This window comes from Pollicipes pollicipes, unplaced genomic scaffold (assembly GCF_011947565.3).
Source record: "Pollicipes pollicipes isolate AB1234 unplaced genomic scaffold, Ppol_2.1 Scaffold_6138;HRSCAF=7277_pilon_pilon_pilon, whole genome shotgun sequence".
Lineage (NCBI taxonomy): Eukaryota > Metazoa > Arthropoda > Thecostraca > Pollicipedomorpha > Pollicipedidae > Pollicipes > Pollicipes pollicipes.
The window spans coordinates 3206533-3278621 of record NW_023596818.1 but is presented as its reverse complement, the minus strand read 5'-3'; the positions used below and the strand labels follow the sequence as shown (position 1 = coordinate 3278621).

The window sequence follows — 72089 nt, the reverse complement described above, 5'->3', positions numbered from 1 at the left end:
ACCTAATGTGACGAATGGTTGCGCCGTAAATTGCCAGGCAAATTGCGGCGTTTCAAATCTGGCTCTAAATAGAATTCGCTGTCGTGGAGACTGAGATTATCTGGCACAAAGACTACACCAGTTTGTTTGACGATTCATTTCTCGCTAAGTCATTCTCTTTTTAAGTTTTATTCGCAAAATTTTGCTCATAAATTAACTCAAGCTATGGGTTGAATTGCGTTTTTTTGCTCCGCGATGAAACGTTGATTTTGGATCTCCCGGCTGCCATCAGCAATATTTGTACAAAATGGCTGACCGCGCACGTGCGTCTGTGGTACGCGGTCGTCGCTAAGCTGTTTCACAGCCGGCAGACCACGGTGGCGGCCAATTATACTACGCAGCCTCTGCTGGCCATCCCGTGCTGATATCTTGGCAACCACCGCATAGTGCTGTAGTACGGCTGCGCAACGGTAAAAAATTCATAACTCCTAAACGAGGCAGCCTGGAGCAATGCAACAAGCACCAGATGAATCCTTACGTTGTGCTGCATCGAGCGAGTGAAGATTGTTGAATCAGCATTGTGTTAAAGGCATTCAAATGAGGTCAAACGAAGTCTAATAGTAGTGATAAAATTCAGAAGTTTAAGTCATTTACATTTTACGTTTATAAACTTTCCAACGGGTAAAAGAGAATTAATTGAGTCTTAGCGTATGCTTCGTATATATTTTCATTAAAAAATATAGCAATGACCTTAAACAAGGTAATCCTGCATCACTGACCATCTATATGTTTCTTAGCTTTTTGTGGCTGCAGTTGTGACGCAAGTCACATTGAAAACTGCTATTTCAGACTTATATATACAGGCTCGTTGATAGTAGTTGGCGTATCACTATATCAAACTGATGACTGCCATTAGGTTTTTGTTGTGCTGCACTATGCAGGTAATTATTCCATAAACGAGTGATCTCACGAGTAAACTTAACTGATGTAAACTTAAGTAAACTGTACTGACGCTGCTGCTGCAATGCCGCTGTCTGCTGACGCTCTGCTCTGCTCTGCTCATTTACTCTGCTCATTTACGCATCAAGGTATGTCGGTAGTACAAAAATGCACTTTTCTGCTTATTTGCACCAAAGTATGCGTCGCAAACAATCCACCACGTTACGTCACGACATACCATGCACACGTAATAGAGGAACACTTCCAAATAATCGACACGGCCTGGAGAAAATGGCTTGTGGACCTCCTGAGCTCCTGCCCTGAATTACACGATCACCTATACATACTGCTATGAATGCCGTTCGTAGAAATCGTCGGGCAAGTTGCACGAGGCATCACCAGGTTCTACCAGGCTACCATCATCTGTCATGTCACATGCGTCTGATACGTCAGATGCGCCACCACATGTGGAAGTAAAACTACAGGGGCCATCGTCATCTGAAGACGATTGGTCAGGAGACGCATCAGGTATCAGGAGGAGCACTTCCAGATCGTCACCGCCTTCTTTGCTTTCGCTGGATCGCACCCACCGCTAAGTGTGAACATCACACTGAGTGATTTTGCTGATCACGTGATCGCACGGGATGCAAAGGAAGTCAAACCCATCGGTTATAGTGTCAACGCGTGACGTTTTCAGCGAGGATTCCGTCCATACGACTTGTGTTTGTAACATGGCTCCTGAGCGTTCTCACTGTATGCGCCGACTGACATCAGAAGCAAGCGGATCACCTCGGCGCCGTGCATAACCAGTTTTTGGACGGATAGCGGCATGTCATACCACGGGTACAGACTGGGGTACACCATGACTGTTTCTCGGGCAACCAGATGGGACTTGTTGGCATCCACAGGCTTGCCAGAGACGAGCGCACGCAGCGTAACCGAAAACCTTGCTATGAGGACCAGATCAACACCGCTAGTGTTGCTGAGCGGGTGCAAGTCTGCGAACACCGCCTTGCCGTGCTTCTGCCGTTTGACGTGCCCGTCTCTTCCGCTCGCGGCTCATCCTCAAGCCTCACCTTCCCGCGGAACTCTGCTTGTATCCGCTGTTTTCTATTGGCCAGAAACGCCTCTTTACGACTCTCTCGGCCGGACCATACCTGCAGTTTCATACGGTACCTAATGAGGGAAACTAGCTCGAATAACCTAATCCAGGCATGCATCACCGACAGTTAAAATTGGTACGCATCTGACTACCTGCACCTGCTGCTGACATGATCGCTGCCGTGCATCTGCGTTGGCTCTGTCCCACAGATGTTGCAGGCGATAGCAGAGGCGTGTTCGTCAGCGCGTGCGTCATTTTTCCATCAGTCATGGTCACTTTTAGCTCGCACTCCACGTGCAAAAGTGGCACCACCAATAACACGGGGACTCAGCGCGCTGACTTGGGACATGAAGTGAACACACTCCTGCCGGCAATGGTCTGTACTTTCACGCACGGGCTGAATATGCAGTGGACGGCAGAAATGCGTGGATAGCGGCCGCGTCACTCAGTCACTCAAGCTGGCGCTACTACAGCAAATAATGCGTTGCATACGCCGGTGGTGCAAAGAAACGGAGAATGTTCTCAATGGCCATGGTTGAACAGATCATGGGCTGCACATTGGTGTCAAGCTCAAGGTCTTCCGATTTGTTCGAGGTTGTGCAGGCTTAGGCACACAGACGAGACTGGAATGAAGAGAGGAAAATTAACTGCTGCGTTTTACAGTTTCATAAGTGAATTGAGTCCTCATAGATAAACAGGACTAGATAGGATAACAGCTGTCCGCCAGTGCGTGGAAGCCGCCACCATCTTGGTAAATAAATCGAGCCTCTGTGCGGGTTAGCTGGTTGGAGGAGGTCGGTATTTGGTGTTGGTGGCGAATACTTCGTTACTATATGGCTTTCGTTGGATATATTGCGTAGTAGCATGGTCTGTGCGAGTCATAGATATCCGCCATTGACCATAGATTTGTGCTTTTTCGTGTTATGGTTATTGCTTGCGACGGTGGCGGTCGCAGGCGCGAATCAGGGAGCATCGTTCCCTTTCAATAGATCACTTACGGTCTAGTTGGGGTCAATTCTCCCGAGGTTTTTCATGTTTGAAGGCGTCTTTCAACTTCTTAATGAGGTGTCTAACTTAATGTATTTAGCTTCACCAGCTGAGTGCCTTTTCATGGTTGTACATTAGAGATATGGCAATGGCTAGTTTCTGTTGAAATAGCTTCCTGCATGGTTACTGGATTGTGTATTTATGTAAGTGACAAATCCCATACAATGTACAGTCTGCTGCTTCTTCTCTGCAGCACACATTACATTCAATGTTGTGTCCAAATTCTGACATTTTTTGTTGTCTCTTCTTAATGCAGTTCACACACAGATCATTAAACACACTGTTCCTAAAAGTGTGTTTGTTACTGAGCAAAACTCAAAGTGGCAGTGCTGGTGGCTGTGCGTTTTGCGACTAAATTGTCGGCAGTGCACTCCCAAAAGTATATGGTAAGTGCCTATTCGTGCAGAAATTTTTGCTGGATAACAAAGCTGGATCCCAATCCATTCCGCCTGCGGGTTACAGTCAGTCAGCGGGTGCCGATGGCATGCATGGCACCGACAGCATCGAGATACTCGATATACTGGACGATCATGACCACCGACCGGGCTGTTTTTCGTGGCCGCCAATACAGTCTGCTGCGGCACCGTGTTCGCTCGTGTTCTAAGTCACCGCGTCCGAAGGGCACTGGACAGAGAAGGCTGCGCCTCCTGCCAAGAAGCACCTGTGAGCCGTTAGAAGTCCGGTCCGCCGGACCGGTCCGTTGGTCGGATATACCATTCCTGTTTTTGCTGCCATGATCATTGTTATGTAAGTAACTAGGTGGCCTTGAGCGCTCACATGTCAACATTCCGCTCACTAAAAACTGGCTGACCAGTCCCTGACCTGTCCAGTTGCCTGCTCGTGCGCCTAATATATCTGGGCATGGCAAGTACATGTGACCTTCATCTGTTCGTGAAGGCCGTGGAAGTGGCGGAGGCAGCGGAAGGCGACATCGCCCCCGCGCGGTGCAGGTCCGCCAGCGACTCGTACGTCGGCGCCACACACGCGACTGCCGACCCGTGTGGACACTGGCAGCACCAGCGCGGCCGCCCGGTGTGCCGACGCCCACTCCACGACAGTGTCAAATATTGCGCCCCTGGACGACCACCACGGAGTCCGGCGAAACGGCGGGTGAGCCAGCCGCCACTTGTCATACGAACGCCTGGTAGACCGGTAGTCCTGTCCGTGCCTGGTGTGAGCGCGGCGGAGTCATTCGGGCTGGCGGAGGGGCCATGGCGGTCGTCATCAGGGATGGGCCCACGCTCCACAAGCTGTCCGAACGGATGTCGTCCGTACACATCGGATACAACCGCAACCGACGCCCGCGGAGTTCTAGAGCGTCAGGTAGACAGGGAGATAGCGGCCTCACCATCGCTCGGTGTGAGCACGACGGCCGTCCACGCAGGCAGTGGTCATGGAGATCAGCGGCGGGAATTTCTACAAACGATTACCTCATTGAGCAGCGAAATACGAGACATAAATGTTTCAGGATCGTTGACATATTGATTTACCTCGTGAAGGCTTTCAAAATCGGTTCTAGCTTTAATTTTTGCTTCCACGATCCTGCATAGCGACCTCCTCGTCCCATGCCTTGCGATTGCTCTGTCAGCAAGAGTCTATATTTCTTGTATTTACCAATATGGCGGCCGGCTTTACATACCAGTCAACGGATCACTCGATTTGCCAGCCCTGTTAAGTCTGCATATCAATGGAAGAGTAGTAATAGCCTTATTCCTGGGATAAAAATCAACAGAATAAGGATATAGATGCGTTGACAATTCGGCAACAAACCTTAAGTGAAACAAACAGCAGAAGTGAATTGGAGATATTCGACTGAACATCCCACTCAATTTTTGATGATTTTTTCTTGAAATAGCAAACCACAGTTTTTAAAGGACACCAACATTAAGGGGATCACACGAAGAGCAATTGCCAGGCATTACTACGATACAGTGCATATCTAAGTAAGAATTAGAATAGCGAAAAATACGTGTACATGCAAACGAATTCAAAGAAATAGGCATCAGGCATTACGTTTCATTTAAACATGCAAGCGATTTGAAGTAAACATGCATCACACATCACGCATTAGTTGTAAATGCAAGCCATTTCAATTGAACAGGCAACGCGCATCACGCGTCAGGCATCCCTTACATGCGTTAGCAGTTTTAAGCTAGCACACAACACACATGAAGGCACATATCACGTCCGCATGATCAGCCACTAAGAGCCCTATACGTTAACATGCCCTTGGTTGTGGGTCCAATTGACCCTCCCCCCGAGGATTTTTCCGGAATGGTTGCCGCGCCAAATTTTGCTTAGCTGTAGACAATTGAATAGCGGATCGTGTGGTGTTAGCAAATTAGACGTACCTTGTTAAGGTCGCTGATCTATAGCAGGTCCAAGTCAGTCCATGGATTCAGCGAAGTCAATATCTAGGGAATCGTTCAATCTGATGCAACAAAGGGTTGTTAGACGAAGCCATACATCTGAGATACTTTCTCAGGCTACACAGGAACTGAATGAACAAATTGCATTGACCTAGGGTCAGGTATAAAGGTCAGAGCAAGGTCAAAACCAACTTGTCTGATTTCTCTAGGGTTTGCTGTATGGGTTGACTTCTGGTGCTCATTTCGAATTGATTAATAACAGAAACCGCAATAGAAATCTTCCATGGACTTCCCAAAGGTCATAATGCGACACTGACCTAAAATGATACAGATCAAGATTTCGTTTTTGGGAACATGCTGCCTGGCGTAATCTTTGTCGCTTATTCAAATGCAAAACTCAAAGCAGTCTTGTATGATCTTGGTCACCATGACCTTCAAAAGGTTAAAAAAGGTCATTGACCTCACATGGGCTTCTGACCTTTTGCTTAGAAACAGTTGCCTGGATTCTGGGGACACTTTGGTGACCAACCTGGAATTTGATCTTGTTTGACCTTATTTGACCAAAATGTCATGACCTAGAAACCTCAGACTTTGATCTAAGTGAGTTCACATACGGGCTAACATACCCTGTGAATTTGGTGTCTCTAGCCCTCTTAGTTCGTGAGATTTTAGGGGGATCAAATTTACCCCCACCCGAGTAAAGGGCATCCAACCGGTCACCCGGGCGCGTGTTAGGGTTTGGTCGCGGACTTTTATAGAATATATTTTTTCCTGTCTGGATGGTCCTGTGTTCTATAGATGACTTTGAGCTTTAAAAGGGGCAAAGGGTCCACATCTCCCTTGATTGCAGCCTGAGCGTGTTTTGTAATAAAAAAATGGTCACCGAAAGGGGCATTCCCTTTTTTGTTTTTAGCGTCTCGTGGGTGTTCATTGCATTTCAAACGAAAAGGGCGCATGGTCTCCCAACATAGACTATGTCCCTCTCATGTTTTTCACACAGTTTGCAATTAATTTAGTAAACCACGTTTTTTGCGTGCAAACTCCTTGAAGCCCAAACTTGCATGAATGACACCTACTCCCAACCCGGTACTTTGGCTTCGAGATAGAAGATTTCACCAGATACGTTTTCTCACTTATTGTCGTTCTTCCAAGCTAGGTGTAGGCGCAGTTTTGATTTTCTAACGAGGCGTTTGATTTTCAAAGCAAGTGTTCATCTATATAAGGCAGCGTTAGCAATCGGTCGTCCGCTAAGACACCTTCCCAACTCCTACCACCCATCGCGCCGCGCGCTCTAGATATTTGTTTTTTCTTCTTCCAGCATTCTACCTAAAATTCGTAGAATATCCATTGTCCAACAACAAAGTCCATGTTTTCTCCACGCTCTCTCTTTCCTTTTTACTACTTGATGAGCTGTGTAGAGCCCTATGGAATATGTTACGAATTGTATTGCGCCTAGTGGAAGTTTATTGTGTTTGTGCTTCCTGTGCCCAATTTCTGTTGCTTTAAGTCATCTCCGAAAGGAAAACAAAAACTACCCTGGAGACACTGTTCTAAAAGACTGCAGATATTTGCTTTTGATAGACAAAAAGCATCAATTACATGGAAATTGATTGCCTGCCTTAGTTTTCCGAAGTTCAGGAGTTTTGCCTGCCTTAGCTTTTGCGACAGCGATAGCTTCATTGGCTGGTATATTGCCGTATAAATTGACAACATCTACACGGAAAAGATATTGCCCTCTGGTAACCCTTCTGCCTATAAATAATCGAAAGCCTTTTAAAAAATTATCTGGTGTCCCACAGATGAGTGGAACAACCTTAGGTTGAGAATTTTCTCTGAAGACACGAAGTTTTTGCTGTAGAACCACCGCCCGGAGATATGACGGATCTGAGGGACACTGCATGTTTTTATCCTTGGACAGCCCAAAGAACACAGGCGATCTACTGTGTCGAGGTCTGAGATCTTTGATAGTTTTGTCCGAAAAGTTTCACTAACTGTGCCTTTAATGTTCCTTTTGTCTTAGCCTCTCCCTGAGGGACTTGGTTCTTATTCCGTTCTTCATAGCTGTCGCTGTCGTTCAGTACAGTCTGAGCCTTGCTAACATAAGTCAGCTTATCTAAGATTACAAAGCGTTATCGCTCTGTTTAACTATGACATCGTTTTTGCTAAGGTCCGTGATAAAGTTCCGCTGCTCTGCAGGGCCATTAGGTTTGTCTACTTTATGGTTTTTGAACGTGCACAATACGTCATCCTTCAGTTTCCGTAGGCTGACTTCCGCATCAGTACTGGAAGGTTTCGGAAATTTCCTTCCGATATCTGGAAACCTAACCGACAGATTCGGGACGTGACCTTAATGCTGCTGATGTTCGTTACGATCTTCTGCGTCTGCGCCACGGAGGCCGCAAGGTGCGTTTGTCAGTCTTGATGGCGCTGCTGCGCCGTCTGTTGAAGCTGGTCGATCTAAGTCCGGTGCAGTTCCAGTGCCAGCCATGTTGCTGCCATCACGCAATTTTGAGATGTAGTCCTTCCACCGTTTGCCGTATGCAGAACGATCAACTCCTTTTTCTACTTGAAGTAAAATGCCATTAGATGCTGAGCGCGTTTGCGCAAAGTTCGAAGCATTGGCTAGAAAATTAAGTCCTGCGGTATTTAGTTCTGCGGACGATAAATCATTCACTCTATTTTGACTTGTTTGACCGTCAACCAGTTCTTCATAGCACTGATTCACCTGGCGCTTGGCCTGAAGCTGTGTGAACTTGTTAACCAGTCTTGGTCTATTTTCGCGAATGGTAATTTCAAAAACTCGTTCAAACGTCGCACATATGTAAGCGTACCTTTTGTTCTCCAGGAAAGAAGAGATTAATCAAAAAAGCGTGAGCGTTGTCGTTTTAAAAAGATCTTCCTTCGAAAAATGTCCATGACTCCCTCGTTCCATAAAACCTTAACAAAGTTAGCAGAGCGAGTTAATACCTTAGTGCTTTTGGAGAAAATATGCGTCACAGACTTCAGCGTGTCTTCAATAAACCGCGAGACTAAACCTTTCTTCCGGCAGACAGTTAAGAATTCAACGGGTAGGTGAGTTTTTGCTAATTTTCTGTTCCTGAGAGTTTCAGCTAGCACTTTCTGACAGCTATTGTTCGGCTCAAAATTACGTGAGTCGCTAAATGCAAATCAAAACTGCGCGTACACGCAGCTTGGAAGAACGACAATTACCTGAAAAGTCTCTGGTGAAATCTTCTATCTCGAAGCCTAAGTACCCGGGTAGTAACAGATGCCATCTATGCAAGTTTGGGTTTCAAGGGGTTTGCACGCAAAAAAACGTGGTTCACGAAATTAAGTGCAAACTATATGAAAATCATGGGAAGGACATAGAATATGTCGGGGAGTGCATGCACTTATTCATTTGAGACATGATGTACTCCTGCAAGACGCTAAAAACGAAAGGTTAATATCTCTTTCGGTGACCATATTTTGGCAAAACACGCTCAAGCTGAACTGTCGTGAGGTATAGACCCTTTGCCCCTTTTAGAGCTCAAAGTCATCTACAGAGAACAGGGCCACCCACACAGGAAAATAAGTGAATCTATTCTTATAAAAAGTCGGCCACCAAACGTTAACGTAGAGCTCATCTTGGCCGACTAAGCGAACTTGATATGTGCCTTGGTGTGTGATGTGTGCTAGCTTAAAATTGTTTACGCATGTAAGGGATGCCTGGCGCGTGATGCGTGACGCCTGTTCAATTGAAACCGCTTGCACGTATGATTGATGCGTGATGTATGATGCTTGTCTACTTCAAATCGCTTGCATGTTTGAGTGAAAGGTGATGCGTAATGCCTGTTTAATTGAATTCGTTTGCATGTACACGTATTCTCCGCGCATTCAGATTCTTAGCTAGATATGCGCTGCGTCGTAGTTATGACTGGCAATTGCTCTTTGCTTGATCTCTTTATTGTTGGTGTCGTGTAAAAACCGTGGCTCGCTGTTAAAAAACCTGAAAAATCGAGTAGGAAAAATCGAGCAGCAACTGCGTTGACTTTGACATGCTGCTGTGCTGACACCAGACGCCCAGAAGAATATTCCAACATGCCATAAGCTGCTTTGAACAATGCCGTACACCGAACTTGCAACCATGTGCCCGAAATAACCAATGACTTTTCCGTTTTAGGCCACTCGGAAGCCGCAATAAATCATGGTGCACCGGTCGGAGCGACTCCTAAGTGGCACGCTTCGATAGGGAGTGGTATGGGGAGCCGCATGGTGTCAAGCCCGCGTGCCTGGTGTCAGGTGTCAGGTGTCAGGTGTCACGCGCCCACGAGTTTGCAAGATCGATTTTTTGTCACGCGTTGTGCCACATTTCCGCACCCAGAGCACGTGCAGGCGTAAATCCAATTTGAAAGCGTTCACCAATGCGCCGTCTGCAATTTAGAGTACGCCACCACTTTGTACGACGACCAGCCGCGCTGCAAATCGTTGGCAAAGTAGTGAATGTAAGCATTTCGGAAAGCGCATTCGGCCATAGACATCAAACGAGCGACAGAAACTCGCGACCTCTCGGCGGCCAGCCGGCTGGGCGCTCCATCCCGAACACATCCTTCGACGAGGACGGGCCGGAGGGACTCGGAAGTGGCACAGCTCGACCCAGAATGGAACTGGCAATCGCGTGGTGCAAAGTGTGGTGCTGCACGTGTCATGTGCCATGCAGATACGAATCGGTAGCGTAAATGTGGCCGTTTACGATAGCTTTCCTACTTTGCGCCATATTTCAGCACACAGGTGACGGAGCGACTCCAGAACGCCACATTTCGATGGAAAATCCAACGGTGCCTCTCGAGCCTGAAGATTTTGAATCCTTTGAGGTGGTTCTGAAATTTGCTTCTTTAAAAGAGAGGCCATATGATTCCGAAACGAGGCAAGCAGTGCCACAAAGGGGCACCAAAATTTCATGAGTGGTACAAGAGGGTAGGTGGCATAGCCCCATGCCCCCCCCCCCTGGGTCCACCCCATGTCTCCACATGATTGTTCGATTACAAGCAGATGAATGAAACAACGCAATATGGAGCATCCTGGAACATTTCCATCACACCATTCAATGATGTATTTTCTGAAGCTCCAGTGGCTGATACTTCCGGGAAAAGGCAGACAGCTTCTCAAATCCGTCGCCTTCCTGCGGCCTCCTGGAGCGGCCACGAAGGGACCGTGAAACGCACCACTTGTAGGCACGTGCGGTTTCACTGTGACTAGGAGATGCTGTGGCCCAGTGGTGGCTTTTTCTCTAGTAAATGATCTGTCCTTGAACCGGAAGAAGAGGAGAAAGCCTTACAGGGCATTTTCTGAAGCTAGCAGGTGTCACATAGATAACACAGTAGTAATAACAGCCTTATTCCTCGAAGAAAAAAAACGGGAGAATGGAGACATAGATACGTCGATATTTCGGCTACATGTCTTTATCGAAACAAGAGCAAAAGTTTCGAGAGATGAATTCTTGAGGATGAATTCTAGGACGTCGTTTTATTATAGCCTCCTAGTACGTTAACTGTTGTTAACTCATCATCAGAATTTTAAACTTATCATGAGAGCTTTGAACCAATAATAACAACTTTTTCATAAGTTTGATCCGAACTTTTTTGAATGGATGGATTTCTGGGATCAGCGCTCACGCTAAGAAGTGCTTGTTGTGTGAGCTCTGACCCCCGCTATCCGATCGCGCAATCCCAGGCAACAGCAGAATTTAGTGGCGACAGCTTAACGTGCCGCAACGCTCGGCACGGTCCGTCCGGCCCTCTCACGTCAACTGACATTTAGCGCGACGGCTGCCACCGGCCGCAAGCCATACCTGTCAAGGGCAACTTGTGGGCGCCCTATAGCGACTCGAACCCACCCAGCCACGGGTGGGTGGATCGGAAGGCAGGCGCTCTAACCAAATGAGCCACCGGGACGGCCAAATGACTTGACAAATGACAAAACTTCGAACTCATCATCGCAACTATGAACAAATAACTTTATATCACAGGAACTTTTAATTCATGTTATCTGTAACGATTCACCCTCGTGACTTGCGTTCTTCTTTTCACTATTGTTCATCAGAGAACCGGCGTGAAAAGGTTGACTATCTTAGGCCGTAGTACGCTCGCGTTGTAAAGTTATGCAGCGTCGTGACCGTGGTCATGATCGGGGCGCGTCTGCACCTCGTCTCACGCTAGGCTGAGTCTCCTAGTTCTCTGTCTGTCTGCCCCTCTGACGCTACGCAGGATGCGTCAGTTTATATACCGCGGGGCCGCGGGGCGTTGGCGGGCGGCATCCAAATATAGGGGATGGGGCGTTCTAGGACCTTCGACGATGCGCAACTCTAAGCGCACATGTGAGCCTTAACGAAGCAGCAGAAGCCTAACGAGGCAGCAGAGGCGCGCTATGCCACAATCAATTGCATAAATCAACTACGGATACCAACATCTGGCTTATCTTATAATGAGCACAGAAAAGGAGCAAGCAAGTTAATGCGTCACACAAGAATTCCATCTTCGTTAGCGCTTCGTTGACGTCCTGCTGACGCGTTACATATTATCAACCAAGAACTGAATAATTTTTTCTTGAATCAAGTACAAATATAACTGGAAAAAAATAGGCGAAATTCGTAATGAAATACGCCTGTGAAATAGAATAGGTAAGGCTCATCACGAGTTCACCCCCTCCCCCCCCCCTGTCTACCAGTGCCGTGGCTCAGACCCCGTCTCCGAGTGAGCCGCCGCCGCGCGGTGTCCGCTGTTAGCAGACTCCTGACATTTGCACCCCCCCCACTGCCGTTTGCACCTGCCGACTCCCTGCCGCCGCAGGCCACTGGGCAGCGCGGCTGGCGCCAAAGCCGGCTCAGGGACGCCAGTGATATCTCCGCGACCTGCACGGCATCTCGTCAGCCAGCAAGCACTGCAACCAGCGGATGAAGGGCGCTGAAGTGACGCGGCCGGAATCCAACGCGTCGCCGATGACGCCAGCAGGACACGTCTCCTTGAACCCGGAGAGGACGCAACGTGTGAATCCGACAGTCAGGTTCACCGCCTTCATCGGCTCTGCCAGTCGTCCCATACTGGCTTTAGCGCAGATCAGAGCGACGTCACCGCAGCCGGCCCCGCAATAGCGCACTGAATTTCAAGGCTTCTTCGGTGTGGTGACTCAGATGACACGTTCTGCGCAGAGACGGCGGAGCACCCAGAACCGCTGCGCCACCTGCTGAACGCTAGACGAAGCTTCAGTTAGGACAGCTGCCACGAAACGCCTCCAAGAGAGCGCGGGCAGCGCTGTCGTCGGTGCTCACGCTGACGCACCACAACCGAAGGCGACCTTCTCTGCTGAAGACAGACACGTGAGCCGACTCCAGGGGCTAGAGCTCCTGCTGCAAGAGAAGCCGCCAGACGGCACGCGGCGAGTCGTTCAGGCTGGTCCCCGGCTCCTGTCTCACGTGGAAAGCCGACCCAACATGATCGAGCCGAAGCTGCTGGCGGTGATCTGGACTAGTCGCAGGCGCGGCCGCCCCCTGAGCGGGGGACCACAGTATTGTTATCTAGTGGTTGGTCGCCGCCTGCTCGTGTTAGGACTGAACTCAAAGACCATGGACGAGATTTCAAATATCGCCGGTTGCAGCGGCTCCTGCAAAGGCTGCCGGATCTAACCTTCTCGGCCAGGGAAGGTCACACGGCAGCTGATGCCCCAGCTGACGCTCTCACCAGACCTCGCATAGACCTGCCAACAGATGAGGATCCGCTGGCCGAGGACGAGTCGGCCGCATGGGTCTCCACGATCGTTCCCGGCGAGACTAAACACACCATCACCGCCACCGGGCTGCCGGCTGCGCACGGCGTCGCTGACCGTGATATGGAAGCGCGCCTCCGGAGGAAGAAGAGGGGGTAGTGGCTTAATTTGATTCCAGAAGGTCCTTGAGCTGCATATATATATATATATATATATATATATATATATATATATATATATATATATATATATAGTGTGTGTGTGTGTGTATGTATATAAACTGAATATGATGTCCTGAACGCATGGAACGCTTTCTTGCCAAACTCTTTCTAGCTCTTTCCAAGTCCTGATTTGTCTTTCTTGCCAAGTTGAAGTACGCAAGGGGCAGGGACTACCGTGATTTGCTACGGAGGGGGACTAATTTTACGACCAAGTCCGAACCTCATCGACGGTACCTATGCTCTGCGGACAGACCAGCAGATTCCACAAACGTCAATAAATATAGTGCCCGGGTAGCAGCGGGGACTTAACACGCATTACCCGCCCGCCGGTTTGGCTAAGCCTCTGTATCGCACTTAGTAAAATGGGAAAATGAGCGTGCCGTTTGTCCCAAAAGAAAAAAAGTGAACCAGCCCCGTCTGTCACACCTCTTTACAACATTTTATACAGAAGATATTTGTGTTTATGTTGAGCTCCCCTGAAAAAGGTGTGACGTTTCCAGATCCCGCTCCCGCATAACGCAGTCAGTACGCCCTTTCTCTCTGAGCCTCGCAAATACCACATCTTTTGCTGCACACTCTCCCCAGGGTGACGTATATCATTTACTTCATCGTCGTCATTGGGCTTTACGCACTCCGCTGCTCAGGCTATGTGGCGTCGCCTGCCTCTCACCTTCGCAGGAAGGGCGGCCACCGCGGGGAATTGAACCCCGTAAATCTGGTTTCCCAGACAGTGGTTCATCGAGTGACCCAGTGCGTTAAAGTGGATGCATACGGGGTAATTCACTAATCCCTACCTGATGGTTAATGGTTGTCCTGACGAATGTCCTGATGGTTAATGGTTGCCCTGACAAATGTCCTGATGGTTGATGGTCACAGAACGAAAGTCGTTTCGGGTATGGCCCGCCCCAAAAGTACTGCCGCTCGGCGCTGGCGGCCACGACCTTGACTTGACCGCTGCCGTCGATAGCGGCCACCACTCGCACGACTGTTAGCGAACTGGTCGTCTGGCTACTTGTGAGGCATGCATCAGTCCGACGGGCATGCGTTGCCTCTCACCCGACGTGACCGGATTGATCCCCTTGTGCATGTGGGATGGATCATTTCAAGCCAGCGTTCCTGTAACCTCCGCAAATTGTCTTTTATTGCGCCACCGTGCAGTGAACACCGACTATAAATCGTCTCTAGCGCCATCTGTCGAGAGCGCTGGGCGTGAATACGATTTTTGCGTCACCTGTCGAATATAGAGGACGCTAGTGAGCCAGCACTACTGGCAGAAATAGCGCCAATAATAAATAGCAGAATTAGCGGCAGATAAAAAAGCGCCACTCCTGGTTAAAACCTGCTACAAAGCTACAAAATTGCGGAAGTTTTCTTACGGTGCTCCCAGGCAACTAGAACTGTGAGCACAACATAAACAAGCATGATAATTACGTGTTGGACACAAAAGTGGCACACGTGAAGACGTAAGCACTGTCGACATATCAGTGAAAGGGAACAGAACAGGAACAATTCAGTGAGCCAGAAAATGGAAAGTTAACAGACAGTGAAAGACATGTTTAAATTTAAAGTAACGCTCTGTGGAATACTTGTGGCTTTCTTCTGAATGGACGTTATGATGACTCTGAGATCACGGGACAATCAAAATGAGAGGGGTGAGGCTGGGAGTCTAGGGGAGACACCCTGAACCAAAAATGACATTTTGGAATGGAGGATTTCAAAAATCAAGCATTCTAAACGAAGAATTGGGGAATAACAACCATGGGCACGCGTAACGGGGTGCATAGCCATGTTTTCATGGCTCCATCATCACTGGGCAGGACATGACCGCGTGAAGACAAAAGATGAACGATAGATATACACACATGACTGCCTGAAAACAAGAGACTGGACATGACTGCCTGACAAAAGAGGAGCGATAGATGGCAACAGGATGGAGCAAGACAGGTTAGCGCCCGGGGCGGATGAGAGAGGACAACGTAGAACAGGATACAGCAGAAAATAGCAGCATAATGTAAGAGATGACAGGGTAGAACGGCAGTCCTCAGTGGATTTTACGACGCACTCGGCTGCTGAGGGTACATAGCGTCACCTGCCTCTCACCCTGGCAGAAATGGCGTGCACCGCAGGGAGTCACACCGCATACCTCTGATCTCACAGAGTTTCCCTGGGATTACGCAGACGCGTTAACCAGTACGCTGTCGGCACCCTCGGGGTAAGAGAGCAGAGAATATGTCAGGGCAGGAATGGAGATGGCATAACAGGATATGACAGAAAAGAAGGGAGTGGCACAGTACAGCACTTCTTATGATGAGGAAGAGCAAAAGGAAATGCTTCAAAAGAAGCCAAAAGAAGTGTTCTTTTGCCATTACCCCAATGACAGCATGAACCCCAGCTCTCATTCTTCTCCTGTCTTATCTTTCAACCCAGCACTGGCCAGTGTCTTCGTCATGCCTCCACATATAACACCCTCGCGTTCCCCTGAGTGTGGAACACTCCGCGGAGATCTACGACCAGCACGGGCGGTGGGCGGCAATCGACGATTTCTGGGACCGCACACGCCGGGTCTATACCGTTACGTTAACGGAGCCATATGTCATAGAGATATGCTTAAACGCATCAAACTACACACCATGATGCTTCTAACTGCATAAGGAACGCGCCTGCTTAAGCTTCGTATCGCTACAGGGCTTGCTCTAGTAAATATCAACATGTAAAGCTGAACAGGTTTGACGCTCAGGACAATGTGACCTTTGACCCGATATAATGAGGTCAAATATCGACCTAACAGCAAGCAGTTATCGACAATCGCGATAACTCGTTGAGACCAATCTACTGGGGTTTTCCGCTGGACTTAAGTTTCATTTCTTAGTTTGGGAACGGCAGAGAGAGGGGGAGGGGATGTCACACAAGTCAGGCCGCTGTCAGTCCGCTTTACGAAAAACGGCGAATTGGGGCGAAGGTTATAAATCACTTGCTTTCTCTCCTTCAAGTCTCCAGACATGTCCATGTGCACTGAGTACGCACGCAATAATGACCTCAGGTTACAGGGGTGTAGTTTCCCATTCAGTAGTAGCTCCCCCCCCCCCCCAACACTCAGACTCCAGCCTCCCCAACTTTGCGAAGAAAGTGGGCAAATGCGCGGAAAACCCCTGTTTGGTGGCATATTCTTGAGGTGGGCCTGGGCAATTTTAACTGCTTAGTTCACCGCCAACTCATTTTACGGAACACTCGCCTGTCATGTTATCTGTATTGAGTGGCATCACGAATTTGTGACGCTTTGTGGCATGTACCAGACACGTTCAAAACGACGCAAATGCCTCACGCATGAGATGAGGTTTACTCCTCCCAAGCTTTGAGAAAAAAACAGGTCTAAATTCGTTGTAAAACCTATTTTTGTTGTAGTTTGGTGCTATTTGAGGTTATGTTGTGCTGTTCAGCTCACCTCCAACAACCAGTTTTGTGAAACTGCACCCATATAGTCTGCGCAGGTTTATATTTGATGAGTCGTCTAGGGGCCGCTGCGTGCTATTTCGTCTCTACTCCCTTCACTGTTCCGCACCATCATGAACCGCAAAGGTCAATAATTTTTTTAAATCAAACTCCAAGCACTTAGTTTGAGGGGATCCAGTATTGGCCAGAGCCGCGCATTAAAAGTCCTTGATGTTTGACCAGGTGTAGTTCGCTCACCTCGATCAGCGTCCTGGCCTTCTGATCTTCGAGTTGACTTCAGAAACCCCGTACGACTCCGCTGCCACCTGGCTGTCGCGCTGCATTCATAGGGCCTTGGCTGCCCCCGCCCCGTCAGGCACCCATAGTGGCGTATGATGTTTACGTTTGTTGCGCCGCGGACCTAGCAACCCAGCGAGAAAACTTCTGCCATTTAGTAGCTTTGCACCAGATTTTCTCCAACAGTGGCGTTATTATGCCAACCCGAAAAATACGCAGCTTCCATGGACGTAGGTTCAGTAAGCCAGAGACGCCATTTCCCGTACTTTTCGAGAATGTGCAACATTCACCACATGGTGTTCCACGGAAAGATTCGATATCGAAAGAAGCATTGCCCCCAATTCCTAAGGCATTTCTACGCCCATGCAGATGCGCACGAATGCCGCCGGGCCAGTGACAACCACGTCCCATCCCCAAGCTCGCGCCGCGTTCCTGCTGCATCACCCTGGCGCTGCAGTCCGCCGGTAAGCGTGGCAGCCAGCGGACGTAGATACAGCATGGCTATCTATTCTGGGCCTGGTGGGATAAGCTCGAGAAGGTCAGAGCGCCTACCGTTGACACCATGGGGCCTGGCTGCGAAGAAATAGCCGTAATGGCTATCGGACCCCCATAGCCCGACTTGTGGGGGTTTGCGCGTTGCCATTGCGGAGAATCTCCGTGCACCGAGACCGGGACCAACGGCCCTGGACCCGCAACAGACGGAGTCGCGCCGCACAGCCTCCCCCTCCCCTCCCCTCCCCACCGCTTGGCTGTCTGCAGCGTTTTCAATGGATCGCGGGCGGCAGGGCGGCGACGCTGGCTTGTGCGGCGCGACGCGCCTTCGAAGCTGTTTGGTGGGCTCTGGTGCAGCAGCCCACAGTAGACATGGTGCCGCACGCTGAGGGTCAGCAGAGTTAGGGGCCATTTCTTGCTAGGGATACTGCATGAGGCGAAGTCAGGAAGTTACGGCTCTCGCGCAGCATCGCTTGCGGCGACATCGGGTTGCGACATGTAGAAATCTCGAACAAAGCATCCACTTCAGCTGCGTTGAAAAACATGGTGATGTCAGGTGATGCCAAGTTAGCCCTGCCTCCTCAAAAAAACACCTTAAAGCTCGGGCTCCCCTTAGCGGGTACGGCACACAACCCCAGCGCACGTTGACCACGGCGCGGCCCTGCCCGCTAAACGCCTGCGTCACGTTGCTGGCATGCGTCACAGTGTTACGTACAACGCTACGAGTCTCCTCCCATTGACGATACTGCTGACGCATAAACCTTCTGTAGAAAAAAAAAATTGATTACTCAACCCCCAAGCGACAGAAGTATTCAAAGCTTTTACGGGACATTACGTCCACGTACCAGAATTATTGAGACACAGTATGCATACGTTCCTTCCACTCGCAAAGCTTTCCAAGACTTCCACGTTAGAAATCCCAGACGAGCGACAGGGTTCATAAAGCAAATTCCTTTTCACAGGTAATCATCAAGAAAACAAAATCACATCGAACATTTGCTGCCCAACATAAGCCTTTGGTGTAGTAAACTACGACGCGACGAGCGAGCCACCTGTGAGCCTGGGGCGACGGCTACTGAATGTGCGGCGCGCCATGGGAAGATGCCAGTTCGGCTCGTACCCAGCGTTTCGGCCAATCTGCTCCGGAGATGTGATCGAGACCTCCCCATAGAGAATACGGTTAAAACCCGACCTCTAGGCACCCGAGTGGCTGAGTAGCTAGGGGATGCTGGAGTTGGCATTATATAAATACAGGCCAAGACACATTCAGTTGCTGTTCTCGAGGCGTGCGACGTATCACTAACCCGGTGCTCCAAGAACAATAGTTTGGAGCTTGAGATGAGACAAGGAGGTCAGGAGCTACTAGCAGGTGGAGAGGTTCCGCCCATTTATATACTGACGAATGAAAAACACGTCCTGGGACGCTGGGCGTGCGTACATATCGTTTTGAGGTTCTGGACCGTGTGCGAAGCTCAAGTCCGCGTCCGTTTTACCGCTAAACTACACGCTACCTTAAGCTGTCTTGAATGCACTTCACACTTGGAGCTTCCATATGCTGTAATATTTACGGACCCTTTCATCTCATGTGCATCCTTCCATGGCCTCGCTGCTTCAGTGACCCAGTTGATCCAGCGGATGCTGGGACGCGCCAGGTCTCTGAAAGCAAACGAGCGACAGATCACTTTGGTCTGGATGCCGTGCCACGTTGGCCTGACCGGCAATGATCATCGGACCAGACAGAGCAGCTGCAACACCGCTCCTCCCAATGAGAACACTCGGGCCAGCCAGGTTCCCACCAGTGACCTACACACTTTTGCAGTAAGGTATATGCTGACTGAGTGGCAGGAGCTGTGGGACCAGGAAAGCAATACAAACAGGTTGAGAGCCATCAAATCTGACATGGGTAATTCGGCGCTGGTCTGTCCGGAAGGTAAACAAAAAACGAATTCATTCTGACCCGTCATCGCGTCGGTCACACGTCAGCACCCGCAGACTGCGACTGGTCGTCACAGCAGATCTTCCCACGTGTGAAAGAGGCGGACATGTGTTGACTGTGAAACACTCACTTGTTGACTGCGCATCATTCAGCTCTGAAAGGCAGTCATTCTTCGGGCGCCAGGCGACGATGAGGTCGCTGGTAGGTTAACTTACGAAGCTTGAGCTTTTTGTCATAATAAAGTTCTAAGCTGCGGTCGAACTTGCCGTAATCTACTGTCCTTACAGGCGTCAGCTTATGAGACATTGACCACATTGGCTTGACTCTCACTACGTACTGGCCCTCGAACTAGTGCTCGTCGGTTTGAATCTCGCTGCGTGCCGGTCCTCAGGCTGCTGGTCGTCTCTGAATCTTGACCTTCTTTTACTGTTGACATCTATCCGTCGACACATCAGCAAGCGCAAAATGACCACGGTAATCTAAGCGCTGTCAAAAATTGGAATGGTCATCATTATCACCCAAAAGCCTGTCGAAGCAGCGCGTTTCTCGTGAATGTTGAGTCGCAGCAAAAATCCTGCAGTTTCGTCGTAGACGTATAACTATCGGTGTTTGCGTGAGTAAATCATCTGCTCGCTAACAGAAACCACGGATTTTCTGCTTTTCAGCCGCGCTTAAGTTTTGTATCACAACTAAGTGGCCAGATCGATTGATTTGGAAATAGTTTGGCAAGCTGGAAGGTCAACATGAATTGTTCCATTTTTGCCAAGGAGAAGAGTCGCACATCTCACACAGCCTTGCAAATGATTGTCCCATTCGCTGGAAGGTGAGGTACCGGCGTAACTTGTGCCTCACTCGTGTAACACAGGGGTGATGTGGTGTACAGTGGTGACTAAGCCTCAATGGAAATAGGAGGCAGATGCGGTTTTTGCATAGATTCTTTCCATGCACCACTGTACCGTCGGTACCAAATTTTTCAGGCAGTTGGAGGGAAGCCCCACCCTGATGTGTCATTCCTCGCGGTGTGATACCTTGACAACATTTCTCTGATGTTATTGGAGAAATGGTGGCTTTCTGTAGGCTAGGAAATAATAACGTGTGTGATTAATCTACAATGCTGATGTGATATTGTCCTTGACTGATCTTGTTGATGCGACCAATGTTGTACGCACATGCTCACAATCTAACGATCTATACAGGGCTGCCGCCAATGTCGACAAGCGGCTGTGACCTAGTATAAAAATATTCGGATTTTTATTTTTGCTGACCGACTGTTACTCCATCCTCTCTCACAAGGCATGTTTTCCCACACCGTCGTGGCCGAAATTCACAGGAAAATTTTAGCACTCAATCACGAAAAAAGTTGTAATTTTTCCCGAAACCGCTGGTTTGAATGTCAGTATTTCACATGTTTTTACTAGTTATTTTAGTTATTAAAGTAGCTGAAGTTATTCTTACGCCATCTTGTATGTTTTTGTTTGTACTTATGTAGTTGATCAGACTACAGTAACCACCAACGAACAACGGATCCACCCTGTTGTGCGATTCTGTAGACGTTACGGTAGTTTAAAACATTAGGCACCAGACCTACACGGTGTTGAACCAGAATGGCAAACTTTTCGGTGGATCAAAGGTGGAGCTAGAAAATTGAGTGAATCGCGGTAGCGTTACGAGCTGTTGAAGTACCGAGGGACGAATAATTTCTTTACTGAATGACAGCATTGACACTAATAGAGTGAACGGTGCTGCATCATGCGAGCAAGAGGAAGAAGGTGGTTGCAAAGCTAAATTTAACACCAAAAGGTAAAAACTGTAATCGTTGCTATTTCACATCTATAGCGTTGCCGATCACGATCCATAGAACTCTCCCATGGAATTACCCCACTGGCAGTAGCGCTATGGTTGTAATGAAGTACGCCTGTTAAATTTCCGTAATCACTTGGATTTACTTTTTCCTTTTTATTTGCCTCCTGCCACAGTCCGATGCTCACCGATTCACTTGAGGGTACGCTCGTTAGTCGTTCGTCGTTCAGCGCACTGACCAAAGCCACACGATCCCACCAGAATTTACAATCGTGTCTTTCGTCATCGCCATAAAAAACACCAGCTGAGGGAATAAGCAAAGCGATGAATATTGCTGTTTTGATCGAAATTATGCTTTGTGTGGTTTAGTTACAAAAACCTATATTTCGATGCATTTGGGTACACCTTCCTTGGAGGCAATATGAATGATATCGACGCCGACCGACAAAAATATAATAGTAAGAAACTTAAACAGAGCCTTGTGATGACTGGTAAAGACGTTAAGACACTTAAACATAGCCTCGTGATGACTGGTAAACACGCTACGACACTTAAACAGGGCCTCGTGATGACTGGTGAAGAAGCTAAGACACTTAAACAGAGCCACGTGATGACTGGCAAAGACGCTAAGACACTTAAACAGAGCCACTTGATGACTGGCAAAGACGCTAAGACACTTAAACAAAGCCCCGTGATGACTGGTAAAGATGCTCAGACACTTAAATAGAGCCTCGGGATGACTGGTAAACACGCTAAGACACTCGCAGCGGATCCCATCAGGTAATGCTAAGCGAATGTAGCTTGCTCGCTCCGTCGCACCACGGACAGTGGTCTAATCTCAAAAAGTGCTACATAAACCTCCCTCCCATCGCGCTGATTCAGAAAACATAAATTTTTCAGGGTCTACCGCCTACAGTTTTCAAACAATTAGCGGGCAAACGACAGAGACAGAGACAAAGACGAAGTTTTTCTAACTTACAAATCATGCTACGCTTTATCTTACTCTCGCTGCCATTGGGTACTGAGGAAGGAGGTAAGTCTAAGTCTGGTTTTCGTTAGCTGCAAGCACTTCGCTGCTATTATGACGTTTTGTCACTTGCCGACCTAGATTTATCCGTACGTGATGAAGCTGTCCCTGAAGTTTCCCATGCTCGTTTTACATATGGCAGTGTTTTGCTCTCTTTGCACTGTTTGTCTTTTGGCTTCGATCTGTTTTTTATTTACGTGGGTGTCCTCTTCAGGCATAACTTTGGCCTGACTGCTTGGGCTCAGGTCTCGTTTCGACCCCTTGAGATCAAATCTAGTCACCCGCCAGGTCTACAAATTCCAAACAATGCATCCTTTGTCCGCAGTCACTTGGCGGTTCGAATCAAGCGCGTTGGACTTTCCCTGCACGGTCAAACGCCAAAGCATGATCGAGTCGCAAGAGAGTAGACTCATACATGTTGATGTACCGTGTGAGTATCAGAACAGGGCAGCATGCGAAGAGGAGACTCATGGCCGACGAACGTAAAATGCAAGTACCGTACCAGCGATATATTTCATGTTTGTGTTTTCTGATATATTTCCGTACCCCACTGCATCCCTGATGAAAATGCGTCACAGCCAACTGCACAGGAAAGCACCTTAACAAACTATTTGAAGAAAGCGTGTGCGAAGGACACTTGATGACCAAATCCTGACCCACTCTTGGAAGATTGTGTGAAGTAAAAATAAGTTGTTACGTAAAAAAAATAAGTAAACGAAAAGCATCTTTATGAACCCAACACAAGCAATAGCGCTGGCAGCAGTGTTCTCGCCTGTCCGTTTTCCAGGTGCTGTAAGTCAGTCATCTGCAGATGGCCTCAGTGATAACATAGGTTTGCTTATGCCAAACAGCACGAAATGCCTTCCGGGACCTCCACCGTTGCGGGGGCTAGCGGCTACGGACGGTCAGCCGTGCAAACTTAAGCATCCCCCCTCTGTATTCCCGTTCCCTCCCTTCCTCGATCTTCTTCCCTTTCCTCCTCTCCCTCCCTCCCTCCTTCCCCCTTTCTCTCTCTCCCTCTCTCTCTCTCTCTCTCTCTCTCTCTCTCTCTCTCTCTCTCTCTCTCTCTCTCTCTCTCTCTCTCTCTCTCTCTCTCCTCTCTCTCTCTCTCTCTCTCTCTCTCTCTCTCTCTCTCTCTCTCCCCCCTTTCCCTCCGCACGGGCTCCTCGACATGGGTAACTGTCAAGAGCAACTGCTTTTCTGTTCCCTGCTAGTCTTCGCTGCGGGGCTTCACTTTCATGTAGGCGGCGTCCATCTTGGGTGACAACAGGAAGCCTGTCATATTCATTGGCATGGGCGGCGGCGGCGTGCGCGGCCCTGGTCTCAGGTTGCTCTCACGCAGGATTGCAATGAGTGCCACCTTGGCCTCGAACAGCGCGAACCGCATGGCGATACAATTGCGCGGTCCGTTGCCGAATGGCAAGTAGGAGCACGGATGGCGCTTCTCCTTCTCCTCCGGCAGGAAGCGATCCGGATCGAACCGCAGCGGATCCGGGTAGATTTCCGGGTCCCGATGCATCACCAATATCGGCATCTGGACGAGGACGCCACGCGGGATGTGCACGTCCGTCCCCGGCAGGATGTAGTCCTTGGTGCACTGACGCTCCAGACGGGGTCCGGGTGGATAGATCCGCAGTGTTTCGCTCAGCACGCGGTCCATGTAGGTCATCTCGGAGACTGCTTCGTAGGTCAGCTGGCCGCCGTGCCGCTCGAGCACGCCGTCGATTTCGCGCTGTGCAGCCCTCTGGCAGTCGGGATTGGTGGCCAGCGAATACCCGGCGCAGGTCAGGAGTGTGGCCGTCGTGTCATAGCCGGCGATGAAGAACATCACCGACTGCGCGACGATGCTGTCATTTGTGAGCACGCGGTTGCCGTCCTTGTCCTTGGTCTCCAGCAGCAGCTGGAGGAAGTCCCGACGAGAGCTGCCTTTGTCGTCCCGATGGGCGATGGTTTTATTCACTACTCGTGAGAAGAAACTGTTTGTTTGCAGGCTGGGATCCGGAAGTTTGCTATAAAGCCACGTTGGCAACGTCAGGAGAGCGACGAAGTGGATGAATCCATACGTCGTTGGTGGCTTAAACAGTTCACCCGCATGTGTTGCAAACTCTGTGTTCGGATCTTTGAAAGAGTTGCAGTTCACACCAAAAGCACACGCAGCAATGTTGTCCATGGTGAAGCGACCAAATGACTCCTTCATTTGGACCTCGCCGTTCTGTTTCATTTCTTCCAGCAAGTACTTGCTTAGGTTGGAGGCATTATCCAGACAAAGCTGGTGCATTAACCTCATCTTACTTGAAGAAAAAGTCGGCGATATTACCGATCTGGTTTCTCTCCACTTCTTTCCATTTAGTACAGAAAGCATTTCCTTAAACACGTCGCTAAACACGAGATCCCTACGGTCGGTGAAGTGCTCGAAATCTTTGACGGTGATGGTACGAATCAAATCCGGGTCTCCTACGTACAGAATGGGCCGGTGCATCTCCATGTATCCACAGTACTTCTTCCCACCCTGCTTGTGGTATATCCATTCTTCAAAGTCAAGCATCGACGTCACAAATGGGGGACCAAACCCGTTACCCCAGGGCAGTTTGGCGCGCGGCCCCTTCACGCCGCGCGAAGGCCAGAAGTCGTAGTCCTTGGTGAGGAAGTAGTAGACGGCGCCGAGGGTGGCGGCCAGGACGGCCAGCGACACGGGACTCAGCAGCCAGCCGAGCAGCCGGTACAGCAGCGATACCACAGCGCCGATCATGGCGCGAGCTCCCTCTCACGCCGACCTCAACGCACACACCAGAGAGCTGGGACGCGCCGCACTCCAACTGACGCTTGGTAGCGTCACGCGCGCCAATTGGCGGTTGGGTGCCAAAGTGCCAAGATGCCCGGGCACTTGGGCCTAGAAATAAACCAAGGGTGTGTAACGTGCGGCGATGCATGGCCTACGGGGGCGAGAGGAAAAGGGCAAGAGCGAGGGAGACGGAAACTCTGAAAATATCTGAAAGTTGCAGATACTGAAGTTTGCAAAGTTGTCGACCGAACTGTACTGAGGCATTGATTGAGTGAGGCGCGTTTACTGAACAGATCCTTAAAACACCGATGTAGTCAGGGAAACAGAACAGGAGGAACGCTTGGTCCCTTAATTTTTGGGCTGAGGGCCAACTTCGGTATGGCTAATCTGAAGATATGAAGGATCAAAATGGAGCTATTTTCTCAGATTGTTAGTGAACTAGAAACGGCGTTTGTTATGGAATTCACAAACACTTTTGGTTGATTTTATTTTGCATCTTTTCCTTACTTACGCGAATTTCGTCTTTTTAGCGCGATCGAGACAACACTTAGCGTGATAGAAGTTGGCTGCTTTACGGGTCTTGATCAAAATGACTTGTGTCGGCGATGAGCGATATGCGCGCTGCTTTGTTTATATTTAAGCTTTCTGTTCTGAAATCGTTATGTACAGCGTCAAATCGCCATCACCAATTCACGCACCACGTGAAGGGGACGAGTACCAAAAATTAACGGTATCTGTCACTGCCACTGACCCATAGACAAATCCAGGATATTGTCAGAAGGAGGACACGTGACATGTGTTTCTCAGGTCGGCAGTTTGATTGAGATGCATTTTCAGATCGATATTTGCAACTTTGACCTGCCGTGGGCCTCATATTAGTTTTGTATTCTTCAGGTCTTGTGTTCTTCATGTTGAAGAGATCTATATCTATGTTGAAAAGTTTGTTGCAAAAGTCGAAGCCGTCTGCTTTAATGGCATGGCCTTAGACCCACTACGACCCGTTCACTGGTAACAGGGAGGATCTGCAGTATGTTACGCGCCAGTCTCAGTGTTTGTATTTGCCATCATCAAAAGGTCACACAACATCTGTGTGCAGGCTTTCAGGTCAATCCAAAATCCACTATCGGGGGCCAATGCCGACCAGAATGTAAATGTGAATATGATGTCAACTGAACGGACAAACTTGGATAATGGTGCCGCTGCCCCTCCCTGTCAACGCTCTGAATTTCTTCCTGTAATTTTAACTCTTATTTCAGCTATTTTGTATACGGAAAGCTGCCTGAATACGAGAAACTGGTGACAAGATGTGCGACTGGCTGCTAAGTATCATCAATCTCAGGCATGATGATTGATCAAAATTACAAGCTAACCTTATTCGTGGTACAGACACTAGACATTTTATGATTTTTTACGATGATATAGAGTGAGGAATTTTAACGCACATAGGTATTTGACTCATAACACGCCCGGGCGGCCAGCTGGACACTCTTCGCTCGGGTGGGGGTCAATCTGACCCCCCCCCCCCGAGATCTAAGGAACTAAGAGAGCTAGCAACATCACATTCACAGAGTGTCTTGATCTGTACGTCAACTCATTTAGGTCAAAGTTTAAGGCTCCTAGGTCATGACCTTTGGGTCAAATAAGGTCAAACAAGGTCAAATTCCAGGCTGGTCTCTTTAAGTGCCCTCATAACCTAGAGAACTGTTTCTAAGCCAAAGATCACCTGTTCATTTAATGTCAATGAGCTTGTTTGACCTTTTGCAGGTCATGGTGACCAAAATCATACAAGACTGCTTGAAGTTCTGCATTTGAATAAGCGACAAAGATTACACTAGGCAGTGTGTTCCTAAAAACAAAATGTTGCCCTGGGTCATTTTAGGTCAGTCACATATTCTGACCTCTAAGAAGTCCATAGAAGATGCAATATACGGTTTTTGTTATCAATAAATTCGAAATGAGCACCAGAAGCTATCTCATAAAGCAAGCCCTAGTGATAGAACAGGCTAGTTTTGGCCTTGGTGTGACCTTCATACCAGACCTTATATCAATGTAATTTGTTCATTTATTGTTGTGTTACCTAAGAAGGTATCTCAGAGATGTATGGCTCCGTCTAACACTCCGTTGTTGCATCAGATTGAACGATTCCCTAGAAATTGACTTCGCTGAAACCGTGGCCTGACTTTGACCTGCCACAGGTCAGCGACCTTACAAGGTACATCTAAATTTTTGACACCAAACGATCCGCTGTTCGATTGCCAACAAGGAAATTTGGCGCGGCCACGCCGCGTCGTTCGGAAAGCATTCCGGAAAAACCCTCCGGGGGCCAATTTGACCCCCACCCGAGCGCATGTCAACATTCGTTGGCTATCTGGCTGCTGTTCTATGCGGCAAAGCCTCCGAGAAAATCGTTTCATTTCGTGAGAAACTTCTGACTTTCGTGTCGGTATGTTTTTTGTCAAGCTCGTACCTTCCCCGGATCACGATCTTAACACCTCAGCCCAGGGCAAAGACGCCCATTTAGGATGGTAGCAACGCCGCCTTCGCCGTCGCCGCCAGGAACTCGGGCTGAGCAGCACTGGATCGTGTAGCATACTGATAACAGACATGAAGGTACACCTACAGGAGTATTCCATTAGCTCGAAAACCAAGACACGGAGAAACAGGTGTCAATATGTCAGTGGCTTGGTAACAAGACCAAGCATTAACCACAAGATCATCGTGGTTTGCTGATAACGCGCATTTTTATCGGTGGCAACGTGAACTAAAAAGCAACGTGCGCTGTAAAGAAATTAGGTCCGATATCGTACCGCGGCGACCGCTGCACTTAATGCAGCGCACCGTACAGATGGCAACGTCTAAGGTATTATTGTACCATGGTCCACTCTGCAGTCTCTTAGGTCTTTCGGATCATTCCGGGTTTATTACGAATCATTCCTTCCTCCATGGAGGAAGATGTCTCCCGCGCGGCAACAGGGAATGCGCAGTCGTACATTGAAGTCTTGGGACAGCTCTGGTAGTGGAGCACACACGTGCAAGCCTGCCAGTCAGTGGTGTCAGCAGAATGGCACCACACTTCATTACTCCCACGGATCGTCGTCGTTGGAGCTTTGCGAGGCGCTCAGCTGCTAAGGCTACATCGCGTCGCCTCCCTCTCACCTTGGCAGGATAGCCGCGCACCGCGGGAAATCAAAACCCGTACCTATGGTTTCGCAGACGCGCAGTAGTTAATGCAGACACGTTTGAGGAAAAAAAGAGAGAAAAAAGGTGTGCATGTTTCTCTGTCAGTCTAGTTCAGCCAAGGGACGTTGAGAGTAGAGGGAACAGAAATAGCAGAGCATATTTATCCAGTCCAGTAGCGGGTGCAAGCCGTGGATGTGCTTACAGTCGCGTAGATAATAAGACTACTAAGTCGGCAACAACCGCAGGAATGACAATGCAATGCCGTATGAAAACAATCTACAATAAACTGTCATTTTTGCGACGGTTTCCGCTAACGATGGCAGTTGGTTCACCAGCGAGCTTCTTCTGTCGTCTGCCTGTCAGCGTGACGCATACGATGGGCGCAACCGTTAACTTGCCGATCGGATAATCCAGCGTATAATGATGACTGGCACTTGCCGCGATACAGCATACAATGGGGAAAGCAACGGGGAAGACAAGTAACTACCAGGCGAGCATCTCCTTTTTGGGCAATTTTCGAACGACAAGAATTGCATTTCTTTCTATGATGTCTCCATAAGACTTGCTCCACGAGTATTAATGAGTGTCGCACATCCATACTAGAACGAGGCTTACCTCATGCTGGGCTGCAGCACGCACATGCTCCCCTGCCCTCAGCCTGCTGCTCGGTACCTCCGCATCAATGGCAGCCGTTATTCGGCCAATAAGGTACCTCAGCTGATTGACGAGGTAACCTGCCCAGCCGTCCTATACATTTCCTGTTCTACTAATGTTAGAAAGTCTCGATCGGCCGAAAGTGAGGCAGATTTGGGGATCTCCTGCGCATGGTCATACTTCTTAGAGAAGTATGACCCTCCAAGAACTCCAGTGTCTCGCACACGTATTGCGCGACCGCCGGTTTCGGCCAGAACACATTTTCACTATTGTGACATACTTTTGAATGTCAGGCAGCAGGGGTCAGCAACCCCTGCTGTACTTCTGGTAGCCTGTGGCCCCGGTCGCAAAATCCACGCTCTGGGTTTTTACCATCCTGGACACCGCTTTTGGGGAGATGGCCAGCCATATGGGAACCTTTCATGACGACTACCCAGTACGTCGCGGTGTTGTTCTGTCAGGAACACCTCAAACTGGCCCGGTACATAGTACCTCCAACTGGCCCAGTATATAGCACCTCCAACCGGCCCAGTACACAGCACCTCCAACTGTCCCAGTATACAGCGCCTCCAACTGTCCCAGTATACAGAACCTCCAACTGGCCCGGTATATAGCACCTCCAACTGGCTCAGTATATAGCACCTCCAACTGGCCCAGTATATAGCACCTCCAACTGGCCCAGTATACAGCACCTCCATCTGGCCCAGTATATAGCACCTCCAACTGGCCCAGTATATAGCACCTCCATCTGGCCAACGTCTCAGTACATAGCACCTCCAACTGGCCCAGCATATAGCACCTCCAACTGGCCAACGTCTCAGTATACAGCACCTCCATCTGGCCAACGTTTCAGAATACAGCACCTCCATCTGGCCAACGTCTCAGTACATAGCACCTCCAACTGGCCCAGCATATAGCACCTTCATCTGGCCAACGTCTCAGTACATAGCACCTCCATCTGGCTAACGTCTCAGTACATAGCACCTCCAACTGGCCCAGCATATAGCACCTCCATCTGGCCAACGTCTCAGTACATAGCACCTCCAACTGGCCCAGCATATAGCACCTCCATCTGGCCAACGTCTCAGTATACAGCACCTCCAACTGGCCAACGTCTCAGTATACAGCACCTCCATCTGGCCAACGTCTCAGTATACAGCACCTCCATCTGGCCAACGTCTCAGTACATAGCACCTCCAACTGGCCCAGCATATAGCACCTCCATCTGGCCAACGTCTTAGTATACAGCACCTCCATCTGGCCAACGTCTCAGTATACAGCACCTCCATCTGGCCCAGTATGTAGCACCTCCATCTGGCCAACATCTCAGTATACAGCACCTCCATCAGGCCAGCGTCTCAGTATACAGCACCTTCATCCGGCCCAGTATGTAGCACCTCCATCTGGCCCACGTCTCAGTATACAGCACCTCCATCTGGCCGACGTCTCAGTATATAGCACCTCCATCTGGGCAACGTCTCAGTATACAGCACCTCCATCTGGCCAACGTCTAAGCTGGCGGCCACTTGACTTCTAGTATAAATAAGGTGGCTTCCATCGTCCAGCATTACAGCCGGTTCTCTCCCGATGCTCAGGAGGCTACGGGACACCTGTTTAAGTTGGAGACGCAGCGTCTTGGATGGCTTTGTCGTGACGAGCGCGGCTTTCATTCTGTCCGTGTACTGTTGGTGGTTTCTGTACGTGCACTGGATGCCCCGTTCTGCCACAATTTGGCCTGCACATGTAGCCGCAGTCAACGCGTCTTTGCAGATCAGGAGATAGGTTAACTCCAGTTTTGTGAATGGCGGCACGAATTGGTGCACGCCTTCCTTCTTCGGCTACCTGGACCGTCAACCTGCAAGATCCCCCCCCCCCCCGCCCCGGTGTCTGCAGTCTCATTTGACTCCCGCTCACCACCAAGAAAGTAATGTATTTCATTTGCCTTGCTTTTTCCAACGCGCGTGTTCTGTTAGGCACGCGACACACTAATGTGTTAAAATGTTTGTGTTGTAAATGCTAAAAAAGCTTGAAACCCGCTGTTTAGACAAAAAGACACGCGACTTGGAGGTTCAATGCGAAGTCTTAGTCTTCCCGCGAATTTTGTTGCCAGCCCCGCGAATTGTGCAGCCCCGCGAATTCAATGAAACATTATACTATGGCTTTGATTTCTCTCCTGGGCGTTAAGCACAATAACTCTTTTTAAAGCGCACTTTGGTTTTGGGAAGCGAAGTATCGCACGGTCTGTAGTCACGCGCTGGTTCAGACTTCAACCCATGCACTTCTCGGTGAAGTGGCCGCTGTCTCCCGCTGTGCCAATCACAAACGTTCCTTTGTACTGACGTCATTCATGCCAGAAGATGTCCCACTTTTAAGCCCACAGGCACGCAACGTGCGGGTCAAAACAGCTCAAAGCATCATGCTGGTCGGGCGCCTCCAACATTTTCTCCGCAATTGGCTCATTGAACCGTCCAGTTATGCTCATTAACTTGGCTGACAAACACTCTAGGTGTCATCGACATTTAGCGTTTCAAAAAGACCCCATATGAACACAATAGAGCTGGATTTCTCAGTCATGTAACGACAGTCATATGCCGAGATGCATATTATATGAAAGCACTGATAACCCTTCGTACTAACGTGCATCACTAAATGGGAAATGCCGTTACATCCGTTCCTTATGGGATTAGACCCCTGAAACAGGACTGGCCCATAGGGCATGTTCAGCCAAATTAATGAACATCGATTGACGGTCTGAGGCAATTTTGAAAAAGTGGTAGGACCACCCCAAACTTCTTTTATAGTCTATAACTTTTCCAATTGACAAGGCAGACGATTTTCGTGTGCACCATTGCCTTCGCGATTAGTGATATGTTGCCTGTTAGAGTTTCGTTGTGCTGTGGGAGATATTGGCCAGTGAAGCGAATTCCATCACTTTGTGCTGCCAAAGCTGGGCTCAGTGTGGGCTATCTTTCACTTCACGACGGCCCCATGATGATCGAGCAAGAACGCATCTGGCAGCACCGGGGACCCCGCCTTCGACGTGTGCAGCGCCAGCCAAGGTCGCCGAGGCCAGACCACTCGAGCCATGATTACACTGCTCAGAGGCTTCCACGAGGGCGTGAGCAGAGGCGCGCGCCGGTCGTATATCTGGCCGGCCGCAGGCGAAAAGAAAAAAAGGAGAGAACGCGACGTATTCCAAACAAGAGTCGGAGTAACAGCGCTGTGACAGGGGCACTCAAGCCCTGAGCATTACAATGCTCACGGGTTTAAGCACGACCAAAAAGCGGGAAGAACCTTCACAAAGGGCACTTTTTCCTCCAGTCATCGCCACGCGCAGGCGGTGTTGACGTAAGCCTTCTGAGCCACAAGCGGAGCTCATGGCTTACCCGGTCTACTCCGCTCCAACACCGCTGACGCACGCTTTGGTAGTCTGAACAGCGCTCAGCCCAGTTATCTGATTTCAGACAGCTGACCGCACCGGACCAGCCGTTGATGGATAGCGAGGCACGCGACGCTGTAACCCGTGTTTTCGCGTGCCGAGTGGGGGCATGGGCCGCTACCCGTCTTCAGTGTTGGTGAAATTCAGCGCAAGCTTCAAATTCATGCATGGGAGAATGACCTTGAAAACAGGGTGTGCCCACCCCCCCCCCCCCAACATAAAGTTTGCCGATCTTCTTTCGCTAGCGGCCGCACCTCAAAAGAAACAAAGAATGAGACGACCACCCCCGTCGCAGGCAGACCCTACTGGCCAGTCAGCAGTACTGACGGGCCACGCCGTACGCGTCGGTCCTGAAATGTGAGCCCGCTCTCACATCGCGGCAAGGCGGTCCGCCAGACACTCTCTGACCGCGCCGCTGAACACGCCAGTGTTCCGCGCTGTTCACCAACACAGCATCTGCCTTACAGGCTGTGCTCATTTATTGAGTAAAACACGATGGACATATCATACGCTACCTCAGCGATTTAAGGTTGGCGCCTACTGTACTCGACAGTATACAGCAGTGACGCACACCCGACCCGGAACCCGTTCGATCCCCCCCCCCCCCCCCCCCCCCAACACACACCATTCCTCAGCCCACGTGGCGTCGTGACGCGCGGCAGCGCACCAACGCATCAAATGGCAACTAATGGAGATAATGCAGCGCACGAAGGAGCGTCAGCAGTTCGTGGACGACAGCTGGCTGCGCCTCTCACGTGGCTGAGGTGAACAGACCGTCCTTTGGCAGTGCTTGGACGCACCCCACGGCAAGACCCCCAGGCATGGTGTGCGGCGGCTACGACGCGGCACGAATGCGGCAGACGGGGGATATTAAGGGCGTCGGTGTTCGGCACCACAACAGTCAGGGCAACAGCGGCGGAACCAGAAGAGTGATTGGAAACCAACAATTTGACCGTGTTATACATCCAGTCGCCTCGCACTGACCTACAGAAATCAGCATCAATCATGGGCCGGCCAGGAAACACATCTAACAGCCAACTGTAGGCTTGAACAATGCGTTAATGAACGAGCAACTGCAAGGGCACCAAGCGAGATACATAGTGCAAGACATCCTTGACGAGGTGATTCTAAATGGCCGGCAACGGGCGCAAATGCGAGCCCTATGTTGCCATTCAGATCATCAGTAACGAAATCATGTGGAGTAACACCAAAGACGAAACTGACAAATAAGAAGTTCGCCGCTTTCAAGTCGACTGTACAATTCGGTGCAATTTTCCCACAAACAGCATTTCTAGGACAAGTTTGAAGCGATTTTGCATACTGCCGTTCGCATGAAACAAAACACGGGAAACGTCCTCGCCGTTCGCACGCGAAAGCGTTCACAAACAAACGAATGGCAACACGGGACTCAGGTACCGCCCAAAAGGAATGCCAAACCTCGCGCAAACAGCAGCAAACCAGACAGCTCCGGTCTGCGGCTGGACATCCCTTCTTCGCCCTACCTCCCCCCCCCCCCGACATAAAACCAACGCTATAAAAGTGTGCCGGCTGGCGCGGCCGGCGGCGGCCGCTGGCGACGGCGCGGCCGGTTTGTACCAAGACGCTGGCGGGCCGAGCGGCGGCGTCACAGCCCCTGCGGCCAGTTGATCTCGTCGAACAGGTCCAGCACGCCCTCGTGCGGCTCCAGGTTGAACCAGAAGTCCTTGTCGGTGGCCGGCGGCGTCAGGTGGAACGCCGGTCCCGCTGGGGAAGATACGCCGGTCATGACGCCATCTCGCTCGCTGCTCACAGCGCCCAGATCGGCGACGGCACGAACGCGAGCCCACAACTTAGGGCCGCGCGCCGGCGCCGTTGGCTGTCGAGCCATGCTGCAGGGTTCCCCGAGCACTTCTGATCGGGAAATGGTGCGCCGTGAGCCGGGAGGGCGAGCCCCTGAGGCACGCACCTACGCTCGCTTCCGCTTTATAGCAAATATCTGAATAGATAAGTTCCAGAAATAAGAAAACGTGGTGTCGCAAGAGACAGTCAACGGCTTGGCCTTCCCACTTTTGCGACAGAAAGGACAGTCCAACAAAAGGGCGCCTCCTAAGGCAGTTTAGTCACCATCTAAGGAGATGCTTCATGACAGATCCTAAATACGATCACATCGGAAAAGGATGGCAGGATAACGACAGCGACGTCTGGTGTCGATAAAAGGAAACCAGTCCACACGGCCAAAGCCGGCACCGCCCCGCATCGCAGCAGAGGTCTGCAAACACTCACGGGACTCCGGGTCCAACGGGTGGTCGAAAGGATGCGGGGGAGAAGGAGAGATGCATTCCGGCAGAGGCCCATGCCCATCTAGAACAGACACGGTGGAGTAAGGTTCGCCGACTGCAGTCTGGGCTGGACCGACCTGGCCGACAGCAAGCGCAGGCGTTCGACAATGGTTCGCCGCAGTGCTGACGCGAGCGTCCTCTCTCGCTCGCTTCGGCGGTCAGCTAGTGAAAACGCAGCGCGCCACACAGCGACGACCGAACCTTTCAATTACGGGACCAGTCTACGCCACTGCCTGCGCCGCCTACACTCCTCGTCTTGTTCCAACGCAAACTGATCAGAGCGGGCGGGTCTTGTTGAGATCGGGTATGTGCAGCCCCGGCCGGACCAGACGGGCGGGAGACGGGAACGACGCGGCCGGCCGACACCGCAACCCAAGTCGACACATACGACCCCGACAAGACCGCTGCGGCATGTAACCAGCCCGGAGGCACAGTGCCCGCGCCATGCCGGACTCTCCCGTCACCGTGCAGCGGCGCGCCACACCACCACCACCACCACCACCCCCACAGCCCAGCGCTCGCTCCGTGCCGCTGTCCACCGTGCTCACCTGAGCGCGGCAGGGGCGGCGGCGGCAGCGGCGCGGCGCCGGCGCCGGCCGCCGGCGGCGGGCCGGGCGCGCGCGCTCCGGGCGGCGTGCACGGCCAGGCGGCGCCGGTGACGGCGGCTGGCGCCGGCGGGCCGCCCGGCTGGCCGGCTGCCGCCGCGGCCGACGCGTCGGCGGCGGCCCGGCGCGGTGAGCGGCGCAGCGCCTCCGACGGCTGTCGGCACACGGAGGCGGGCGGGGTCAACGCCAGGTCACGGGCGCGAGGCGTGGCGAGGCCGCGAAACATGGGAGCACATACTCATAAGCACGGTCGGGCTCACTCCCGCAGCCGACGAGGCAGGACAGCTGCAATGGGGGAAGAACCCCACGGGGAGACAACACCCCGCAACGAGTCAACGGCGGAGTCAACCACAGCAAGCGAGACGTTTCAAACCAGACCCGCGCCCCTGCTGTGTGACGGGGACGACGACGATGACGCCCGGCTCAGCCCACCACGCCCGCGTCAAACAGTTGAATCCGACCTGGGACCCTTGTCTGGACTCCCCGAGCACGCCTCCACCCGTCTACACACGGCCCAGTCAGCATCCGCGGACACGGCCAGCCGTCGGCTCTACGGCCGACGGCATCACGCTAGAGCGCCGTCCCGCCGCAGTGGTGGCTCCAGGACGGTGACTGGGCGCCGAACTGACCGGATGGTGCGCCGCGCCGGACGACGGCGCTGCTGTGCTGCCCATCCGGATGTCGGAAAAGTGCTCCTCCTGCGCGCAAGGCAACACAGACATTTACAACCTCCAGAGCTGCATGGAATGCTACACCGGAAGAAAGCGGTTTACGACGGACGTCAAATGGCATCACGGCAATGCGGACTCGTTCCAAGCACGATGGCACTGCTGTTATATACATACATACATACATACATACATACATATGTATATATATATATATATATATATATATATATATATATATATATATATATATATACATATACATATCACAAAATAATCAATGGAACGCACCCAACGCGAAGGCAAACATTGCCCAAATCGGCGGCGAAGTTACACTGCAATTAAGCACAGTGAATAATCCCACCTGCAAGTCAGAGTCGTAAGCCGTCACACTGCGCTCAAACATGGTAAACAATTACATTTGCAAGTAAAATCATCCTACAGCAGGCCGTTCGATCGACCCAACGCGCACCGAGCAAGCCTCGCGAAACCTTAACCACTTATAAGCCGATGCCGGCCTGACCTGCCCGTCGCCTCTGAACGGGTACTGACCTTGATCCCGGCGAGGGTCGGCGGCGGAGGCACCTGCACGGAGGTGGGGCTCGTGCCCTCCGGGTCCCGGTTCACGTACAGCACGTAGATTGGCCCCGATGACGAGCGCATGTGGATGGTGTAGCGGTCGCCGTCCATCTCGGGGTCCTGCGGGTCAGGTCAGGTCAGATCAGGTCAGTTTATCAGAACCTGGCAGGTCTTCTGCGCCGAACGCGCATTGTGCAGCCTACGCAGCCCAAACCCACGCAAACCACACACCAGTTTAAGCACGGACTGAATCACACACTCCCAGATCAACTTCACCACAAACCGTTACAAGCTCGCTCTCTGGCCTAAAATGTCCCCGCCCCTTCCCCCTTCTCCTTCGCCAGCCGTCGCGGGTTCGGGCGCGGCCGCGGGGCTCGGCCGGCGCGTGCACGCACCTTCTCCGGGGGCGGCACCTCCAGCTGCGTGCCGCTGGGCGCCTGCACCGCCAGCAGCGTGTCACCCTCGAAGCAGCCGCACAGGTCCTCGTGCCACGTGTACGCCCGCTGGTAGTTGTCCGGGTCCTCGGTGATGTTCTTGATGCTCATCAGCACGAACTGGCGGAGCGGGCGGTGGAGTGTGTGAGGGGAGGTGAGGGAAGGGGACGGTGGTAATGGTGGTCGAACACCCGGTATTTGGCACGAAAGGCCTCAGGTAGCTCCTGAGGAGATCACTGACAGGCGCACCGTCAAACAAAACGGCCACGGAAGGACGTCGACGTGGCCGTGCGCCCCATCACACCGCCCTGACTCCAGGTCGGCCGGCACGCACCAGGAGACGCTGGCGGCCGGTCGCCCCTGGAGGGCCGGATCAACAGAGCGGGGCGCCGTCACGCCCGCGCGCGCGGCGCTGCCGTTGGCTGCCGCTACCGACCGCTGCCGGCACCGCCACCGGTCGTCGTCAGCCCAGCCTCAACGGTGCCCACGGGCCGCGCCGACCGATCAACGGCGGCAGAGACATAGCAGCTGCCCATGACACGACGGGGCGGCCCACAGGGCGTGTCGTTGGACGGCACGCTCTCTCACAGCGGGAACCGTCACAGGGTCAACATAACACGCTTCCCAGTGTCATTTTTCCTAGCAGGAGCAGAGCATTGATCCCAGCAGACAGCCTTCCGACTTAAAAGACCTTGAACGCCCAAACGAGGCTTTGTCTTCGACAGCCGCGCGATGGACAGAAGCGATACTAGACGGAGCATATTATTATGGCAGAAGTGGATTGTAACCCGCCATGTAACCGTGTCGAGACCGAAACGATGTAAACTTAGACCCCAAATAGAGAAAAATCACACCACAAACAGGGATACTAAATACATGATAATGGTATGTCACGCCAGACCATCTGACTGTGCAATTATCTATGGCATGCGTCATCTCTGTGAATACGAAAATGCTCACAGCTGGTTCATACCTGCTTATGCTTGTCCAGCACGGACTCTTTGGACTCAAGCATGGCGACGTCGGCTTTCAAATATGACAGCTTTTCTTGAAGCTCCTGTGTGTTCGTTCCAGGCCCCCCTCCTCTGAAATATCATACAAATTAGATCCGAGGCTCACACACTTGTTGCATTAAAATAGCACTGTGAATGCATCATCTTTACCTAACATTATTTCATTTGTCAAATGTCGCATAACTAACCCTATCTCAATGCCACAAAGTCAAAAAGAACACATACCATTAAATTTACAATACTTAGGACGAAACATGACAATATTTCCTGGCTTCAGTTGCATAGGCATCAACCATTGGTGAATTCCAGTAGTGTCACATCATATTGAGAGGTCATAAGTCTTACTTCCAAACTATGCTGTTTTTACTTCTCTTCTCAATTAGACCGATGCCCTCGAGGACATTCGTGATGTCGTAAATACGCCTCTTCTGGTGGACTTCCAGAATATCTGCAGCCTGAAATAATGGAACAGTACACTTCAGTTGAGGGACATGACCTCACTGGGTAGTGATGTGACCACCAGAACCTCAAAGTGGGTGCCACCTTCAGAGGCAACCATAAACCCTCTGGAAAGAACACATATGGTTGGTCAATACTGTGAACAATGATGGAAAGGAGTACAAAATTTCTGAGTCACATCTATTAAAAACTTGTCAAACTTTACTGTTTACCCAGGTTCACTCATTATCAGCTTAGAATGCCTGGAAGGCTTCCAAAGCATCAAAGAACAGACCCGAAGGCATGCAAACAAATCCTGGGCTTAGACAGACCAAAAATATAAAAACAGGGCCCTTACAGAAACCCCAGACTGAAATGGTCCCCCATGGATGGACATGGAAATATGCTTGAAAATTCAATATTGCATGTGCTGGTTGTTTTCACAACTTAAGTGGGATAGGACTTGTTTGTTACTGCTGATAGAAAAAACATTTTAAGCATAACTAAACATACACAGGTTTATTCCTCCTGTTCACATGATACACAATTAGGTCTAGTGGAGAGGTAAAACAGGTTCCATCTGGATGAGTGCAATTCAAGAAAAGCTTAGTTGGTCACAGCACCTAGCTTGATTACCCCACTGTGACATGGTGGGCAGGGTTTCAAACTGCTTTAGGTCCCCTCTTTTTGCTCCCCCCCTCCCCCCCCCCCCCCCCCTCCCCTCACTGGGATGTGGCTGGTGGGCTGCAGCTGTCTGAGGCCAGGTGACACCACGGATGACAGCCCATGCCAGGCATTGTAGCACATTCAGCTTTTGCCAGTTGTTGATGCAGAATGCTATCCTTGACCCAGAATTGCATGACTAGATGGCAAGGTCAGAGCTCACACGACACACTCTGCTCAGCATGGACATTACTATGCTAGCAATTCAAGTGATCAAAAACTATTTTTTAATGCTAGATGTTTTAAATGATTTCATCAGACAGATTATTTTTTCTGTCCAAGATGAAGATGCACTAGACATGCACTGGAACTTGAGGGTTCTGACTCATGGGTAAATGGCCATGCATATTTTTAACCTAGGCATTTCTCTTATTAGAGCCAGTTCCCATGTTCTAAAAGCAGTCAGCATAATTCAGTAGGTTGGCAGAGAAGGAGGCACAGATACTTAAGCTGCTTCCCAGATATGTGGGAGGGACAGCACCACTGACATACAAAACATGACACATGGAGTGCTGAAAAAATGTAAGTTAATACAACACTTACATACATTACGCGTACCATGAACAGTACATGTTGTAATTGGAAGAGGATGATTTAGCTTGATTTCTCTATTTTTGTCTGCTATCACAACCACTGTGATGTGGCAGGGCACTGCACAATCCAGATTTCAGTTTGCCCTTACTGTAGCTTTGCCCTTGTTTACCTCACCTCAGTTTACCCTTGCTCCAACTGTAGCTTTCATCCAGGTGAGTCTGTTGCTATCTTTCTTATTTTGATACACAAAGCTAAATTAATGATTAAAAGTACCTAAGTCTTTGACTGATATCTGTTCTCTCCACAGATCCAGCCAAAACCCACCTGTTTGAGGTCCAAGATTCCATCAGCTGACTCCTGCAGCAGTGCCACAAATCTGGTGGTGAGCAAACTCAATGACTTCTCATGTCTGGCAGTGCTCAGAAGGGCAGCTGGATCTAGCTGTGACATGTCTGATGAGCTTTGAGACCTGTGAGTTGGTGACAACAAACTGCTGCATTAGGTTTTGAAAACATCATTTTTATATATGTTTCTCATAAAAAGCCTGCTTATATGCCTCCAAGCAATCTATATACAACTAATTACAAGGTCATGGATGTGAAAATGATTACCAAAGAAATTCACAGACAAGATCAAGCATTCCTACAGTCCTAGTTCATGACACAGCCTGTATTGATACATCACAGCATAGTGAAACTTTTAACACCCAAGGGCCGCACACCAATCTGAGAATACACCTATTATTGGGGATAGCTGGTGTGGCAGTAGCAGCAGCATCCTCGCATGCAAAAGAGGGAAAATCTCAGGGCCCAGAGTTTGACGTTTGGTTGCCAAGCACTTTGGCAGATAAAGAGTGAATGTTTCAATGAATTATAAAGGTGCTAGGGTACTTTCAGCAAGAATACAAAAAAGCATGTAAACATGACTTGGATGCTGTGCAATTCAGCTTGATCTGTATTTGGTGCAAGGAAGCTCTGGACTCAGTACACAGATGCCATATAAACAGCAAGAATTGTGTGTAGCGAGCAACTTTGAACAGCTGCAAAGTAGTAAAACATAAAGTATTTCAAGTTAAAGGTATGTTGAAATATACATACCATACCATAACTGGCACAGTAGCAAAACTATGCTGAAAGTTGCAGTGCCTGTACCATGAAAGCACAGGTAAACCAAGTCTGGTGCATTGCTACCATTAAATTCAGCATACAGCAACCAGTTTAGAAAATATGCATCCAGTGTCCTTGATGCCTATGCAACATCAGTATACACAAATTGGGGCAGGCTAATTGTGCTGAATTTATAATTCATTTGTTTTTCAACCAATTTTCCATGCAGCTTTGTCTCCAACTACCTTGGCAGCATCACAGTCCTCAAAACATTAGCTCTTTATGCACTGAAAGTGGCACCAACTGTGTGCAAAAATAACATTGCCACATCAGCCATGTTTAGCATTACAATGTGTATCTTTTTTCCATCTGGTATGCATATCAGAGGTCTCAAATAATAGGAATGAGGCAATGGTTTTGTGAGAAACGCATGAAAAATGTCTTGGGGGAGACAAATTTGAAAAAATAAAACTGTTGAGTCTAAACTGAGTTAACATAGACCTGCAGCAGGTTGGGTGCGTCAACGTCACCTACGTGTGCAGTGCAGCATGCATATTTTTGACATACTAGGTTGTAGCCAATATAGAGTTCCCAGACTGACTTTTGTTGTTGTTTTTATGTCATTACTTCCAGCCTGAAATACATGGTTATTCGTCTTTCGTGCGAATTTTTTTGGGAAACACCCTCCTTACCAATGTACATGCACGTACATTGCCTTCAGTCCACCTTTGCTGCATACCAATTATCCCACTTATCCTCCAGGCCGCACTGTCAAATCACGCCCAGGCGATCAAAATTCACCCCAATCAGCAAATCACAAACATTTGAACAAACCCTCGTTTCGATTTCATCACAAACGCCACAGTTGAATTTATCGCCATCTATTGAGACGTAATAAAAGCTGGAGTGATGACAACATTTTGTTGTTTTATGCTCGCTTATGTTTCAACGACGATAGTGAAAACATTAAAAATGTTAGAATACCTACAATCCATGTGGTGCAAAGGTTTCAAAACTGCATACCTTGACCTCGTCCGCGCTTAAATGTGAAGCATTTATTTACAGCTCTTGAGTAATAATGGCCAGCAGCTACTGTAAAGTATTCATAACTGAAATCACGTTTGTTTCATCCTTACTGTTTGATAATGAACTTCTCAAAAGCTGTGGTGTATCAGAAAAGTGTTTCAAATCCATTAAATGTTCTAGAACGGCACTTAGAACATAATGCTACACAGTTCAAAATGGCAAAGTCAGGTATTTGACTATTGAAAGTGTGTGATAGTCTATCAAGTAAAAACCAGCTGTCCATCTCTTACAGTTGCAACAAGCGTCGACAATGGCGAAGAAGAGCTATGACCTGTTGTTCAAACTTTTGCTGATTGGAGATTCCGGTGTTGGGAAGACTTGCATACTCTTTAGATTTTCAGATGATGCGTTCAACCACACGTTTATTTCGACGATAGGTGAGCTGACTACTGAATTCACCGAAGGAGTGACATTGATTCTATCTGCCGTCTGCGCCGGAAGTGTATCCGTTGTCCGACCCCTCCCCGTCATTTTCGAGTTCGGCGATCTGTGTCTTTTCTTGCGAGTTTAAAGGATCAATTGGCATTTCTAGAATGGTGAAAATGTATTTAATATGAATCATTGCTGTTTGCAATGCCTTCCGCTGCACTAAGAATAATTGCCACACAAGTTCCCTAGTAATTTGCACTGGATGGCCAAGGTGTTATGAGTCAGTCCTACAGATTTGCAGTACAAAGCAGAGACAACGCCCAATCAGTTGTTGCTCTTTTGATACCCATTTGATAAAACTTCTGTGCCTTAGTGATACTTTTGGCAAGCAGTTAGTAAAGTGCATGTATAAGTAGCTGCACTGGCTTAAAATTTAGTGGACAAAGTTAGGAGACATCTCTGGTATCTGCTACCCAGTTTAAAAAAGCATAATACCATGCATTTTCACTATCATTGAGTTCCAATTCTAAAATCACCATTGCCAGCCCAATCAAGTTGAACAACTCACCAACAAAAGCAACTTAACCTTTTCTGATGCATCTTTGTAAGTCAAAGCATTGCAAACCACTGATTTCTGTACTAGAATTGAAACAGGATGTACTCTTCTTGTGTGTTTTTGATATACTGTATTGTGATGGGTGCCTGATGGGAATTTTAATTGGTTTCTGTTGATCTAGTCAACAATACCTTGAATATCACATGCCATGCCATATGCCTGTCATAGTGTCTCAGTCATTGGCAGAAAGCTCTGTTATGATGAAGGTCTAGACAAACATAGTTGAGATAGAAATGGCTTAAGGCTCGAAAGAATATGCTATAAACCCGAGATGTTAACTTCTATTCATATGGGGAAGGGGAGAGAGAGGGTTCCAGTCCTCTCCCCATAGCTTTGAGAGGAAAGATCAGATCAGGTCAGCAGGCAAGATTGGTGGAAAAACCTGCCTTTTGTATTGTTTTGGTTGCAGCTTGGCTATTATTCCTGCTGGACTTGCAACTTATGTTGCCAAACTGCACTGAGGTGTAAGACTGGCCATGAATGTAGAATGGTTGATAAGTGATGAAAGCGAGAATAAGAAAAGATAACAGGAGCCAAGTCATGCAAAAAAGTAGACAGATAGTGAAATGATTAAGAATTGCATGATAACACAACATACACTCAGCCGTTTCATGGCCACATTAACTTCTTTTTGTGTAAACATGGATTTTAGCATCAATGTTTTTTATCCTACAGGTACATTTTTGCTCTCTGCATGTGGTGTGACCATGCAGAAGATTACTATAGCCTAATCATCTATAAGTCAGCTGCTCTGCTTACTTTCCACAAAAAAATAAGTTACCTGCTCCCAGTACCATCTGTTAAGACAACAATCAATGCTAACCAGCACCCTAGGCCTATGTACAGTATCCCTGGTGGCTGCCCATACTGTAGTGATGAACATGCGCTGCATTAACTGCTGCACATGTGGGAAACCAGAGATACTGGGTTGGGGTTTGATTCTTGCCGTGCCTGTCCTTTATGCCAGAGTGAGAGGCAGGCAATGCTTTGTAATGTCATATAGCCTCAGCAGCTAAGAGCATTGTAAAGCCTCAGTGACAAGGAACAGCAATGTGCAGTTGTCAGCTGTTGAAGTCTGCAGATGGGCTGTATGCATGCCTAAGGGGCATACCAGCAGGTTATCTCCATGGGCAATCAGAGGAGGGAAAAGTTAAACATGATCTTTTGCAATATCCTGTGAACCAGTGATGTCATGGTAAAAGTTCTTCTGGGCATCCAGCAACTGAGAGATTTTTGCACTGTCATTCTGCAGTATGGTGAGACCAGTGAACCAGCAGAATGTTCAGAGCGTGTGTCAAGACACCCTGGACAGGATTGTTTTGATGCTGAGATCAGGAATGTGATGGCATGTTATGTCTTACCAGCAGCCTGATATCATCTTAAAAGCCACCATTTTTGCCAGTCTTACTGATTGGCCAAGGAGATAAACAAGTCAGCCACTGCTCACTGCGTCATGGGCGTCGGGCGGCCGCAGACCGAACGTTACAAGGTACCCGTGCCCAGTGCCCGCCAGGCCGGAGAGCCGCGGGTGCAGCTGGTCATGTAGGCGGCCGTTAGGCAGTTGTGGGATGGGACGTATCCCATGGTGTTGCAGCTGTGCCAAAATGCAGCACTGGCAAAGCTACCCGCGTTTGAGTTTAAGCACGAGTTTTGCTTTTGATTGATGTGCCGTTTTCAGGCACGCACAACTATAACTGCTCGTTGGCATTGGCGTTTCCGACCGTTTACCATGTGTAGTGTTCACATTGCATTGAATGGGTTGAAGCTTCTCAAGGCTGCGACGGATACAGGGCTGGAAGCCCAAGCCAGCACGTCGATCTCACGTCGATCTCGAGGTCAATCAACACCTGACGACGGCAGGAGAAAGAGCCGTCCCGAAAACGTGTGTACGTCTTAACATAGCAGAGGATTGTGCTCCGAAACAAATCACCAAGCTGTAATGATAAAACTTGTCTCCATCATTACGCAAAGCTGATATTGCCTGATCCCACGCCATTGTAGTAGGCGTGAAATGGCTGTGGTTTCTTTAAAACAACATTGCGTGCAAGATTCGGCTTCGGCTTCGGCTTCAGCCTCGGCCTCGTTCTCGTCATCTTAAACTGAATGGGCTGACTTCGGCCTCGCGTTCATTATTTTTTTAAGCCGCTTACTGCGTCTTCGCGTCTTCAAACTTCGAAGCCACTGGCTTTGAGGTCAACTTCGCTTATTAGAAATCCGAAGCACACTTGTTTTGACTTGGACTTCGGAGTTCCAACTTCGAAGCCACCAGCTTCGGCTCTGGCTTCGGCTTTGTGTCACTGTCTTTGGCTTAGCTTTGAAGCCAGGCAGTTGACTTCGTCCCCATGCCTGCCTGAAAATGAAATTTAAGAAAGTAGGAAATTGGTTCGCACAGAAATTTAAGGTTTTAGGGGAGACCATTTAAAAGTACGGAAAGCGATGAACGGCCACCTGCAAAAGTGGTTTCTGAAATCTTAACAGTTTTGATCTTATGGTAATATGATAGGATGCTCACAACTTCACAATTTATTTGCGACTTTTGCGAAAACCTATCGCATGCCCTGCCTACCGAGTAAAATGAAAGGGCATGTTGTTTAGGTTTCGTCCCCTTTGCATGGTCGTTGCCATCATCAGTTATCATCTGGCTCGCGATGCAAATGTATCGAGCGATCTAGTTTGCGATGCAAATACATCGAGCGCTAGGGAAATCTTTACGTCGGCGGCAAACGCCCGGCCGACGCACTCGGCGGCTGAGGTTAGCGGTTTGGAAACATTTACCGGGGCAGCGGGCGACTGCCGCGCCCCAAATCCCCGATTATCACCCATCAGCGCACCGCTGGTGGCGTTCGTGCGTGCCGTTGCCGTGCACAGCTTTGCTCGGATGGTCCGGGCGCACTGTGGGCGTGATGTGCGGATGTGCGGTGAAGTTGTTAATGGGCCTGCGTATTCGTTAGCGAGGATTGTTGTGATAGCCCCCAGTGGTGTGACCGCTCTGCGAAACAATGTTCGTTCGTGTTTCAGGAATCGACTTTAAGATAAAAACGATTGAACTTCGAGGGAAGAAAATCAAACTACAGATATGGTGAGTCGTTCGGGATCCCTCGTTGACCTGTTTTAAATGACAGATCGACTCTCGAGCGTGTCCCTGCCAGTGGAATGTTAGGTGTCGCTTTGACGCATTTCAAATGAGTCGCTTTGTGCCATTCGGCTAATGTCGCTAATTGTTCGGCTGTTTGTGGCAAGATTATGGGGCTGGGGAACAAATACATTCAGTATCATAGTACCCAGGCCTCACCCCGGCGTGTCGTGCGATGTGCGCGTGCTGCCGTCGGCCCGGGACGTGCCGCCACGCGGCGGGCGAGGCCTGCCGCCACGTGGTCACGTGACTGTCGTGGCGCTCAGGGACACGGCCGGCCAGGAACGATTCCACACCATCACCACGTCCTACTACCGGGGCGCCATGGGCATCATGCTCGTGTACGACATCACCAACCCGAAGAGTTTCGACAACATCGCCAAGTGGTTGCGGAACATTGACGACGTACGTACGGGACTCGCCGCCTTGTTTGCCGAGCTGGGTTGAGCGGCGCGGGGCGTGTGCAGCGTCGTTCGTGACTCACTGCTGCGGGGCGTGACTCAGTCCGGGTGCGCGATAAATCCCAGCTACGCGTAGCGCCGGGACTTGACCTTTGTTTCCGTGGATTGAGGACAGCTTGTTTGCGAGGTTCTCACGGCCGGGCCGTCTGGCTGGACGTGGTGTCTGCTCTTTTTTATTGTTGGCTGGTATCAGGTGGTTGGCTGTGACTGGTAGTGACTGGATGTTGGCTCTTTGTAGCTCATTTATGTGCGTTGTGCGATCTTGATGCTGGGTCTATGGCCTAAGGCTGGCCTAAGGCAAGTGTACGTCGCCGGCTTTCTGCACATGCAAGTGCTTTCGTATGCGTGTCTTCGTGAGCTGCACGCGGCCTCATGCTTCCATTCATGCAACATGCTTCCATTCTGTATGGAAATGGACGATTCATTGTGAAGTGAATTTGTCTGTGAGCTTTCGTCAAACCATTTTGTCCGTGCCTTGCAATGCACGTTGTTGTGCACGCGACTTTGTTCGTCAAAGCAAAACAAAATTTTTCCCATGCTTCCGCCTGGTGCAGGAACGGGACGTAAGCGTTTGTGGGCTGATAGTGATATCGCGTGTAAATAACAGGCTGATAGTGATATCGCGTGTAAATAACAGGCTGATAGTTTCTGCTGTATGCTGCAGAAGTAATTACATGTTCTGCTCAGATTGCAGAAACCCAATGCATGGGTTTCCTAAAAAGGCAGGAGCAAGTCGTGACTAACGGGCGGTGCCACCTCCTGCTGTGAACCATTGCATTCTTGTTTGCCCTCAGCATGCGAACGAAGACGTAGAGAAGATGATATTGGGGAACAAATGCGACATCGAAGACAAGAGGATGATCACGAAGGAGCGGGGCGAATCGGTACGTACGTGACCTGCCAGGCACTGTAAGTGCCCAATCAGACCATGTGTCAGTCTCGTTGCATGCACGTTGTTCGCGGCGTTCTATTTGCGTGCGGTCTAGTGAAAGGAGCGAGAGGCGCGTGACATGAAAGTAAGGTCTTTCAGTTGAGTCTCGAGGCCGGACATGTCGCGGTGGCTGCGGCGCCTTCTTCCTGAAGTGGCCGCGCCGTTTCAGATCGCGCGCGAGCACGGCATCCGCTTCCTGGAGACGTCGGCCAAGGCCAACATCAACATCGAGCGCGCGTTCCTGGAGCTGGCCGATGCCATCCTGGCCAAGTCGCCCGGCCGTGACAACGTGGAGATCCCCGACCGGTTCCCGCAGGAGAAACAGACTCACCACGCGGGCGGGAAGTGTTGCTGAGCCGGCGGACGTCCGCGAGCGAGCGAGCGAGCGAGCGAGAGCGTGCCGCCGCCCCTAGTCGACCCGCGCGCTCGGTCCGCGAGTGCATTGTCTGTGATGTGGGCGACGCCAGTGCCCCTGGCGGCCGCGGTCGGCACCGCCGGTGTTGGCGAGGGCCGCCAGAGCGGCGCCACCCGCCGTTCGAGATTGTCCTGCTTGGTCGCGTTCCACTGCAATAGTTGTCTGTTCGGGCGCTGCGTGGACGGCGCGTGCCGCCATCGCGGATCATGGGACACTCCTGCTGCAGGAGCGAAATCTAGCTTCTGGGCGGCGGCAGAGGGACGCGCATCTCAGGATCGGGCATAGACTGTGCATTTAATGCCACGTGTACCGGACGGTATCCCTGAGCAGCATTCGTTGTAGGTATTTGCTTTACGGTCGCTGGCGCGGTTCGTGCGCGCGCCGCGCCCGCCGCCGCCGCCGCCGCCGCTGGCCGCCCCGCCGCTGCCGGCGGTCGAGTGTGCCTTAGCCCACGCAGGCCGGCTGGCTGGCCGGCAGTGTTCCCGCAGTCTGGCATGACCCGACCCGACCTGGCCGAACCGGGCGCCGGCCGCCGCAGTCGCCCCGCTGGCGCAGAGCTACCCTCCTCGCCCTTTGCACATTTTAATCGCGACTGATATTAAGTTGTTTATTTGGCTTCATTACCTCGAATGTATAAAATTCTATATGTTTATGAATACATATTTTTTCGAGCCTGACGGGCGTTTGTGGTGGCGGCAGCAGACGTGGGCAGGGACACGGCGTGCCGCGGTCGCGACACACACCGTTGCGGCGGTCGACGCTGTGTCATTAGAACATAGGACGCTCGTCACAGGGGCGGCGTGCGAGAAAATCAGCTGTCTCGTGATAGGTGGAGCGGAGTACTCACCGTCGGGCGCGCTCTGGTGGAGCACGCACCTCCAGCTGCCGGGAGGCAGCGTGTCTGGACGTGAAGTCGCCCTGACTTTAATGACAGGTGAACATCCCGAGACCGGCCCGTGTGACGACTGCTGTTGGCCGCTGTGGGAAGCCACGTGATACATTCACCTCAGTAGCACTTCAGACTCGCCGTGTAATTCATAGGTGAGGAGAGCGCAACATGGCGTAGGTGGCCGACGCGCTCCATAACGCCAATCACCATCATCATCAAGGTCGCATTGTGGGCAGCCGTTGATGGCCGCGGGACGGCACCGGCTGTGGTCAGTTGCCGCCTTACCCTCGTCAGGACACTGATGTCCAGAATGACTACAAGGCCTGAGGTCAGTGCTCTGAGTGGCTCCGTAGCAACGTCACACGTTGCACATGGCACCTCCATTGTCGTGTCGAGCATATTGAGAGCGGGCCAGTGGTCATGCGGGGACGTTTCTAAAACGTGCATATGAATTGCGCTGAGTTTCTCGGTATTCTCGCGTTCACCCCCTAGGGCGTATAAACCACCGCCGGCCGTGGGGTGGTCATGCCACGCTCCTGCGACACATGTGGGTGTGCCAGCAGACGAGCCATGCGAGGACTGATATGAAGGCAATCAGCGCCACGGTCACCAAGTAAACTGCTGAACAGTATCGCACCAGAGCTTCGCCGCCGCGCTGTCACCGGCCGGGGTGAGGCTATGGCCCGCGACTTTCTAGACCGACAAAAGTTGTGCTGAATGTGTCCGAAATATATCAGGCACTGCAAATTAGCGCCTTTTCGTCAGCCCACCTCACCATGCGTCCATCCTTGTACGACGCCTTTTTCCTCGCCATGTAGAGCGGGTCCCCTCCCTCCCAACCTACTGCATGTCATGCTGGTCGACCCGTGCCTTGTCAAACGGCCGCTCCTCCACCCACGCGTCGGTCGACAGCCGCTGTGACAGCCTGCGCCCCGAGGCGCCTGCCACCGGGGTCGATGGCCTGCACACATCACACCCGCAGCGGCAGGCGCGGTCTCCGGCCGGCTTTCAACGTGTCGATCATGGCGCCGTACGTGGGGAGCTAGGCCGGTACGGCGTCATCACGATGGAGTGCATCGTGGTTATACAGACACTGTGAGTCGATGGCATATACAGCACAGATATTCCAACCGCTTCAGGTACCCAGAGCCCCCGTTAGGTTCGCTTCCCTCAGCCGGTCCCGAGACTTCCCCTGCAGCCAGTCGCGATTCTGGCCCCTAGTTCTCCGCTCATTCGTGAACGCTTTTCCCAACTTCCCGCTCTTTGGCGGACTTGTTTCCTGTGCAGATGGTGTCCAAATCTTCGACGAAGCTCTTCAAACGCATATAGCATGAAACGCCTAAAACGCCACATGGAAAAAGATAAGCCTTGCGGGCTGTGGCTTAACATGAACTCATCAAACATGACTGCCAAAAATACCGGTTTTATGATCTTTAGTACTAAAAATACCACCCCCCCCCCCCCCCAAAAGGAGGCCCGGCAAAGCTCAGCATCTACATTCCTGGCTCAAATTTTCAGCCCCCCCCCCCCTCGTGCGTCAAACTTCTCTGTGCTGTCATTCACAAGCCACTTATTTGGGACAAGCATAAAGGTGAGATGGAGGGGAGATGTTCTGTGATCGCGGTCTCCGCAGAGGGAGCTTCTGCATCTCCCCACTCGCCCACCCCTCGAGTCGCTCCGTCTCATCTCTCACGCGCAAATATCCCCATGCACCGTACCGCATATCTGCGTGACACATTACAGCTACAACTCATCCGGCTTCAAAGGTCTCTGACCTTTGCAGTCGCGGCTTAACCGGTACCCAGAGACGCAACCATCTTATCTCCGGCTCCGCCGCCACTGGGCTGACCTGTGCTGCACGGACTCATCATGCGCGCGGGCTACAAAGCGACACACCAGACACCACGCATGGGACTACCCCACCCGTGTTCGGTTCCTGGTCGTGTCTCGCGGCCTGGTGCTGCGCCATGTACTGCGTACCCTCGGCAGGGGAGTAGTGTAGCTCCCACTAAGCGGGCTCGCACGCGGGACGAGCTCGTGTCCGCGCGGGGCGACCGCATCGTGGAAGGCTCTGCCATAGACACACTGCGGCACGTGGGGCTGTCAGCTCCCTCCTCCCTCCTGCTAGCAGGTCGCGACGCTGGCTCATAGGTCATTGCTGGTTGGTTTTTAGCGGTTATATTTTGTTTTTATGTGTTAGTGTATTCGTATCATGTACAGCGTGTCATCCTAAAGAGAGGCTTATGGAAGGTCTTAAATAAATTGCATATGTGCATACTCACGCGCATGGTGCGCACATATATGCACATAATCATGCATGTTTCATGCATATGTGCATGCGTGAATGTGCATTTGCATTTATGTATACATGCATACATTACACACACACACACATTGGTATAATAAATATGCTAATGCATGCATGCATACATGTATACACACATGCATGCCTATATATATATATATATATATATATATATATATATATATATATATATATATATATATATGTTGCAACCATAAAGGCCAGCGCACGATGACTGTGCAGCTCTTGTGAGACGCCGGCGTGCTCTGCACCCCTCCGGTGATTTAGGGGGTGGGGAGCAGCTGTGGGCTTCACGTCGGTGTCGGCGCCACCGCCAAAGCCGAAACCGAGCGGATTGGGCCTCCGCAGTGCAGTCTGCCTGGATGAAATCTCCGATGTACAAAGCCAAAGCCGCTCCAGATCTGCTCCTGGTCCGAACGTCATCGACTCTGCATGACGCCGGCGGCGCCCCACGCAGCGCTACGCTACCAGCTGGGCTCTGGCCGCGCCCGCTCTGATTTTCGGCTACGAGTCGGGTCTCGGCCGCGATGATTGCGCACTAAATGTCGGAAGTCATGTCCAAAGCTTGCTATGTGCGTTCCGTGTGACTGACGACTGGGTGGGCTGTGTTAGACCCATTGTATAGGTCATTTTTTAAAAAGCTTTCAAAATACATTCTTTTCTTGCGCTGCCATATGGCCAATGTTCAGCATCCTCGAAAAGTAGGGTGCGATGTCACCACAGGCACGTACGCTCTTACACTCTACGGTTCTGTATAAAACTAAAGCTCGCCGAAGGAACTCTGCAGCAGAACTGCAGGACGCTTGATGAGACTGGAACGCGCTTTCACGGCATGCACGTATCCCCGTCCCTCTGGGCCATACCAGCCGTTCCTTCCGCGTATTGTTTGAACGGCTGGCATCGCCGAGCGGCTCCCGAGAGCCGTTGGTCCGTCGGTATGACGTCACTGTTGTTAGTGTGACGTCACTGTCGTGTTCCGGCGCTAAAGACACCGGCCAGCATGCTGGCTTCACCGGCCGCGCCGCCAGTCCGAACATCCGACATCTCTGCCGTCGGTGTGACGTCACTGTCGTGAATATTCAATATGTCATATTCGTTTATTACACCACAAACACCGATGTAGGCACTAGTGGTGGATGTCAACGCGCCACGCTCTATACTGCACAAAAAACTAGATTGTCAATAGTGCATCAAAGTTATGTTTGAGAATGTTGTGCAATAGTAACAATGCACGGTATTACCACGAGAATACAATAGCTAGAAACTACCCACCATGCACAGTCAGCATACAGTACTAGTGCAATTACACCTATAAAAATGACCTCATTAACGTTTTCATAATTTTTTTCAACACATTTGAAAACCGCTGTACGTAATTACACTCAGAGATCGCAAATGGGTCCGCCCGTCCCCGGTCACTGTCATGTATCTAAGTATATATATATGCCACCAACATATATATTGTGAGATGCATCATTGTCGTGTAATGTGACTCACAGTGACATCCAGCAGTCGCTGTCATCTACTGACGCATCCACAGTCATCGTGACTTCCCCGCCGGAAATATGGCGTCTCGGCCGTTGCCACGTTGCCACTGTTGTGATAAAAGTGTCCACAGTCATTGTGACTTCCCCGCCGGAAGCATGGCGTCTCGGCCGTTGCCACGGTGCCACTGTTGTGATGAAAGTGTCCACAGTCATTGTGACTTCCCCGCCGGAAGCATGGCGTCTCGGCCGTTGCCACGGTGCCACTGTTGTGATGAAAGTGTCCACAGTCATTGTGACTTCCCCGCCGGAAGCATGGCGTCTCGGCCGTTGCCACGGTGCCACTGTTGTGATGAAAGTGTCCACAGTCATTTTGACCTCCCCGCCGGAAGTGTGACGTCTCGGCCGTTGCCACGGTGCCACTGTTGTGATGAAAGTGTCCACAGTCATTTTGACCTCCCCGCCGGAAGTGTGACGTCTCGGTCGTTACCACGGTGCCACCGTTGTGATGAAAGTGTCCACAGTCATTGTGACTTCCCCGCCGGAAGCATGGCGTCTCGGCCGTTACCACGGTGCCACTGTTGTGATGAAGTGGATTCCGCTTTCGATTTGATAGCCCTGGATCGATGCGATATTTGTACATTCGCCGTGACTTCCTCACCGTCACTGTGCAACACGTCGTATCGGTGACGGGTGGCCACGTACCACGCTCGGCTACCGACCGCGACGCGCCCCTGCACACCGGCCGCGGCGCCGGCGGCAGTCGGGTGCCCGAGGCTGCGGAGGGCGGTGTGTGCGTGTGTGGGTGTGAGGCGCGCCCGTCCCCAGCCGTCGTGTGTGGGTGTGTGACGCGTCCGTCCCCAGCCATGGCGGCCAGAGGTAGGTCTGTAAGGTTTGGTCGGCGGCAACAGGCTTGCCTTCAAGCGCCGGGCGACAGGCGACAGCCCTGCCTTTAGGCAACGGGCGACGGGCGGTAGGCTTGTCCTCACTGCGCGAGCAACGCTTCCTCCTTTGCCAACGCCTCCTCCTGTCCTTCCGGAGCCAGACGTGGTCCGAGAGGCCTAGCTGTGGGAGAAGGCAGCTGGGGACGACAGTGCCCTCTGATGCGTGGAGGGCGGGTGAGTGGGGGCAGAGTTTGCAAGCATTTGTGAAAGTGAGACCTGTGGATGATCTGGCACGCACATGTGCCTCATGTAACCAACGAACTACGTGTTTCGGAAGCTCAACCCGTACAGATGGACCTTACCATCTCAAATCACGCTACGTAGCTGCAGGAATACACCTGAGGTACCGCCTTAACACACGCGGTTGTGGCCGATGTTTTCCCGGGACCGAAGCGTTCATCGATTGATTCGGGACACGGACACGCAGCGCCGTCACAAGTGTCACCGTTCTCCTCCTCACAGGTGGCACGTGATTTCCTCGGTGTCTGTCTCGGGCGGCCCTTACATAGCAATTTGGATGCGAAAATTTCGAGCTGTCAGTTCTCTATAAACCATTCCGTGTTTCCACATTCCAATGCGAAGAGGGCTCAGCGGCTGGCTCAAGGTGGCCACGGAGCTCCGCCAACCAGCCCGGCCTCTCCTGGGATGGCGACCGCAGGCGTTGATATGCCTCTGCCCGAAACAAAGCCCGGTACAGCACCATCACGGCACCAGTTAGATACCAGGGTAAATCGCTCGTTACGCGGTTCAGTGCGGCCGACCAGCGGCCTTCCGGCCGCTGCCGACCGGGATCCCCATGCGCTTCTCATGACACGGCGGGTCGGCAACAACCAACAACCAGCCTTCACAAAGGTAGGGCGAGAGGAAGACGCGAGCGTCAGGCGGGGTAGAGGCTGCACAACCATTTCTTAACTTCGCCCGCGTAGATCAGTGCATATGACACACACGCATATATATATATATATATATATATATATATATATATATATATATATATCTACCTTGTTTGTTGATTGCGTGACGGAACGGCCGCTCTAATGTGAAATGATCCAACCATGTGTCGACAAGTGCTAATGACAGACCCCCGAGACGGTGGCATCTCCGGTGAGTTCTGCGGACGGCTCGTCAGGGAATAGCTGTATTTATGGAGAGCTGCTCATGACAGACCCCTGAGACGGCAGCATCTCCGCTGAGTTCTCTGCGGTCGGCTCGTCAGTGAATAGCTGTATTTATGGACAGCTCGGCTCCGGTGGCCGCTCGCTGTCGAGAGCAAGACGTGAGTCGACTAATATAGCACGTGACGTAGTGAAGTTTCAGAATTTAGAGCAAGACGACAAAAACTGAGGCATAAGTACGTCACATGAATGAAAATTGTTGCAGACAAGTTACGTAAAGCTCCCAAAAATGTCACTCAAATGTAAGCACAAGACTATAATAAGTCCGGGTTACGAAATTCTCCTTGATTACAAATGTTGCCTATAAACAACTTGCGCATCGTCCAATGGCCATGCTGGTATACAGCTGGCCACGCGCTGTTTGGCTTAATGCATCAATCGACTTGTTATCTGGCATTTCGTGTGATGTGTCAACAGATTCAACAGTCGGAGTAGGGATTTCCAGCTGTTTTCCATGACTCTCTTTGAGAGGCGGTAAAATGTTTAAAACCATGGAAGGATCATATCTACTAAGACATACCTTTTGTATGTGATATTCGGTGCATGCAATGCTGAACATCGCCATACTTCAAATCGTCTACAACTTCCAGCTGGTTGTGACCCAAAACGGCTGTTTTGGGTAGCGCTAAAGGCGGCGCTCCTTTGCTCCTCCCAGCCTTTACATTATTGTAGGCTGCAGCCAACACACACACGCATTACCTGGAATTGCCTGGACACGCACACACATTGCGTGGACACTGATTGCCAGCAATAGGCAATCCAAAGTGACATGCCAGCGCATGCCCCTATGACAGAGTGGAATCAATCGACGGCCTTATGTGGCTTGCATGTGCGGAGTGATGTTCGGTTTACCGCATTTCATAGCGAGACCTGCCGGACAAAGCGAACCTGGACCACGTTTATGATTGCAATCGATGGGTAGCCGTTATTTCTGATGACGTCATGTCTTTGATAGACAATGCAGCCAGGCAAACGGTGCACTGGCAATGCTACGGCCTTTGGAATGGCACTTATTGCAACGTAAGCCAATATGGACACAGTCCACGCTGGTTTGTTTTATCATTGCTCCTTTTCCCAGCGTCACGTGACGTTGTGACCCCGGCCGACCGGCGCTGTTGACCTCAGCGTCGCTGCGACGCAGCCCCTGTGTTATAGTTTTCTATTAGCCTTCACAGCCTCATTGTTTCACGCGTCTTTGTCCGAGGGAGTGTCAGTCTTCATTGTAGCGGCAGTGATGCTGTCAAACTTAGAACCATGGTGCGCTTGTTGTGAAGAATCCTATACCTGTGACAACAGGCACGCGTGGAACCGTGGTTAGGGCCCCAAATGCATTCGCCGATAAGCCCAAGCTGTGATTGGACCCGATACGAAAGGCCCCGGGCTGATTGGTTGTTTTGAACTGGCCAGTTTGCGGCGGTATGAGTGTTGCATCTGCCTGTGCCTGTGTTTGTAGCAACGGCTCAGCCACGCTTAAACACGCACCGAGCGCCGAGCCGCAGAAGAATTCCGCGGTCCCTCTTCCATCCGGTGCCGCAGTTTCGACCTCTTGTGCTGTGTGCGTGACACCTTGCAATGAATTGGAGAATTTGATCAGATGTGCTCAGCGAATGGCAGCCCGGCAGTCGTCAGCAGGACGATAGACTAAACAGGCGCCTACTCACCTTGGTCTATTTCTGGCACACGTCTTTCCGAATGCGTCAACTATGCATGCTGAGCGAATGGTATGATTTGTTTATACGGGATCGCCCGGCCCAACGACCGGAAGGCCATCAAGGGCGTGTTTTTTAGGGAGTTGTTCAGGGCACATACTGTATGCCCCATTCGTTTTACAGCGCGCCTACTTGCTTGAATGGATTCGGACCGGTTGCTTAACTCTGGGGCAAAAAATTAATGGGGGGGGGGGGAGGGGACATTCCGACGATATCGAATGAGCAGAGAACCAAAGCGTTCACAGAGTCTAAGGTAATGGATTATATAAGTTAGGATCTGAAAAGATTAAAGGAGGCTGGAAAGCCGGGAAATGGGGCCAGGAAAATACGTCAGTCAAGGCTTGTGATACTTTTCCGAGTCCGCAGACTGAGAAGTTTTTCACACGAACTTAGGTGGTTGAAAATTCTGAAGGCCCAAGGGTCTTTCTCTCTTTCTTCCGAGCACATCCTCCCACCCAGCCCTTCCATCTTTCCCAAAGTGGTGTTTTGATGGCTGTTATCATGTAATGAGATGGCAATGGACCATTTCTGAGCATCTCGACAGCAATGCATGACAATCTTACAACACAAATCCTTTTTGGTTGTCGAGCTTGACTGCAGCTCATGACGTGACACCCAAAACCAAAACAAAAAGGACTGAACCCACCATTATTATTTTTTAATTGGCGTCGCCACAAGGTTACATCCGCCTTACTTAATTAGCCTCCATCCATGATTGTTTGTTTGCTATAAATAGAAAAAAGTTTAGCAAACGGTGCCAGTGAATAGGCGTTACGCAGTAAAACGGCGTTATATCGCTTCAGCAAACGCCATTGAGTACAATCTTCAGAGCATAAGTAATTCTGTTCGGGATGTTCGACCACGAAACTCGAGAAAGAGAAAGAGAGAGAGAGAGAGAGAGAGAGAGAGAGAGAGAGAGAGAGAGAGAGAGAGAGAGAGAGAGAGAGAGAGAGAGAGAGAGAGAAGAGAGAGAGAGAGAGAGAGCCATCACATAGCGCTAAGCCTCACGGAATCGCCCTAATGAGACAAGCCAACAGAATATAAAGATAAACAAACGCGGCTGAACAGAACACGGATGACTTCACCTACGCTACCATCATCACGTACGACTAGGCTGGTTGTCATCTGGCCACGGGAAACTGGGGTTTACTGTCGGACCAACTCGCAACCGAGGACCAGGTCGGACCGACTCGCAACCGAGGACCAGGTCGGACCGACTCGTAACCGAGGACCAGTTCGGGCCGACTCGGGGCCGAGGGCCGGGTCGCCGAATGTGCCGCGCGCCCATCGCGGCACGACAGGCACGACCTCAGAGTGTACAGTGACCCCAGGTCAGATACCGGGACAGGTGGCCGCCGTGCTGCGGAACGCAGACCGCGCCGGCTGGGCCGACATATACTGGACACGTTCCGCCCTTCGGTTATCAGAACAGAGCGCCAAGAGTCGCCAAGAATCGTCAGTTACATTAGCGACTTACCCAAAGAGCAAAGCATTCCAAACACATGCAATGTAACAGACGAATTACGGCAAACTGTTGAGCCGCCGCAGCGAACTGTGGGACTGAAGAAAAAGAGCCAGGCAGCCGACAGCATGAGCCGCTGTCTTTGCTCCGCCTGGGCATGCATGGGAAGGATGGCGGTTTTACGACTCACTCCAATGGACCGACGACTGGGCGCGGGGGATTTAGATAACAGAACGCACCCGGGCGGATGTCTTGCATCGGCGATTTGGGGCTCGGAGAACTCCAGGGTAAAGATTGCTGTGTGCGAGGTGATGTATACCATGTGGCAATGTCCCGACTATATACTTCTCAGGCAAGGTCCCCACGTGACGTTACGGGCGGGGGGCACACCTTTAACGCCGGGACGGCCGCACGCGTGATAACAGATATCAGTGATCGCGTTTGTTACAACACGTTTGGTGGGTGGAGTAATAGGTAAGATGAAGGTAAACATGAACTGATGAGTACAGTTTACAGCTAGGTCGAATTTTGAAGGTAGTTCAAGCGCCCAGGTGGTAGTATGGGACCCAGGAAGCACGCTTTTCGAAGACGATCCACCACGTTTTACGCCCCCCCCCCCCCCCCCGCCAAACGCTCGGCATAAAAATTCTTTAATTTCGAATGCACCAGACGGACTCAATACTGCAACCCGGGTTACCGGTTTATTGTGAGCATCACAACTGCCGCTCTCCGGTGAAGTTACCTGAGGCGAATCCGCCGAACTTCCAGGCCCCAGCCGGCATTTAGATGGGACCCCGGTCGAATAAACACCCGACGGGACAAAATGGTCAGACATCGGTGCAGCGAAGGACGGTGCACCGAAGCGAGTGTGTGCGTATCTCTCACCTGCCTGGCTGAGATATCTTTGAGCAGTGGTCGCGTATAGCAGTGCAGGAAGCTTAGATGGTGCCCCAAGCTTCTCGGTCGGATCTCCCGACGCGGACCTGGTCAGACATATTCGCAAGACGTTTTCTAATGGAAACAACCAAGTCAATGCGCACTGGGGCCTAGCCATCTACCAGAGCTGGGCCCTGGCAGCTGCTAGTTTCATGGTGCAAATGGTACCGCTGGTTTGCTCCATTTTTGCCCCGCAAATAGCGGATAAGGCCTGCTCGAGCCTAAAACCAAATGCAGTGTAAGAGTGCATCACAATCCACGTTCATGATCTTTAGACTATTCATATTCAATGCAGCGGATCAGTGAACAACGATATTCCTCGTTTGACAAAAGCCAAAAGTCATCTCGTCAACACAACAGCAGGAGATGCGTTCCAGCGGGTCTATCGTCTCCACCGCCAGCTTCAGCACCCAGAGTGCCCAGGGGTGCCCCATGCATAATGCTGGTATGGAGCTGGAAGCCACGCTTCCACCTTGCCAGCATGCTGCATGAAGGCAGGGGACGTTCATGACATGCTGGGTGAGTGCGGAGGTCTTCCGGCTGATGACGGACGACAGTAGTGCGCCAGTCTTGGCATGTCCCTCCACCGACCCTCGGCCAGTCGGTGCTCGCTGAGCCGTCAGGTTGAACAACTGTGCTACTGCCGGCTGAAGATATCCCCGGTCCGGTCGCGCCGCAGGTTCTGCGTATTCCGCGAGAGGTGGCACACAGGCGAGCGATCCCCAACAACAGGCGAGCGATCCCCAACGCCAGTTCAGACGGCTAGTTCGGTGCTGGGCATGCGTCTTCATGCACCGAACGCCAGGCGGACTTGCTCGCGTCCCGGTGATAATTTCAGGCCTGAGGACGACAAGAGCTCCAACAGAGAAAAACGCACAGCGCGTGATGCCTGGCTGTCAGGGACCCAAACAGTGCGCAACTTTTCCATCCGACATATTTGATAAATAATCTGTACATGCACTAGATGCGTAGCCAAGCCCAGTCCCTTAACATGTGGACCCACCCCACCACACCATTTATTTTAGAACTGAACTGGCACATATTGAGACTAAGTGCTTAAGCACTGGTACCTGCCATGTTGAATTAAGCTATCACAGTTCCTTCAATTCGTGGGGCGCTAAAATTAGACTTGCAGAGCGCTGACATGTTGAACACTGCTTGTGGTTGACACGGAGCCGCTTGCTAACACAGGACCGCTGTTAAGCACTGTGGTCCACTGACACAGGCCACAATTGGTGTAAATCAATGACCGCAGTTTTTTGTCACTGGTTGGAAAGTGGGCCCTAAGGACCATGTCAACACGTAGCCGAATGTGCAGTACTGGTGGTGTCTGACCGGCATATAGGCCCATATCGACTCAGGGGGTCCCCGAGCGGCGCAAAGGACCCCCTGACTGCCATCTGAGGGCCCGTCCCCGAAAGTCAGGGTCCCTGAAGGAGATTTCGTCTTGTCCTCCGTGCCCTTAGGCCCTCCAATCAGGTCGTTGATCGTCGGCCCCAGTAGGCCCTCAAGGCCTCTCGGAACTTGAAGGGAAGGGTTCGCACCCGCTGTGCCCCCCCCCCCCCCCTCTGCCCCGCAGCTAGTGCTACATGTGGTACAATTTATCTGTCTGATGGTGTTCGGCGCAGCGAAATAATGGAAAATGGATGGCTACGAAAATAGTAATAGCCTTATTCCTCGGAGAAAACCCGGGGAATGGAGATATAGATGGGTTGATATTTCGGTAACATACCTTTATCGAAACAATGCTGTTGTTTCGATAAAGGCATGTTGCCCAAATATCAACCCATTTATAACTCCACTCTCCTGGGTTTTCTCCGAGGAATAAGGCTATTGCTTCTGTCTTATCTATGTGAATAATGTTCCTCGCTAACGCGGTGAACAGCTAATGAAAATGTATGGCTTCCAAATGGAAATGGCCCGTTCTTTCCAAAATGCAAACCGCCAACGGGTAACCAGGGCATCAGTAGTTCTCCCCGCGGGCAACGGATTAGAGAGACAGCACCCCACCCTCTCCAACTTCGAGCAACATTGGGCATTAACTCTATGATGGTACATGGAAAGTAACGAGCTGAAAATCACGCATCCAACCCGCCCACCCCTTCCACAAATGTTCCACGGCTATTGTGTTTTTCTGAGACAAAGATCGCACTATACGTACTACCTTCAATACACTGCATGATAAATAAAACTCCTCCCCACGAGAAAATGGTTGGCGATTCAAATTGCCATAATCTTCTAGGCATTTAAAAACAAATGCAATGGACTTTCACTATTCGGCCCTCATCCGCCCTCGTGCTTGGTTGAGTGTCACCCCATCGCCCATGGGAACCAGTGGATGTGTCGGCGAAAGCTACCTTACAGTGATACAATCTGCCATACCGGTTTCTAATTCGCTGCCAAGCCAAAATAAAAAAGTCTCACAACAATACCAAGCACTGAAGTTGAAAAGAATAGCCCCAGCATGCACGTAACAACAACCCAGACGGCTTTCCTTTCATCGACAGGGAGGTTTTAAAAGACCATGAAGGTGTACCCTCGGTGACGTCAATCGACCGGATCCTGCAAACACGTGAGAGGCATGGGACTGACAACGGCCTGGTTGTTTGTCTACTGAATGCGGCACACAAGGCGCACTCATCCATTATAACAGCGAATTAGATCAGCCACAGTTCTGCCCCATAGGACTGCGTGTATGTGTGTGTGTGTGGGGGGGGGGGGGAATACAAACCATACATGACTACGTCATTGCCTCACCTTCTCTATCCCTGGTCAGACTGACCATCTTTGGACAGTTGCCAGCTGACTCGTCCATGCCAGTCAGGCTGAACAACGTTCTGGGATTCGCACCAGCTGCCGCTGGGTTACAAGCCCAGCACCTTTCTCCTAGATTACGGAAACGCGTACGACATCAAAAGCACCCGTCATGCTCGTCCATGCATAACGAACAGCCCAAACTGAAGGCAGCGAACGCATGGGAGCACGTGGGCGGGCGAAATCAGTATAGTGCTGTTCGCTCTATCCTGTCGATTCATTAGTGCTGCTGCAAATACTGAGTTTGGCTCATTCACGACGGCAATGGGTCGACACGATATTTATTGCACTGGAAACGTGTTTATTGGGTGTCGTACTGTTGCAAAACAAGTTTGGAGGATAAGCAGAGAAAAACAGTCAAACCTGTCCCCAACCGTGACCCCTCGCTGTCACAGATGAAGGATAGATGGACTGAATATCCAACTACACCACGGGTTTTGTGTTCATTGAAACGCGATATCACTTCCTCCGCAATGACTTAAATAAGGCGTTAGTGCTACAGGAAAAAACTAATACGTCAAAATGTTCTACTCGTCAGTGAGATTCTGGTACCAAAAATGCAGTCTTTACGTCACACCAAGCACGACAAATGGAAACATTAGTGTAGCGCAACACACAGTTTTTTCATGTGAACACCACAAACCTTGACTTGCAGCATTGACTAGCACAGGTGCTCTCCTGACCTTGATTAAGAGGGAGCCCCAATTTTTTTGCAGCTACAAACTGTTCCTACACCTCGCCACGTGTCCACGCATTTTGCATTCCACGGCTGAGGTTTGGCAGTAAAAGTAATGTCGGGTATGCGCAAAAAATGCATTAGTTATGCAGTAGTAGTCGGAGCTATACATTTTTGAAGTCGCTGCGATCAAAACTTACGATACGTTCTGTCGTTTAGCACTAATATTGGGTATCAGTTTTTGCAGAAGGAGCGATGTTTGTGCAAGTAATGACCGCGTAAGCTTTTGCAGTGAAAGTGATGGCGGTTATGAGTAATGACTGTGCAAGTTTTTGCAGTAGAAACAGTGACGGGTATACGTTTTGAGCATACATTTTGTCGCGAAGTACTAATGTCATATGTAAGTACTGGCAGCAGGGGAAGTAATAACTTAGCACTCTCGTCGGTAACATTTTTTTCCTGTCGCACTAATGTTGTGGAACCGCCGACACGGTGTCCGAGCCGGAGTCCGTGTCCCGGGGGTGGGGAGGGGAGGGGCGATCCACAGCCCGCCACTTAAGCACCCCCCGCTCCGGCCACAGGACACAACATGCCGACAATCATGACCAGACGCCTCCGAAAGCAGGCCGCGCTCACCATAACGACCGACCCACTCCATCACCGCTCTGGTCCTGGCACGACCACCGCTCTGGTGCTGACACGACCACCGCTCTGGTGCTGACACATCACCGCTCTGGTGCTGACACATCACCGCTCTGGTCCTGACACCACCACCGCTCTGGTGCTGACACATCACCGCTCTGGTGCTGACACCGCCACCGCTCTGGTGCTGACACATCACCGCTCTGGTGCTGACACCACCACCGCTCTGGTGCTGACACATCACCGCTCTGGTGCTGACACATCACCGCTCTGGTCCTGACACCACCACCGCTCTGGTGCTGACACATCACCGCTCTGGTGCTGACACATCACCGCTCTGGTGCTGACACATCACCGCTCTGGTGCTGACACATCACCGCTCTGGTGCTGACACGACCACCGCTCTGGTGCTGACACATCACCGCTCTGGTCCTGACACCACCACCGCTCTGGCGCTGACACCACCACCGCTCTGGTGCTGACACATCACCGCTCTGGTGCTGACACATCACCGCTCTGGTGCTGACACATCACCGCTCTGGTGCTGACACCATCACCGCTCTGGTGCTGACACATCACCGCTCTGGTGCTGACAAATCACCGCTCTGGTGCTGACACGACCACCGCTCTGGTGCTGACACGACCACCGCTCTGGTGCTGACACGACCACCGCTCTGGTGCTGACACATCACCGCTCTGGTGCTGACACGACCACCGCTCTGGTGCTGACACATCACCGCTCTGGTGCTGACACATCACCGCTCTGGTGCTGACACGACCACCGTTCTGGCGCTCCTCACAGGCGGCCGCGGTCCAACACATCGCACGTCGCACATCCCCTCGCCATGTGCCGCGGCACAATCCCACGCCATCGTGATCGGAGCCAATCCTGACAGACCGCGCACGACGAGGCATGACATGACATCCTGGCGATGGGGCGGCCAGCCTGAACGGGCAGCCGCCGTCCCCATGTGAAGCGGGCAGGGCGACCACGCCAGGCGGGCTGACGGACCAGGATCGGCCAGGAGCTGGATCAGAGACCGGCAGCTAGCGGACGGTAGCAGGCGGACGCTGAGTCAGCAGCAGGTGGACGCCGGGCCGGCAGCAGGTGGACGCTGAGCCAGCCGCAGGCGGGCGCCGGGCCAGCCGCAGGCGGACGCCGGGCCAGCAGCAGGCGGACGCCGGGCCAGCCGCAGGCCGACGCCGGGCCAGCCGCAGGCGGATGGCCAACTGTGGATAGACATAGGACAGCCCGTCGGTGGCCGACCAGCAGCCAGCAGGCGGGAACACCAGCGGCTGGCTGGCAGGCAGGTCAGGTCAGCGGAAAGGCCAATCAACAGGCAGGCAGGTCCGGTCAGCGGTATATACCCGTGGGCTTGAGGCACCAGCTCGGATCCAGTGTGTGCCCCTGTGCGCAGATAACCCGACCGTGTATCAGCGACCAGCTGTGCGCAGATGCCCACATGCGCCCGCTGCCCAAGTCCATTCAACTCGCGCGTGCCAAGCTTCATTTTGCGACTGTTGAGCACCAAGACTGGCACATCGGCCGTTGACCCAGCAGGAGTGACGCGAGTCAACCAGGCGCCGCGCGGTTCTGTGGCCAGGCTTCAGAAATGACCGCTAGCCATCCATCACGGTTTTATTGCTGCGAAGTTCGATCCACTGGCGCAGGTCTGCGCAGCGCATACATAAATGTCGAGCTTCACGTCACTTGCAATGACGGTGCTTCCACGTTAGGGCCTAAACCAACAGCCACGTCCGTCTTCTTGGGTCTGTAGCGACGCGCAACCTGATAGCACGGCACCTTCGCCATCAACGACAACGACACGTAAGTGGCGTTTGCCGTCCCGACAGCGTGTCTCTGGACGGCGTCGGCCCGGCTGCCACTCGCCACCCTATTAGGTCGCCCGGTGGACATCGCCCCAGGGTTCGACACGGGCCAGGGGCCAGGACCAGCGTGTCAGCGCCGCGGGGCATTACCTGCCGCCGTCGGCTGACACCTCCTCATTGCTTTTTAACTCGGTTATGTGGAATGGGCCCGCTGAAGGCTCCCTTGGCGTATGGCATGTGGAGCGCCATGCGATGTAATGCTGCATACCATGCGGGTTAATTAATGATATCCTTTCTGCGGGGAACAAAACGGGAAGTTCTACGCATAAGCACCAAACGAGGACGTCTGTGTATGAACATTCAGCAAAGTTTAGGCTTAACAATGATGGGAGAGCGTCGCGTAATGATACTTATAATGCAAACTTGTTGTGCGATGACTTTATATCTGACAATAAAGCGCAACATTCTGGCAATATTCTGGACCCAAGAGGTTCATTTGCAGAACGCCGAATTGGTAATGAAGACGATAATGAGAAATTCATTTTCGCTCATTCTGGCAAACGTAAACTTACGCAACTTTCCTGGCAAATTACATCCCTTCAAATTTGATGAAAGCTGAGCGTTATTGTATTTTAGTACCGATCTGTTAAGAAATCAACATCTCTACATTTGACTGCGTTTGTAATGCTTTTTGCGAATTTCAGGACCCGTCGTACTCCCTAAAATGTACAAATTTAACTTTAAAAAATCTAACTAAAATCTAGTTAAATTTGATAATGTTAAGTGCTTTTAGGTTTTAGAACGAAGAACAGTCAAGCGCAAAAACGCGTAAAACAGGTATTGCGGCGTCTTCTTCAACCAGTCACAAATCGATCACTTCGTGGTCGATTTGTGGAGGGTGTCTTACATGTAAGCAGTTGCAACGCGTGGCGAAAACGGCGCGGAAACCTGCATCGGACACTTGCCCTTTCAATGTACAGCGCCATGTTCACGTTTGGGCACTCCAAACGTGAGGTATGATCAGGCAAGTTAGATGAGCACTTTAAAACGTGGCACATTAAGGCCCCTGATAACTCTCAGCACTACATGAGCATGGACCTTTGACAGAAGACTGAGCGCGGCAAAAACACCCCGGTACATCTTCCTTTTTACCGCCTTGCGTGGCTTCACCCTCCTCTCCTCCACTCTATCTCCCTCGCCACCACGCGCGGCCCGCTGCAGAGGGATGCCAGACGAACCCCGATAAAAACTCAGACCGCTGCATGTGGGTCGCGCGAGCCGTTAGGCGCGGCCGACAGCTCCGCTGCGCCACGCAAGGCCCTGAGTGCGCGGCAGTCGCGTCCCAGCCCACCTTGCCGTCTTACTCGCCGCGCTGGCGCCGAGGCCGCGGGGCCTGCACGACCACAGGCCGGAGCATCAGCCGCGCCTGGCCAGTCAGTCGCGCTTGTGGTCCGCGGAGCCGCGGCGGCTGTGGACGCGCACGCGGCGCCGCGAGGTGTGAAGTCCAGCCGCTCGCGCAGCGCCGTGCGGATATTCACACGGAGTGTGTTGCTGAGCCGGTCAGCGGCGCTCCCGTCCTGCTGAGCTGAGCGAGGCGAGGCCGCTGCCTAGTGCCGGCCGGGATCAGCGGCGCGGCGCTCCACGACGCGCTGTGACCCGGCGTGACCAGGTCGCCGTTCCTGCTGACGGCGGCCGTCGGAGACAGCCCAGACTCCCGCTGGGCCAGTCGCCCACGGCCTGGGGCTCGCCGGCGGCTGAGTCCGGCACGGAGCGGCCGCGCTCAGTCGGTGTCTGACGAGTCTCGGTGTCATCCTCGCCGTGGCCGCGGTCAACACTGGGAGAGAGCCAGCTCCGCTGGTGACTGGCCGCGGTAGCCATGAGCTGAGTGCCGGAAGCTGGTGAGTGCAAAAGACACTGCTAGCTAGGGGGTGAGTCAGCTCCGATGGCGACTGGCCTGGATAGCCATGAGGTGAGCGCCGGAAGCTGGTGAGTGTAAAAAGATGCCGGTTCGAGGCAGGGAGAGAGCCAGCTCCGCTGACGGCTGGCCGCGGCAGCCATGAGCTGAGTGCCGGAAGCTGGTGAGTGTAAAAAGATACCGGTTCGAGGCAGGGAGAGAGCCAGCTCCGCTGACGGCTGGCCGCGGCAGCCATGAGCTGAGTGCCGGAAGCTGGTGAGTGCAAAGGACACCGGTTCGAGCTAGGGAGAAAATCAGATCCGCTGGCGACTGGGCTGGGTAGCCATGAGCGGAGTGCCGGATACTGATGCGTGAAAAACGACACCAGTGCGAGCTAGGGAGAGCGTCAGTTCCGCTGGCGATCGGACTCAGTAGCCATGAGCGGAGCATCGGAAACTGTGTGAGTGTGAAACGACTCACTGGTGCGAGCTCTGGAGGTGACCTGAATGCACTGCTGCGCTAATTGGTGTTTTAAGCCCCGTCACAATGGAAAGGGGGCGGCACGGATCACGGGCGGATTAGGGCGGATCAGGTACGCATCGCTCATAAGCCGTATGGTTCTGACCGTATACCTCACCAATAGCAAAGCCACAGAACCTGCTGGCTGCCCTCACCTAGATATCTTATAGCTCTTATTCGCTACGTTAATGATCGTGGTAGAGTGGATTTGACGACGAATGGGCGTGAAGCCTCACAATCATATGAGGCTTTTTAGTTCAAAGCTTCAGTTAAGGAGATCTCCGCAGGTTACGTCACGTTATAGAACTCATGAACGCTCGCCACGTCTTACTTGTTTATGTTTAATGTGCATATATATACTGCGTTCCAAAATGCATAAAAGTTTTATTTCTCTTGCTTGTGCCATTAAATCTATGCATTGCACCATACTTCACTGAGTTGACGGCACACATGCCTAATCGACCATTAAGCAATTCGAATCAGTTCATGCCTTATGCTTAGTGCCCGAGCTCCGCGTATCTTACTCTAGATAATATTGTTTATTGCACACGGCGTTAGATAGGCTACATGTGAAATTGTCAGTGGGCTGCGAGCCGCACAGAGTGTCATGTGAAAGAGTCATTGGGCGACCAACCCGAGACGTGCCCCGTCAGGGCTTGTCGGACTTTGACTAAGGCCATATCATGGAGTCACTTTCCAAAACGAGCCAAACGCGAACAGCCGACCTATCCCCGCTGTCGAGTGCAGGCCCAGAATGTAAACCGTCGGCAGAACAGATCGAGGAGCCAAGCATGAAACGAAAATCCTCCTCCGCTGCCGGAGCACAGGATGAACATTCTAACCCTAAATCTGACCTGTGTCAAGCTGGGAGTAACGAAGCCGTATCTATACCTGATATGAACGAGAACCTGAGTAAAAAGTCATCCACCCTCGCCGCACCTGCATCCGACGATAAAATTCCCCCCGAAACTGGTACAGATGGCACCGATAATGCCAGGTCTGAACCCCGCCCATCTCTCGGCGACAAAGTCTCGTCAACTCAACAAGTTAATAAAATTGCGGACGCGAACTCATCTCTTTCGGCTCTTTCCAGCCAAAAGCTGAAGACCTCAACAGTGAAGTCTCTCGCCCAACAAGCCAAGCCTCTTTCCCAGACAGAAACAGCTGTCGGGGCCGGCAAACCTCTGCCGACTGCAATCGGGACACCCGCCGAGTCAACTTCTCCCCCTGGCACAGCAACATCATCTACGGCCAATGCCGACGGTCCAGCGCCTGCGGACGGGGCCCCAGTGACAGAGAGTGTCCCAGCGGCCGAGAGTGGAGTCTCAGAGCCTGAGGGCGCGGCCCCAGCAACAGAGGGTGTCCCAGCGGCCGAGAGCGGAGTCCCAGAGCCAGAGGGCGGGGCCCCAGCAACAGAGGGTGTCCCAGCGGCCGAGAGCGGAGTCCCAGAGCCAGAGGGCGCGGCTACGGCAACAGGGGATGTCCCAGCGTCTGGGAGTGAAGCCCCAGCGTCCGAGAACGGAGCCGCAGCGCCAGACGCCGCCTCAGCGTCCGGGACGAACCCCTTAGCGTCCCGAGCAGCCTCCGGCAAGGCGCCGAAACAGTACAAGTCGTCGGCGCAGCGCCTTCGCGAGAAGCGGAAGAAGTGGGAGGCGGCGCTGCGGCGGGACATGCAGCTGCTGCTGTCGCAGCAGCCGACGGCCACGCAGGCTGTGCGCTGCCACCTATTCCTGGAGGTGCTGCCCACCTGTGAGGAGCCGCTGGACCCGATGGCACCCGGAGACAGGATCCGGATCGAGAACCTGCTGCACGACAACGTCATGATTTACAGGGAGAACTAAGCGCCCGGCGCAGCGAGGGGCCGGGGCGGACGGACCGACGGGCTCCGGCCGGGGCGGACGGACCGACGGGCTCCGGTCGGGGCGGACGGACCGACGGGCTCCGGTCGGGGCGGACGGACCGACGGGCTCCGGCCGGGGCGGACGGACCGACGGGCTCCGGCCGGGGCGGACGGACCGACGGGATCCGGTCGGGGCGGACGGACCGACGGGCTCCGGCCGGGGCGGACGGACCGACGGGCTCCGGCCGGGGCGGACGGCCGACGGGCTCCGGTCGGGGCGGACGGACCGACGGGCTCCGGTCGGGGCGGACGGACCGACGGGCTCCGGCCGGGGCGGACGGACCGACGGGCTCCGGTCGGGGCGGACGGACCGACGGGCTCCGGCCGGGGCGGACGGACCGACGGGCTCCGGTGCTGCGGGGGAACGTTGAGACTGGTGGCCGCCGCGAGAAGGTGGGTACGTTATCAGCCATTGTCCGATCAGGTAAAGGTGCTGGGGTGCGTGGTGGCCCGCGCCTGAAGGGTTCTGTCGTTCCTCCGACGAATCTGACTGATGCGTGTCTTTGTGCAGCTGTAAGTAAGCGGATTTTGACATGTTATTTATGCGACGGCGGCGTGGGAAAACAAACCAATTTGAATGCAAGACTTTTGATATTTTTATGATGATGTCGATGTTCAATACACCCAATGCTTTGTCCAACATTGTGAAGAATATGCGACCTTTTAGCATATTGGTCTTAGTGAATTTATCATCTTCATATCAAATTGTCGAGCGGATCGTATTAACACGAAAAAGCCTGCTCGGTTTTTAAGGTGAGATTATGCAGTGACGTATATAAGATGTCTTAGCATTACATTACGCAAATTGTTAGGTGCATCTGCGAGGAGCATTATGCGAATAGATAAAACAATAGTAACGGCCTTATTCCTTGGAGAAAAACAGGACCAGGAGATAAGAAAGCCAGGAGATAAAGATGGGTTGATATTTCGGCAACATGCCCTTATCGAAACGAACAGCAGAAGACGAACAAGATCGAAAGAACAAAGGGCTTCTGCCATTTGTTTCAATAGTGGCATGTTGCCGAAATATCAACGCACGTATATCTCCACCTCCTGCCCTTTCCCCGAGGAATAGGGTTTTACTACTGTTTTACCGATGTTTTAGTTTTTATACCAGCATAAATATTGTACAGCAATAAGAGTGGATCAGGTGGTTGTGCTGAGACAGGGTAGCGATGACACTGCGTCCTTACGATGGGTCTTGAATGTGCGTCGGGCCGTTTGCCTGCAGTCAGACCTCGAATCAACTGCGGCGTTGGTGACGCAGCCCCCAGGTTTCTTCAAAGGATGGTTTTGCCTGCTGAAGCACAGGAATGCACCATTTGGTCGAAGCAGAATAACGGAACCTGCTGTGGATAGTAGTCGGCGTCATACGTCGTCTTTTTAAGGGATCTAGTCAATGCATAAATTCGCTAGGGCACTGTGTAGCGGATTTACCAAAAAACTACGATTGGAACCATGTGAGAAATTTGTCATGCATTTTGGGGTGTCGAACAACCCCTCCCCCCCCACCCCGCCAGCATTTCTTAGCCTGAACCTAGGGCTTGTGAGCATTATGTAGCAACAGTAAGTCGCTTGATACGGCGTGGGGCGAGCGAGGCCATCAAAGACGCGCGTATATCGTCATAAACATGATGCCAGATCTTATCGAAGGCATCCAAAGACTGAGAGACACCCTCAGAAACCCACACGATGAACGTTATGAATAACGGAAGCGTCCGTCTATCATGAAAGCTTAGCGAACAAACATATGCGCAAGAGGTGCGCGTTTGCGCGCTCATTCCCCAACAGCAGCGCTTGAAAATGACCGCCCGTGAAACCAGTACGAGGTTCAAGACAGAATTTGCACGCTGCCTCGTCTTAAAGCTGTGCAAGAATGTGTCGGCGTCCAACAGCTGGTTAACATGTGACGCTCCGCTGGCCGCCACGGCGCATTGACTGCTGTAAAACTGGACGAAAGAACAGCAGCATCAGTGTCCATCCATCCAGATCAATGGCCGGCAGGTACCCACCGATTACGACATACAATGATTCGGGAGCTGTCTAACTTGGCTGCACACAACCAGCATGGGTGCGAACCCGCGAGGCGTTCAGCACAGGTCCACACATCAACAACCGGCTGAGTGCTGACTGCGCGAGAGGCAGACAAGGGCAGGGGAGCGGAGACATCTGACACAAATTTGTCATCATTTCCAGGGGCGCATTCAAGCGGGACCCACGCCCCCTCCAAAAGGCACGGATTTTTCGTCTTTCACCATGGATCGCTCCCGGCCGAAGGTTGAAATTTGGCACGATATGTGCTTACCAAGCTCAGGGCCGCTCCCTTATTCCCTAGGGCCAGCTTCGAATGACCTTTTAAGAAACCTAGCCCGTATTCACTGCGCATCGAGAAAGTTCGATAACCTATTGTTGGCAAGTCCGCTTTCAGCCCCGTGCGACGGTGCGATGCTCGTAATCCCATCCTACCACCACGTTCCTGTTTTCCACGTTTGTTGCTCCTCAACAGCATCGGTTTTTGTTTCCTCTCAGCGAGCTGTAAATGAGACCCGCTGAAACGTCAACGTCCCCCCCCCCCCCCGTCTATACCTGACTGTACATGTTGTTACAGTGACAGAATGTGAACCTTGTGCTCCAATTTTCAGGCTGTGAATACCTCATCATGACCGCGACGAAACATCGCCGGAAGCTCCTAGTCATCTTCATGCTTTTCGTCATGCAAGGCCTTTTCATCGTTTATTCATCGCATCAGAGCACCATGTGCACAGGGTGAGTTTCCACGATGGCAAAAATGCGTTTGTGGCTGGTGGATTATGCGTCATATGCAAACGGCTGGTGTTGTCCATGTCAGGTCGAAAGTAAAATGCTGAAGCAACGCACTCGGGCGCGATGTGTGGCAGGTACTTTAAGTTCCTGTCCTTCCCAATGTGATCATGCTGCCCCCCCCCCCCCCCCACCTCACCCCAAGGCTGGTTTGTGATGGTTTGAGTTCTGGTGATGGTGATGCTGGTGATGGTCTGAGTTCTGGTG

At 51.5% G+C, this 72089-nt stretch overlaps 2 protein-coding genes across 2 annotated transcripts; one reads left to right on the top strand and one right to left on the bottom strand.

The window, feature by feature from the left end:
- Window positions 1-23579: 23579 nt before the first annotated feature.
- Window positions 23580-25089, bottom strand: LOC119106070 (cytochrome P450 9e2-like). Its single transcript, XM_037229667.1, has one exon. The coding sequence runs from the start codon at window positions 24921-24923 to the stop codon at window positions 23589-23591; it is 1335 nt and encodes a 444-aa protein (XP_037085562.1). The 5' UTR covers window positions 24924-25089; the 3' UTR covers window positions 23580-23588.
- A 17089-nt stretch (window positions 25090-42178) lies between these two features.
- Window positions 42179-48261, top strand: LOC119105794 (ras-related protein Rab-10). Its single transcript, XM_037229313.1, has 5 exons — window positions 42179-42314; window positions 45941-46001; window positions 46322-46460; window positions 47311-47400; window positions 47617-48261. Exons 1-5 carry the CDS (start codon window positions 42188-42190, stop codon window positions 47800-47802), a joined length of 603 nt encoding a protein of 200 aa, XP_037085208.1. The 5' UTR covers window positions 42179-42187; the 3' UTR covers window positions 47803-48261.
- Window positions 48262-72089: the final 23828 nt, after the last annotated feature.

Bases quoted from the DNA above. Each gene is read 5' to 3' on its own strand.
- LOC119106070 (XM_037229667.1), bottom strand. From the start codon at position 24,923: ATGCTTGACTTTGAAGAATGGATATACCACAAGCAGGGTGGGAAGAAG.
- LOC119105794 (XM_037229313.1), top strand. From the start codon at position 42,188: ATGGCGAAGAAGAGCTATGACCTGTTGTTCAAACTTTTGCTGATTGGA. The intron at 46,002-46,321 runs GTGAGTCGTTCG...CGTGGCGCTCAG, and splicing joins AAAATCAAACTACAGATATG to GGACACGGCCGGCCAGGAAC. The intron at 47,401-47,616 runs GTACGTACGTGA...GCGCCGTTTCAG, and splicing joins CGAAGGAGCGGGGCGAATCG to ATCGCGCGCGAGCACGGCAT.